Here is a 72,089-nt window from a genome sequence, read left to right as displayed (position 1 = left end):
TTTATTTTCGGTACAGTAAGAAAACAAAAAAATATACATTTTTTGGTTGTTTATTTACCAAATTTGTAAACAATGGCTTTATCCTTTTAACATTGGGAACACTATAATAATTCTGCCCACGTTAATCAACATTAAAGGCCTACTGAAAGCCACTACTACCGACCACGCAGTCTGATAGTTTATATATCAATGATGAAATCTTACCATTGCAACACATGCCAATACAGCCGGGTTAACTTATAAAGTGCAATTTTAAATTTCCCGCTAAACTTCCGGTTGAAAACGCCTTTGGATGATGACGTATGCGCGTGACGTAGCCAGTGAAACAGAAGTATCGGTACCCCATTGAATCCAATACAAAATAGCTCTGTTTTCATCTCATAATTCCACAGTATTCTGGACATCTGTGTTGGTGAATCTTTTGCAATTTGTTTAATGAACAATGGAGACTGCAAAGAAGAAAGTTGTAGGTGGGATCGGTGTATTAGCGGCAGACTACAGCAACACAGCCAGGAGGACAGAGATGGATAGCAGACGTGCTAGCCGCCGAACTCACCTTAACTTCATCCGTCTCGCCGACCGCATCTGTGATTGGGTGAAGTCCTTCGTCGCACCGTCGATCGCTGGAACGCAGGTGAGCACGGGTGTTGATGAGCAGATGAGGGCTGGCTGGCGTAGGTGGATAGCTAATGTTTTTAGCATAGCTCTGTGAGGTCCGGTTGCTAAGTTAGCTTCAATGGCGTCATTAGCAACAGCATTGTTAAGCTTCGCCAGGCTGGAAAGCATTAACCGTGTATTTACATGTCCATGGTTTAATAGTATTGTTGATCTTCTGTCTATCCTTCCAGTCAGGGATTTATTTATTTTGTTTCTATATGCAGTTAAGCACGATGCTATCACGTTAGCTCCGTAGCTAAAGTGTTTCGTCGATGTATTGTCGTGGAGATAAAAGTCACTGTGAATGTCCATTTCGCGTTCTCGACTCTCATTTTCAAGAGGATATAGTATCCGAGGTGGTTTGAAATACAAATCCGTGATCCACAATAGAAAAAGGAGAGAGTGTGGAATCCAATGAGCCAGCTTGTACCTAAGTTACGGTCAGAGCGAAAAAAGATATGTCTTGCACTGCATTCTAGTCCGTCACTCTAACGTTCCTCATCCACGAATCTTTCATCCTCGCTCAAATTAATGGGGTAATCGTCGCTTTCTCTGTCCGAATCGCTCTAGCTACATTGAAAACAATAGGAAAATATGAGGAGGCAATCAACTGACTACGTCACGCTAAGGTAAGGCTTTTTTTTATCAGAGACCAAAAGTTGCGAACTTTATCGTCGTTGTTCTATACTAAATCCTTTCAGCAAAAATATGGCAATATCGTGAAATGATCAAGTATGACACATAGACTGGATCTGCTATCCCCGTTTAAATTTAAAAAAACATTTCAGTAGGCCTTTAAACTGCCTCAAATTATTCCTCAGATTAAATAAAATGACAAACTTTTCTTCTACATATAAAAAGTGCAACATTAAACAGTTTCAAGTCAAATCATCATGCTTAATTTATTACAGCATTTGGGAAGCCTGTAGTTGATTTATTTTGTAAATGTTATATTTTTATCAACATGTGATAGCAGGGACCCTGCCATTCAAAACTAGGCTGCTACATTACTAATGATTAATGTAACTATAGCTGAAAAAATAGTACAATAGCAATAGGAGAGACTATTCATCCCTGAACACCATGGAGTTCATGTAGGCTTAATGATGCACTTACATTATTATATCAACTATCAGAGACAGAAACTCTTCATTTAACATCATGTCCTTTTTTGCTGCTTCAACACAGCTCAATCAACACAGAAAAAGGTAAAGTGAAATAACAGACAGACAGGGCTTTGCTGTACGTAACACACACACACACACACACACACACACACACACACACACACACACACACACACACACACACACACACACACACACACACACACACACACACACCGCAAAATGAGCTAACGTTACGCTAAAAGCGAATTAGCCTTCACCTCAAGCCAGGACTGCGAGCGTGCTGAGCTGCCTTTTATGTTTCTTGAAGGTCAACGGGCTCATAGTGATGTTACTAGTAGTTGACTGGGAGGTGTTTATTATAATTTGGGGAGAGTCCGCTGCCTGATGCTTACCTGCTAAACGCTAAGCACTGACTACATGCGCTCTGAATACGCACTGCTGATTGGCTGTTACCGCTCTGTTTGTAACCAATCAGATGGTTGTGTGGGTGGGACAATGCTGGGTGCTGTGTAGAGGACTGACAGAGACAGGCAGAAGAAAGTAGAGGCGGCTACTTAATATGTTCGTGTGGAAACTTGTTCGGTACACCTCCGAACCGAACCGAAACGGTTCAATACAAATACACGTACCGTTACACACCTACTAAACACACCAATAAGCTTGTTAATATATGTAAATTACAACTACTTTGTTATAGTACATGGGACAATGCACATTAACGGACATATAAAATGTGAATGTGCCAGATTGTAGCCAAATGCAAATTTCCATCTGCAGTGCCCTGCAGGGTTGATGTATATAGCAGGGGTTCTTAACCTTTTTGACCTCGGGACCCAACTTTTCCTATACAGAACACTAAACTAGTCATCTTATTCTTAATATTGACCTACTTACAGTTTACTACCTTGTCAAATAATATATAATACATTTATAATTATATATATATATATATATATATATATATATATATATATATATATATATATATATATATATATATATATATATATATATATATATATATATATATATATATATATATATATATATATATAAAATTAAAATTAAAATGTATTAATTAATTTAAAAAAATAATGTGTTAATCACAAAGATTATATTATCAAATTAACAAATAAACCTTAAGCTTGGGTCAGGCCGATTTGAAAAAGAAGTACTAACCAAATAAACAATAAATTTACATACAATATGTTGTATGTAGATTTGCCGCTCGCAGAGAACGCTTGAGCAGTGCGCAATTGCACAGGCGCGCACCTTAGAGGGAACGTTGCTCATGACTAAGGATGTCCGATAATGGCTTTTTTGCCGATATCCAATATTGTCCAACTCTTAATTACCGATTCCGACATCAACCGATACCGATATATAGAGTCGTGGAATTAACACATTATTATGCCTAATTTTGTTGTGATGCCCCGCTGGATGCATTAAACAATGTAACAAGGTTTTACAAAATAATTTCAACTCAAGTTATGGAAAAAAATGCCAACATGGCACTGCCATATTTATTATTGAAGTCACAAAGTGCATTATTTTTTTTAACATGCCTCAAAACAGCAGCTTGGAATTTGGGACATGCTCTCCCTGAGAGAGCATGAGGAGTTTGAGTTGGGTGGGGTTGGGGGGGGGGGGGGGGTTTAGGAGGTAGCGGGGGGTGTATATTGTAGCGTCCCAGAAGAGTTAGTGCTGCAAGGGGTTCTGGGTATTTGTTCTGTTGTGTTTATGTTGTGTTACGGTGCGGATGTTCTCCCGAAATGTGTTTGTCATTCTTGTTTGGTGTGGGTTCACAGTGTGGCGCATATTTGTAACAGTGTTAAAGTTGTTTATACAGCTACCCTCACTGTGACCTGTATGGCTGTTGACCAAGTATGCGTTGCATTCACTTATGTGTGTGTAAAAGCCGCATATATTAAGTGACTGGGCCGGCACGCTGTTTGTATGGAGGAAAAGCGGACGTGACGACAGGTTGTAGAGGACGCTAAAGGCAGTGCCTTTAAGGCACGCCCCCAATATTGTTGTCCGGGTGGAAATCGGGAGAAATTCGGGAGAATGGTTGCCCCGGGAGATTTTCGGGAGGGGCACCCGGGAAAATCGGGAGGGTTGGCAAAGATGCCCTACGTCCGTGTTTTACCGGATATGTACCGCTCCGTACAGCGGCGTTTTAAAAAGTAATTAATTTAACTTTTTAAAACCGATACCGATCATTTCCGATATTACATTTTAAAGCATTTATCGGCCGATAATATCGGCAGGCCGACGGAGGAAAAGCGGACGTGACGACAGGTTGTAGAGGACGCTAAAGGCAGTGCCTTTAAGGCACGCCCCCAATATTGTTGTCCGGGTGGAGGCAAGCCGATATTATCGGACATCTCTACTCATGACATAACCTCATGGCAATACAATATACCGTATTTTTCGGACCATAGGGCGCACCGGATTAAAAGGCGCACTGCCGGTGAGCGGGTCTATTCAGGTCGTTTTTCATACAAAAGGCGCACCGGATTATAAGGCGCATTAAAGGGGTCATATGATTATTCTTTTTTTCTAAATGATAAAACATTTCCTTGTGGTCTACATAACATGTAATGGTGGTTCTTTGGTGAAAGTGTTGCATAGATCACTGTTTTTCAACCACTTTGCCGTGAGATACAGTCTAGTGTGCCGTGGGAGATTATGCAGTTTCACCTATTCGGGTTAAAAATATTTTTTGCATACCGGTAATTATAATCTGCGAATAATGTGCCGTTGTTGAGTGTCGGTGTTGTCTAGAGCTCGGCAGAGTAACCATGTTATACCATACCATATCAGTAGGTGGAAGCCGGTAGCCAATCGCTTTGTAGATTTCGGGAACGACGACGTTAGTTTGTCGTGATCACAACATGCAGACGACAGCGGGAGGCAGCGTGCAGGTAAAAAGGTGTCTGATGCTTAAACCAAAAACAAACAAAAGGTGAGTGCCCCTAAGAAAAGGCATTAAAGCTTAGGGATGGCTATGTAGAACGAAACTAAAACTGAACTGACTACAAAGTAAACAAAAACAGAATGCTGGACGACAGCAAAAACTTACAGCGTGTGGAGCAGAGTACATGACATGACAACAATGTCCACACAAAAAAAGACAGCAACAACAAAAATAATCGTGATCGCTAAAACAAAGCAAGTGCGGGGAATAGCGCTCAAAGGAAGACATGAAACTGCACCAAAATAGGAGCGCAAGACAAGAAGTAAAACACCACACAGGAAAACACCGTAAAAACTCCAAATAAGTCACGTGACAGGTGGTGACAGTACACCTACTTTGAGACAAGAGCTATATTGATGCATGCTTGGTTATGGTTTAAAGTCATAGCCAACAATTGCGACAACGACTTTTTATTGTCTACTGCAGTGTTTTTCAACCACTGTGCCGCGGCGTGAGATACAGTCTGGTGTGCCGTGGGAGATTATCTAATTGCACCTATTTGGGTTAAAAATATTTTTTGCAGCCAGTAATTATAGTCTGCAAATGATGTGTTGTTGTTGAGTGTCGGTGTTGTCTAGAGCTCGGCAGAGTAACCGTGTAATACTCTTCCACAGCAGTAGGTGGCAGCAGGTAGCTAATTGCTTTGTAGATGTCGGAAACAGCGGGAGGCAGAATGCAGGTAAAAAGGTATCTAATGCTTAAACCAAAAATAAAAGGTGAGTGCCCCTAAGAAAAGGCATTGAAGCTTAGGGAAGGCTATGCAGAACAAAACTAAAACTGAATTGGCTGCAAAGTAAACAAAAACAGAATGCTGGACAACAGCAAAGACTTACTGTGGAGCAAAGACGGCGTCCACAATGTACATCCAAAAACATGACGTGACAATCAACTATGTCCCCACAAATAAGGATAAAAACAACTGAAATATTCTTGATGGCTAAAACAAAGTAGATGCGGGAAATATCGCTCAAAGGAAGACATGAAACTGCTACAGAAAAATACCAAAAAAAAGAGAAAAAGCCATTAAAATAGGAGCGCAAGACAACAACTAAAACACTACACACAGGAAATGTCCCGACGGGGGGTCACAGCTTGCTGCGAGGTTTGTTCCCCCGGGATGCAAACGGATCACTCCGGACAGGACTTGCAGGTAGGAACATGATTTAATCTTAAATTACACCCGACGAGGTACAAAACAGAAAAAAAGGCGAAGGAACAAGGTGCCGATCGCACTTGAGGCTAAGGCAAAGACTTAGCACAGGAAAGATGGAACTTCACGAAACTGTGGCATGAAACAAACAAAACTTACAGGGACACGGCATAAAGCGAACGACTAGCATAAACTATGGCATGGAACAAACAAGACTTACTTGGCAAGGCATGAGGTAAACAGTTAGCATAAACTATGGCATTGCATGAAACAAACAATGACGCCAGGCCGACTGACTCGCAAAGGCAGGCTTAAATAACGTCTCTTGATTAGAGCCAAGTGAATGTCCCGAGCACAAGAGGCAGGTGAAACTAATACGCAACCATGGCAACCATAACAAACAAGAGTGCACAAAAAAACAGGAACTAGTAGAGTCCAAAACTAACAGAACATAACATAACAAAAACATGATCCGGACCACGGATCATGACAGGAAAACAGCAAAAAAGTCCAAATAAGTCAGGGTGTGATGTGACAGGTTGTGACAGTACACCTACTTTGAGACAAGAGCTACATTGATGCATGCTTGGTTGTGCTTTAAAGTCATATCCAACAATTGCGACAACAACTTTTTACTGTCAACTGAGTTTCATTTTTTAATGATGTCTGCTGGTGGTGTGCCTCCGCATTTTTTCAATGAAAAAAATGTGCCTTGGCTCAAAAAAGGTTCAAAAACACTGGCATAGATGATGTTTTACAGATCATCTTCAAGCCGCTTTCTGACAGTCTCTTCAGGATGCGCCGTTTTGTGGGCGCTCTTATTTACGTGCCTCCACTTCGACAGCGTCTTCGCCCCGTCATCTTTGTTGTAGCGGTGTAGCGTGCAAGGACGGGAGTGGAAGAAGTGTCAAAAGATGGCGCTAACTGTTTTAATGACATTCACACTTTACTTCAATCAATACAGGAGCAGCATCTCCTCATCCGTGGCTCACGAGTGCAACAACAACCCCGGAAATGTGTCCCGTTAAAAAAAAGTCCTACCGGAACTCTCTAATAACTAAAGTTCCGTGGGTGAATTATGTAAACTCACTACAGTTCTCAGCGCTTTGATAGCTAATCTACTGACAGATATAAGTAAGAACTTTACACTACTTTATATTAGAAATGGCAACAGCGGAGGATGAACGTCACATAAGAAGGTAAAAAAAGAAGAAGCTTATCGACTACGGCGTCGGCAGGGATTACCATTGCGGACGCGCGCACATTTTTAGGACTTATGCAGATCCCAAATACACATCAGCAAGTACCAGAAGGAAAGAAAAGTTGGTTTTGCATAATACTGTGAAACAAAACGCCAGATAATGTCTGCTAACAGTGCTATTTTGCGGTCCTTATAGACACACCATAACAATACTCGTGTGTTTAGTGCGCCGACAATCCATCAAGCGGTCCGCACCGCTTCATAGCTTACCTAAGTCGTACTAAAAACATTTTGATAGATTTTTGAGCACTCTATGTAATGTACTATATTCTCAATGGAACATTTAAAGTTTTGGTGTTGATTACTGGTCTCATCTTGCAGTCTAAACGTATCTCCTATGTATGACTGCCATCTACTGATCACACTTATCATTACACCATCTACAAAATAAAATAGCTTTGAGCTTTGTGCCCCCCCCCCCCCCTTCCTTCGTGTAGGGGAGTGGGGGGGCACAGGTTCGGTGGCCACGGATGAAGTGCTGGCTGTCCAGGGTCGGGACCCAGGGTGGACCACTCGTCTGTGCATCGGTTGGGGACATCTCTGCGCTGCTGACCTGTCTCTGCTCGGGACGGTTTCCTGCTGGCCCCACTATGGACTGGACTCTCACTATTATGTTGGATCCACTATGGACTGGACTCTCACTATTATGTTAGATCCACTATGGACTGGACTCTCACACTGTTATGCTATGGACTGGACTCTCACACTATTATGTTAGATCCACTATGGACTGGACTCTCACACTATTATGTTAGATCCACTATGGACTGGACTCTCACTATTATGTTAGATCCACTATGGACTGGACTCTCACACTATTATGTTAGATCCAATATGGACTGGACTCTCACACTATTATGTTAGGTCCACTATGGACTGGACTCTCACACTATTATGTTAGATCCACTATGGACTGGACTCTCACACTGTTATGCTATGGACTGGACTCTCACACTATTATGCTAGATCCACTATGGACTGGACTCTCACCCTATTATGCTAGATCCACTATGGACTGGACTCTCACACTGTTATGCTATGGACTGGACTCTCACACTATTATGCTAGATCCACTATGGACTGGACTCTCACACTATTATGTTAGATCCACTATGGACTGGACTCTCACACTATTATGCTAGATCCACTATGGACTGGACTCTCACACTATTATGTTAGATCCACTATGGACTGGACTCTCACACTATTATGTTAGATCCACTATGGACTGGACTCTCACTATTATGTTAGATCCAATATGGACTGGACTCTCACACTATTATGTTAGATCCACTATGGACTGGACTCTCACACTATTATGTTAGATCCACTATGGACTGGACTCTCACACTATTATGTTAGATCCACTATGGACTGGACTCTCACTATTATGTTAGATCCACTATGGACTGGACTCTCACACTATTATGTTAGATCCACTATGGACTGGACTCTCACACTATGATGTTAGATCCACTATGGACTGGACTCTCACTATTATGTTAGATCCACTATGGACTGGACTCTCACTATTATGTTAGGTCCAATATGGACTGGACTCTCACACTATGATGTTAGATCCACTATGGACTGGACTCTCACTATTATGTTAGATCCAATATGGACTGGACTCTCACACTATTATGCTAGATCCACTATGGACTGGACTCTCACACTATTATGTTAGATCCACTATGGACTGGACTCTCACACTATTATGTTAGATCCACTATGGACTGGACTCTCACTATTATGTTAGATCCAATATGGACTGGACTCTCACACTATTATGTTAGATCCACTATGGACTGGACTCTCACTATTATGTTAGATCCACTATGGACTGGACTCTCACACTATTATGTTAGATCCACTATGGACTGGACTCTCACACTATTATGTTAGATCCACTATGGACTGGACTCTCACACTATTATGTTAGATCCACTATGGACTGGACTCTCACACTATGATGTTAGATCCACTATGGACTGGACTCTCACTATTATGTTAGGTCCAATATGGACTGGACTCTCACTATTATGTTAGATCCAATATGGACTGGACTCTCACACTATTATGTTAGATCCCCTATGGACTGGAATCTCACACTATTATGCTAGATCCACTATGGACTGGACTCTCACTATTATGTTAGATCCACTATGGACTGGACTCTCACACTATTATGTTAGATCCACTATGGACTGGACTCTCACTATTATGTTAGATCCAATATGGACTGGACTCTCACACTATTATGTTAGATCCACTATGGACTGGACTCTCACACAATTATGTTAGATCCACTATGGACTGGACTCTCACACTATGATGTTAGATCCACTATGGACCGGACTCTCACTATTATGTTAGATCTAATATGGACTGGACTCTCACACTATGATGTTAAATCCACTATGGACTGGACTCTCACTATTATGTTACATCCACTATGGACTGGACTCTCACACTATTATGTTAGATCCCCTATGGACTGGACTCTCACACTATTATGTTAGATCCACTATGGACTGGACTCTCACAATATTATGTTAGATCCACTATGGACTGGACTCTGACACTATTACGTTAGATCCACTATGGACTGGACTCTCACACTATTATGTTAGATCCACTATGGACTGGACTCTCACTATTATGTTAGATCCAATATGGACTGGACTCTCACACTATTATGTTAGATCCACTATGGACTGGACTCTCACACTATTATGTTAGATCCACTATGGACTGGACTCTCACTATTATGTTAGATCCAATATGGACTGGACTCTCACACTATTATGTTAGATCCACTATGGACTGGACTCTCACTATTATGTTAGATCCACTATGGACTGGACTCTCACACTATTATGTTAGATCCACTATGGACTGGACTCTCACACTATTATGTTAGATCCACTATGGACTGGACTCTCACACTATTATGTTAGATCCACTATGGACTGGACTCTCACACTATGATGTTAGATCCACTATGGACTGGACTCTCACTATTATGTTAGGTCCAATATGGACTGGACTCTCACTATTATGTTAGATCCAATATGGACTGGACTCTCACACTATTATGTTAGATCCCCTATGGACTGGAATCTCACACTATTATGCTAGATCCACTATGGACTGGACTCTCACTATTATGTTAGATCCACTATGGACTGGACTCTCACACTATTATGTTAGATCCACTATGGACTGGACTCTCACTATTATGTTAGATCCAATATGGACTGGACTCTCACACTATTATGTTAGATCCACTATGGACTGGACTCTCACACAATTATGTTAGATCCACTATGGACTGGACTCTCACACTATGATGTTAGATCCACTATGGACCGGACTCTCACTATTATGTTAGATCTAATATGGACTGGACTCTCACACTATGATGTTAAATCCACTATGGACTGGACTCTCACTATTATGTTACATCCACTATGGACTGGACTCTCACACTATTATGTTAGATCCCCTATGGACTGGACTCTCACACTATTATGTTAGATCCACTATGGACTGGACTCTCACAATATTATGTTAGATCCACTATGGACTGGACTCTGACACTATTACGTTAGATCCACTATGGACTGGACTCTCACACTATTATGTTAGATCCACTATGGACTGGACTCTCACACTATTATGTTAGATCCACTATGGACTGGACTCACACTATTACGTTAGATCCACTATGGACTGGACTCACAATATTATGTTAGATCCACTATGGACTGGACTCTCACTATTATGTTAGATCCAATATGGACTGGACTCTCACACTATGATGTTAAATCCACTATGGACTGGACTCTCACTATTATGTTACATCCACTATGGACTGGACTCTCACACTATTATGTTAGATCCCCTATGGACTGGACTCTCACACTATTATGTTAGATCCACTATGGACTGGACTCTCACAATATTATGTTAGATCCACTATGGACTGGACTCTCACACTATTATGTTAGATCCACTATGGACTGGACTGCCACTATTATGTTAGATCCACTATGGACTGGACTCTCACACTATTATGTTAGATCCACTATGGACTGGACTCTCACACTATTATGTTAGATCCACTATGGACTGGACTCTCACTATTATGTTAGATCCAATATGGACTGGACTCTCACACTATTATGTTAGATCAACTATGGACTGGACTCTCACACTATTATGTTAGATCCACTATGGACTGGACTCTCACTATTATGTTAGATCCACTATGGACTGGACTCTCACACTATTATGTTAGATACACTATGGACTGGACTCTCACACTATTATGTTGAATCCACTATGGACTGGACTCTCACTATTATGTTAGATCCAATATGGACTGGACACTCACACTATTATGTTAGATCCACTATGGACTGGACTCTCACTATTATGTTAGATCCACTATGGACTGGACTCTCACACTATTATGTTAGATCCACTATGGACTGGACTCTCACTATTATGTTAGATCCACTATGGACTGGACTCTCACACTATTATGTTAGATCCACTATGGACTGGACTCACACTATTATGTTAGATCCACTATGGACTATCGATTTTTGAGAAAATTAAAGGATTTTAAGTGCACCTTTTAGTCCGAAAAATATGGTATATTTTTTTCACAGATATGTTATTAGTAAGTCGTCTATATAAAAAAAAAGTAACATTATTAAAAATAGTGCAAGATAACACCATAATACATCAATTAAATTGGTTGAAATCAGCCCCTTAAAGGTAAGTTCCAATGCAAAAGGAACTTTTCTTACCTATTGGTACCTGTTTTTGTGTATTTGGGATCTCCAGATTGTTTTGCTCAATTTGTGACATTTTCCCAAGTGTGATGTCAGCGGATTATCGATATAAGGTAGAGATTTGCCCAAAGTGCTTTGCGCGAGTCCACCACTGTAGTCGATCATTTCTATTATTGTTCTCTATCCTCTAGTTGTGGGGCAGACTGGTTCGTACATGCACATGCATCCTTAGCTGTTGCCATTTCTAACACATGGTAGCGTACACTTCTAACTTATATCTGTCAGTAGACTCGCTATGGAAGCGCTAAAAACTACACCGTGGCAGACGGGGAGAAGACACGGGCACGTAAATAAGACCCGCCCACAAAATGACGGTCAGAAAGCGGCTTGAAGATGGTCTGTAAAAAATAATCTATGCAACATTTTGACCAAAGAACCACGATTGCATGTTATGTAGACCACAACGATGTCTTTAAATGGAAAAAAAATACCATAAAACCCAGCAGCTCTAAAATTATAAAACGATATTGCTTAAAAGATAGAAGATGGTCTGTAAAAAATTATCTATGCAAAATGTTGACCAAAGAACCACCATTACATGTTATGTAGACCACAAGAAAGTCTTTAAGTGGAGAAAAAATACCATAAAACCCAGCAGCTCTAAAATTATAAAACAATATTGCTTAAAAGATAGAAGATGATCTGTAAAAAATTATCTATGCAAAATTTTGACCAAAACCACCATTACATGTTATGTAGACTATAAGGAAGTCTTTAAATGGAGAGAAAAAATACCATAAAACCCAGCAGCTCTAAAATTATAAAACGATATTGCTTAAAAGATAGAAGATGGTCTGTAAAAAAATATCTATGCAACATTTTGACCAAAGAACCACCATTACATGTTATGTAGACCAGTGGTCCCCGGTACCGGTCCGTGGATTGACTGGTACCGGGCCGCACAAGAAATACAATTTAAAAAAAAATACAAATAAAACGTTTTTTTTTCGTTTTTTTTTATTAAATCAACATAAAAAACACAAGATAGACTTACAATTAGTGCACCAACCCAAAAAACCTCCCTCCCCCATTTACCCTAATTCGCACAAAAGGGTTGTTTCTTTCTGTTATTAATATTTCTGCTTCCTACATTATATATCAATATATATCAATACAGTCTGCAGAAAATAAGCAAATATTAACAGTAAATGAAGAAGTGGATTAATAATACATGTTTACAGTTTGTCCCTCATAATGTTGACTTAATAATTGAAGGATAAATGACACAATATGTTACTGCATACGTCAGCAGACTGTCATGATCCGTGGTCCGGATCATGTTTTGTTATGTTCTGTTAGTTTTGGACTCTTTTAGTTCCTGTTTGACACCTGAGTTTGTTTTAGTTACCATGGCTACTTATGATTTGCACCTGTCTCTGGTGTTCGGGACGCGCACCTGCTTCTAATCAGAGGACTATTTAAGCCTGCCTTTGCCAGTCAGTCGTGCTGGCGTCATTATTGGTTTCATGCCACAGTTTCGTGTTTGTTCTATGCCATAATGTTTCATGCCACAGTTTCGTATTGGTTTCATGCCACAGTTTCGTGTTTGTTCTATGCTATAGTTAATGCTAGTTGTTTCATGCCACAGTTTCGTATTGGTTTCATGCCACAGTTTTGTGTTTGTTCTATGCCATAGTTAATGCTAGTTTTTTCATGCCACAGTTTCGTATTGGTTTCGTGCCACAGTTTCGTATTGGTTTCATGCCACAGTTTCGTGTTTGTTCTATGCCATAGTTAATGCTAGTTGTTTCATGCCACAGTTTAGTATTGGTTTCATGCCACAGTTTCGTGTTTGTTCTATGCCATAGTTAATGCTAGTTGTTTCATGCCACAGTTTCGTATTGGTTTCATGCCACAGTTTCGTGTTTGTTCTATGCCATAGTTATTGCTAGTTGTTTCATGCCACAGTTTCGTGTTTGTTTCATGCCACAGTTTCGTGAGGTTCATGTCTATAGTTTCATGTCCTACGTTTTTGCCTTAGCTTCCGCGTGCGATAGGCACGCTTGCCTTCGGGTTGCTTTCTGTTTTGTACCTCGTTGATTGTTTCTTAAAATTAAATCATGTTCCTACCTGCAAGTCCTGTCCGGAGTCGTCCGTTTGCCTTCCTGGGAGAACGACCCCGCAGTAAGCGAAAACCAAGTCATGACACAGACTAATTAGGAGCCTTTGTTTGTTTACTTACTACTAAAAGACAAGTTGTCTAGTATGTTCAACATTTTATCAAAGAACAAAATTGTTCTTCGATTGCAATAATAAACATATGTTTAATGTACCCTAAGAATTTTTGTTAAAATAAAGCCAATAATGCAATTTTTTGTGGTGCCCTTTATTCAAAAAGCATCGAAAAGTATCGAAATACATTTGGTTACCGGTAACAAAATATTGGTATCGGGACAACCCTAGTTTATACAAACAAAGCTACTATAGAAACAGCTAATTAACTCTGGAAACAATATGATGTGGTGAACTACAGATCGGGACAAAGTTTGGTTGAAGTTGGGTTGAATTTAGGGATGTGTCCATCGATCGGCCAATATCGAAGTAGTAAGTAATCGCCATTGCCAATGAATGCCTTTTCATGCCCATCACGAAGGCCGATCCCTTCTGGTTGACGCTGTAATTCTATGTTTATCTCCATACACAGTGTCATAGTAATCACCTTCATCACGGCAAAGAAACTGCATCTTTTAGTATCGTAAATATTATCGTCACTGCAGGATTAGGCTAAACATGTTACACAGAAAGAGCAAGCTAGGAGCAGGCATGCTAACAGCTAAGCTAACCACTAAGTTACCTTGAAACAAGAGAAGAAATGCGTGCTTAGTAAAGTTTAAAAGGTGTAGATAGAAGCATGTTATAATAGAAATATATTAATATGAAATTGACAAGTAGATGAATAAGTTATAGAGGATAACTTAACAAGGGGTACTGGTAGTGTCGATACCAAGGGTAGTATCAGCCTACGATCAATATGATAATTATTAAGTCAATATTTTTATTTTCTCAGAAATGTTTTGTTGCTTGAGGACTTTAATGGCAAACATCTAATAATTTGAATGATTATTAGATCATTGTTTTTACTTTTGTTGAGTTGTTGTGTACAAAACCCAAAACCAGTGAAGTTGGCACGTTGTGTAAGTCGTAAAAAAAACTAATACAATGACTTGCAAATCCTTTTTAACCTATAATCAATTGAATAGACTGCAAAGACAAGATACTTAACGTTTGAACTGAGAACATTTGTTATTTTTGGCAAATATTCGCTCATTTGGAATTTGATGCCTGCAACGTGTTTCAAAAAAGCTGGCCCAAGTGGCAAAAAAAGACTGAGAAAGTTGAGGAATGCTCATCAAACTCTTACTTGGAACATCCAACAGGTGAACAGGCTAATTGGGAACAGGTGGGTGCCATGATTGGGTATAAAAGCAGCTTCCATGAAATGCTCAGTCATTCACAAACAAGGATGGGGCGAGGGTCACCACTTTGTCAACAAATGCCTGAGCAAATTGTTGAACAGTTTAACAAAAACCTTTCTCAACCAGCTATTGCAAGGAATTTAGGGATTTCACCATCTACGGTCTGTAATATCATCAAAAGGTTCAGAGAGTCTGGAGAAATCACTGCACGTAAGCGGCAATGTGATCCCTCAGGCAGTACTGCATCAAAAAGCAACATCAGTGTGTAAAGGATATCACCACATGGGCTCAGAAACACTTCAGAAAAAAACACTGTCAGTAACTGCAGTTGGTCGCTACATCTGTAAGTGCAAGTTAAAACTCTACTATGCAAAGCGAAATCCATTTATCAACAACACCCAGAAACGCCACCGGCTTCGCTGGGCCCGAGCTCATCTAAGATGGACTGATGCAAAGTGGAAAAGTGTTCTGTGGTGTGACGAGTCCACATTTCAAACTATTTTTGGAAACTGTGGACGTCGTGTCCTCTGGACCAAAGAGGAAAAGAACCATCCAGACTGTTATAGGTGCAAAGTGTAAAAGCCAGCATCTGTGATGGTATGGGGGTGTATTAGTGCCCAAGGCATGGGTAACTTACACATCTGTGAAGGCACCATTAATGCTGAAAGGTACATACAGGTTTTGGAGCAACATATGTTGCCATCGAGGCAACATTATCATGGACGCCCCTGCTTATTTCAGGAAGACAATGCTAATCCACGTGTTACAACAGTGTGGCTTCGTACTAAAAGGGTACTAGACTGGCCTGCCTGTAGTCCAGACCTGTCTCCCATTGAAAATGTGTGGCGCATTATGAAGCCTAAAATACGACAAAGGAGACCCCGGACTGTTTAACAACTTAAAGGCCTACTGAAAGCCACTACTACCAACCACGCAGTCTGATAGTTTATATATCAATGATGAAATCTTAACATTGCAACACATGCCAATACGGCTTGGTTAACTTATAAAGTGCAATTTTAAATTTCCCGCAAAACTTCCAGTTGAAAACGTCTATGTATGATGACGTATGCGCGTGACGTCAATCGTTGAAACGGAAGTATTCGGACCCCATTGAATCCAATACAAAAAGCTCTGTTTTCATCTCAAAATTCCACAGTATTCTGGACATATGTGTTGGTGAATCTTTTGCAATTTGTTTAATGAACAATGGAGATTGCAAAGAAGAAAGTTGTAGGTGGGATCGGTGTATTAGCGGCTGGCTGCAGCAACACAACCAGGAGGACTTTGAGATGGATAGCAGACGCGCTAGCCGCCGACCTCACCTTGACTTCCTCCGTCTCCGGGCCGTTGACGGCATCTATGATCGGGTGAAGTCCTTCGTCGCTCCGTCGATCGCTGGAACGCAGGTGAGCACGAGTGTTGATGAGCAGATGAGGTCTGGCGTAGGTGGATAGCTAATGTTTTTAGTATAGCTCTGTGAGGTCCCGTTGCTAAGTTAGCTTCAATGGCGTCGTTAGCGACAGCATTGTTAAGCTTCGCCAGCCTGGAAAGCATTAACCGTGTAGTTACATGTCCATGGTTTAATAGTATTGTTGATCTTCTGTCTATCCTTCCAGTCAGGGGTTTATTTATTTTGTTTCTATCTGCATTTAAGCCCGATGCTATCACGTTAGCTCCGTAGCTAAAGAGCTTCGCCGATGTATTGTCGTGGAGAAAAAAGTCACTGTGAATGTCCATTTCGCGTTCTCGACTCTCATTTTCAAGAGGATATAGTATCCGAGGTGGTTTAAAATACAAATCCGTGATCCACAATAGAAAAAGGAGAAAGTGTGGAATCCAATGAACCCTTGTACCTAAGTTACGGTCAGAGCGAAAAAAGATACGTCTTGCACTGCACTCTAGTCCTTCACGCTCACGTGCCTCATCCACGAATCGTTCATCCTCGCTCAAATTAATGGGGTAATCATCGCTTTCTCGGTCTGAATCGCTCTCGCTGCTGGTGTAAACAATGGGGAAATGTGAGGAGCCTTTCAACCTGTGACGTCACGCTACTTCCGGTACAGGCAAGGCTTTTTTTATCAGCGACCAAAAGTTGCGAACTTTATCGTCTCTACTAAATCCTTTCAGCAAAAATATGGCAATATCGCGAAATGATCAAGTATGACACATAGAATGGATCTGCTATCCCCGTTTAAATAAAAAAAATTCATTTCAGTAGGCCTTTAAGCTGTACATCAAGCAAGAATGGGAAATAATTCCGCCTGAAAAGCTTCATAAATGTGTCTCCTCAGTTCCCAAACGTTTACTGAGTGTTGTTAAAAGGAAAGGCCATGTAACACAGTGGTAAAAATGCCCCTGTGTCAAATTGTTTGCAATGTGTTGCTGCCATTAAATTCTAAGTTAATGATTATTTGCAAAACCAAATGAAGTTTCTCAGTTTGAACATTAAATATCTTGTCTATGCAGTCTATTCAATTGAATATAAGTTGAAAAGGATTTGCAAATCATTGTATTCTGTTTTTATTTACCATTTATACAACGTGCCAACTTCACTGGTTTGGGGTTTTGTACTATCAACTCAAACAATTGTGTATAATAAAAGAAAATAATGAAGGGACTATTGTGTTGATATTGTCAAACTGTCACTGGCACTGACCATAAATCCATTGAAACATTTACAGGTAATACATGTGATCGGTATCGATGGTGGTATCGGCCAATATCACTCATGACCGTTGGTATTGAAAATCAGCAGCATAAAACCCTGTTCCGAACTTGGTTAAATTATTTTGTGACAAAGTTAAAGCCTCTTTGGGAGAATAATAGCAGCCTTTCTCTCTGGCACTCATCGAGGGCGGACGCTCCCCTTTCCTCTCCCTTATCTCTTCTGCTTGCTTCTTTGTCTTGTCTTGTCTTAACTTTTGTGTTGCCTCTTTTTGCACTGCTCTCCGAATCTAAACATTGGAACCATTTAACTGGCCTCAACGAAATTGACGGAGCGGTTGTTGCTGGACACACGACGGACTCTTTGGAGAAGAAGGAGTGGCGCGTTCCCGGCGACCCTTTCCAGTCAAGGACATGAAGATATCTACCTATTCGGAATTATGACAACAGGACATCTGCTGATTGGAGTAAGCATTGCTCTGGTTTGTCCACACACTGGAAGTTGCTGGCAGTCTTCAAAGTACCCCAAAGCTGCCACAAATGATTGAAGGATGCGGGGAGAACTGTGGACACTCTTGTGATTTTGGATAACATCGGACTGTCCATGCTTCTCGCCCGGAAAAGGGTGGAGTGCCATTTACGGGTTGCGGAGGAGACCCTGCCCCAAGTGGAGGAGTTCAAGTACCTCGGAGTCTTGTTCACGAGTGAGGGAAGAGTGGATGGTGAGATCGACAGGCGGATCGGTGCGGCGTCTTCAGTAATGCGGACGCTGTATCGATCCGTTGTGGTGAAGAAGGAGCTGAGCCGGAAGGCAAAGCTCTCAATTTACCGGTCAATCTGCGTTCCCATCCTCACCTATGGTCATGAGCTTTGGGTTATGACCGAAAGGACAAGATCACGGGTACAAGCAGCCGAAATGAGTTTCCTCCACCGGGTGGCGTGGCTCTCCCTTAGAGATAGGGTGAGAAGCTCTGCCATCCGGGGGGAGCTCAAAGTAAAGCCGCTTCTCCTCCACATGGAGAGGAGCCAGATGAGGTGGTTCGGGCATCTGGTCAGGATGCCACCCGAACGCCTCCCTAGGGAGGTGTTTAGGGCACGTCCGACCGGTAGGAGGCCACGAGGAAGACCCAGGACACGTTGGGAAGACTATGTCTCCCGGCTGGCCTGGGAACGCCTCGGGATCCCCCGGGAAGAGCTGGACGAAGTGGCTGGGGAGAGGGGAAGTCTAGGCTTCCCTGCTTAGGCTGCTTCCCCCGCGACCCGACCTCGGATAAGCAGAAGAAGATGGATGGATGGATCGGACTGTCTGCCCCGCAGGATTTTGAGGACCAGTCATGGACAATTTAGAGTGAAAAGCAAATTTTATTTTCACTCGCATACAAAACATCCTAACTCGGATTGTTTCCCTGGCTTCAAGACTCTCCCGAAGGACAGTGCGGCGAAGACACAACAAACTCCCTTCTTGTCTCTCATGGACACACACCTGTTGTTGTTGACTTTGGACTTATTGGCTGCACGACATCAAGGCCGCGGAACAGAGACACACTGCAGGCTTACACACACACACATGCATCCACAAAAAAATATACACCACACACATACTGTCAGGTTCAAAAATCGATGACATCTATTAAATAAGACAAGAAGCAAGGAAATAAACAGAGACATAATTCAATTTTGCTCAATTTGAGGAGAGACGTGGCGACTGTACTCTCTGTACAGTCTTCCACCACGCTCTGACAAAAGATTGTACGCCACCTCTTTTTATTTTGACTTTCCCTGTTTACATAACAACAGCTGTTTCTAAAGGAATGGGTGGTATGTAAACAAACATTGTTTTTGGTCACATTAACACAAGAGAAAAAGATGCCTCGGGCTTGGGCTGGTCCTGGATTGAGCTTGGGCAAGTCTTGGATCACAATAGATAACCCCCCTCCCGTCTCCTCCCATCGTACACAGTGGAATTTTCCAAGCCTTTGGCTTGGTGCAACAAAGACAGCCTCTTGTCTGTTCATTGGGAACTCAGAGAAACAGAAAGTTTTTTGATCATTTACATACAATTTTTCTGACACACACCCCAGCCCCCAATCCAACGCCCTCGACGCAAATCCCATAGGGGTGATGGAAGGATGGGCAGCGCCTGAGAGCTGCGGCCTGCCACCATGGCCCCCCCACTCCCTCCCCTCTGTTGCTAGATATCTCGAGATGTGATTGATTGATTGATTGATTGATTGATTGATTGATTGATTGATTGATTGATTGATTGCTTGATTGATTGATTGAAACTTTTATTAGTAGATTGCACAGTACAGCACATATTCCGTACAATTGACCACTAAATGGTAACACCCGGATACGTTTTTCAACTTGTTTAAGTCGGGGTCCACGTTAATCAATTCATGGTACAAATATATACTATCAGCATAATACAGTCATCACACAAGTTAATCATCAGAGTATATACATTGAATTATTTACATGTACGTTGTAATATGTTGGATATGTGCTTTGCTATGGAGGTTTTTTCCCAGTCTAGATTGTATTCTTTTTTTTTTTACTCATCCTTCCCCAGCGTTTACCTTTTTTCCATCTTTTACGGGGCGCCTTGTGACGACCCATCAGCGTTCCTGTTCTGTAACCCAGTACACTGTTTGTTTGTCTAATCTTGAACGGGTTTGTGCTGAAAACTAAGTTTTGTTGTACTTGTGCAATGACAATAAAGACCTATCCTCAAAAGCAGAGTTCTTCAACAGGGGGTCCGGGACCTCCGCAGACGTACTGTTTGTGAAAGGTTTGGTTAATAAGACTGTTTAAAAAAATTATAATTTCATATTCAACGTACAATTTATCCACACGTGTAAATATCTTTGAGAGAACGAACATGGATACAGCACACTGCAGTGAACAGATAAACGAAGGTAGAAGTCGTCGCTCATCGAGATAGCGTTTATGTTCATAAGGCTATGTGTATGTAAATTAGCAGTTATACCCTGAAGCAATGGAGACAAAAATTAAAATACACTAATTGGCAGAAGGCGGTAATTGGCAACGTTCTGGCTACAGCAGAAGGGGATTGCACAAAACGCCATAAAAAGCACACCATTAAAATCTGCTACAACACATCAGGGAACATTATTCCATTCACCAGTTCCGCTGACTCGTGGAAAAAGAATTGTCAATTTCGTCGCAATAATCTCGTAACAAAAATAGAATTGAATAGAACTCCATTGCCAGTGCACTTCAAAAGTAAGACGGAATTAGTTTTGAGTACAACCCATACAACATACGGCATTGTTGGGCCGTTAGCGCCACCTACAGGGCCGCCAAAATATCTGCCTGCTGTGGTACTCAATTGTAATACACTTTTCCACCACTTGTGGCAGTAATTACCATCCCAGACAAAAGAAGAGCAGTTTCTTTAGCGCAAAAATGATGACTAAAGCGGTGAAGCTGTATTCTCATATTAACTGTTTAGTCAAGACACATACTCATTAATAATTTAGTGTATTTATTTTGGCACAACATAATTGTACATTTGTTTTTCCTTTTTCTTTGAAACCCTTTTTATATATTTGTTTAGTATTTATTTTTCTAAATCAGCCTGACCTAAGCCTAAGGTTGATGTGTTAAATAACAATCTGTGTGATTGAACCCATGGTTTCACAACATTTGACGAGGTTGTAAACTGTGAGTAGGTTAGGAGGTATTTATTAAATACAATTCAAATTAAGAGTAAGATTACTAGATCAGTGTTGATATTTGAGCGGGTTCTGGAAAAAAAAGCAGCAGTTTGAGACCGGGAAAAACCTCAAGCAACCAAATGCACGTTACGACACACATAACTCGAGGGCTGTAAACCATTATACCGGAGGGGTTAGGCGGAAAAGGTGTGGAATGGGGGAGGGGAGCATTTGTGCATATGTGTATAGTATTAGTCCATGGGTGCGTGTTTTGTCCATAAGCCTAGAAAACGCTCCATTCGGCATCACGGAACAAAGCCAAAATTCCCAGGTGTTCTTGAAGAAGGTGGAAGGGATTTCAGAGCGTCTTTCGCTGCGATCGTCTCGCTGGGGTGTTTACAACGAGGGCTTTGCAGAGGAAGCCAAATTGTAGCTACAGTAAGGATTGTTTTGGTGAATGCGAGCAGACACATTCCAATGTCTCCTCTAGTTTTCCGTTCTGGCCCTCAAATTGATCATAATTTTGCCTCGCAGAGTGGAAAGCTTCTCCGAGATGTCATCCATTTTGCGATTCAATTGCCAAAGTCCAAGTGCCCATAGCTCAGCCTAACCCATCCATCACGACGGGGAGCTTCTGGGCTCCTTAAACTACCATGGTCTTCCAAATGTGTCCGTAGACCAGAGCGACGGTCAGTCCAATCAGCGGATGACCTGTTACCACAGTTCCACATAGATAGATCTTCAATGTCTTCAGTGGAAAGACTCGCCAGGCACACGACTCTCCACTTCTCCCTGAGTCCTTCATGTATCCAGGGGCAAACATTCCACAGAACCTCAGCTTCTCGTCAAGAAGATTGTGTCAATTTCATTGAGAGACCAGTTGACCGGTTCCATATTTCAGTGCCAAAGAAAGACTCTTAGAAAGTTCAAACAACACAGGACGAGACGAGACAAAGTATCTTTGTGGATAAGCACGCTGTGGGGGGGGGGGGGCGTGGCCTGCGGACCTGCAGCGAAGCGGGGTGTGCCAGGACCGGCTTCGAGATCAGCGACAGGTGCGTACATGACCCACCTGGGAGTGTTTATCTGATCACCTGTCGCTCTGTTAAAGGCAGCAGACGGGAAGGAGAGAGGAGAGTTGTTGATAGTGGAGAGCGAAGACGAGCACGAGCACGAGCACGAGCGAGATGGAGAGAAGAACTTATGGCTGAAAAGCAACCCAAAGAACATTTACTGAAAAATAAATCATTGTTCACAACGATGAATGTCATGTCCGTCCTTGGTGGTCTGAAGAACCCGGAGGAGCAAGACCTCCACACACGCTTCCTATAGTCTTCTAAAACAAATCTAAAATTATTATTATTACATATTTTTCTAATATTAGCCAAACAACGGGTTACGTTTTTTTGCCCATTTGTGACTCCGACTGTAGTGAAAGACTGCTCTGTCCTTAACCCCCTGAGGTCCAAACAAGAGTACAATGAAAGAAGATTCTGACTCACATTTCCAAAAGATGCAACAAAAGATGAAATGTCTTCAAGGGTTCATGAGTCAGGGAAGTGAGTGGGCAAGCACACTCCCACCATCTCCCAATAATAATAATAACAATAATGGATTCATTCATTTCTATTTTTTTCTAGTGACTCAAAGTGCGTTACCGAGAACCCATTATTCATTCCCTCCACAGTCACACACATTATTATTATTATTATTATTATTGATTGAATGTTGTGCTGGGTTTGTAATTATACTTATGCACGTTTGATCATTTTAAAAGACATGATCATTGTTGAAAAGCACTTTAAAGATTAAGGTTGAGGTCTATTCCAAATTAACAACCATACAGTTGTGCCTCGGTTTTCGTTAATAATCCCTTCCAAAGGGCCCGCTAAAAACCGAAACCATGTTTTCTCATATAAAATCATGTCAATGTAATGAATCACAAAAGTCGGCACTTTTAAAAGTGAATAATTAAAGTTTTACACGCACACAAAATATTAAATGCACTCCAATGACCGATTATGAGGATAAATAAACAAACCTTTAACTTTATTGAAGACTCTTGATTACAATGAACGGTGGGGCTTTGCTACGACTCTTTCATGAATAGTTGGTTCTCATCTTATTTATCAAAGTGCTGGATGAATGCATGGAAACTGCTGTATGCTCTTTTATGTTACATAATGTGACTATATAAAATAGGGTGAGGCGTTTATAAGTTCAAAACCCAAAACCAGTGAAGTTGTCACGTTGTGTAAATGGTAAATAAAAACAGAATACAATGATTTGAAAATCCTTTTCAACTTATATTCAATTGAATAGACTGCAAATACAAGTTCGAACTGGTAAACTTTGTTATTTTTTGCAAATATTTGGAATTTGATGCCTGCAACATGTTGGCACAAGTGGCAAAAAAGACTGAGAAAGTTGAGGAATGCTCAAACACTTATTTGGAACTTCCCACAGGTGAACAGGCTAATTGGGAACAGGTGGGTGCCATGATTGGGTATAAAAGCAGCTTCCATGAAATGCTCAGTCATTCACAAACAAGGATGGGGCGAGGGTCACCACTTTGTCAACAAATGCGTGAGCAAATTGCCCAACAGTTTAAGAACAATATTTTTCAACCATCTGCAGTCCGAAATATCATCAAAACGTTCAGATAATCTGGAGAAATCACTGCACGTAAGCGGCAATGCATCAAAAAGCGACATCAGTGTGTAAAGGATATCACCACAAGGGCTCAGGAACACTTCAGAAAACCACTGTCAGTAACTACAGTTGGTCGCTACATCTGTAAGTGCAAGTTAAAACTCTACTATACAAAGCCAAAGCCCTTTATCAAAAACACCCAGAAACGTTGCCGGTTTTTCTGGGCCTGAGCTCATCTAAGATGGACTGATACAAAGTGGAAAAGTGTTCTGTGGTCTGACGAGTCCACATTTCAAATTGTTTTTGGAAACTGTGGACGTCGTGTCCTCCGGACCAAAGAGGAAAAGAACCATCTGGATTGCTAAAGGCGCAAAGTGTAAAAGCCTGCATGTGTGATGTATGGGGGTGTATTAGTGCCCAAGACATGGGTAACTTACACATCTGTGAAGGCACCATTAATGCTAAAAGGTACAAACCCCGTTTCCATGAGTTGGGAAATTGTGTTAGATGTAAATATAAACGGAATACAATGATTTGCAAATCCTTTTCAAACCATATTCAGTTGAATATGCTACAAAGACAACATATTTGATGTTCAAACTGATGAACTTTTTTTTTTTTTGCAAATAATCATTAACTTTAGAATTTGATGCCAGCAACACGTGACAAAGAAGTTGCCAATAAATACTGATAAAGTTGAGGAATGCTCATCAAACACTTATTTGGAACATCCCACAGGTGAACAGGCAAATTGGGAACAGGTGGGTGCCATGATTGGGTATAAAAGTAGATTCCATGTCATTCACAAACAATGATGGGGCGAGGGTCACCACTTTGTCAACAAATGCGTGAGCAAATTGTTGAACAGTTTAAGAAAAACCTTTCTCAACCAGCTATTGCAAGGAATTTAGGGATTTCACCATCTACGCTCCGTAATATCATCAAAGGGTTCAGAGAATCTGGAGAAATCACTGCACGTATGCAGCTAAGCCCGTGACCTTCCATCCCTCAGGCTGTGTTGCATCAACAAGCGACATCAGTGTGTAAAGGATATCACCACATGGGCTCAGGAACACTTCAGAAACCCACTGTCAGTAACTACAGTTGGTCACTACATCTGTAAGTGCAAATTAAAACTCTCCTATGCAAAGCGAAAACCGTTTATCAACAACACCCAGAAACGCCGTCGGCTTCGCTGGGCCTGAGCTCATCTAAGATGGACTGATGCAAAGTGGAAAAGTGTTCTGTGGTCTGACGAGTCCACATTTCAAATTGTTTTTGGAAACTGTAGACGTCGTGTCCTCCGGACCAAAGAGGAAAAGAACCATCCGGATTGTTATAGGCGCAAAGTGTAAAAGCCAGCATCTTTGATGGTATGGGGGTGTATTAGTGCCCAAATCATGGGTAACTTACACATCTGTGAAGGCGCCATTAATGCTGAAAGGTACATACAGGTTTTGGAACAACATATGTTGCCATCCTAGCAACGTTATCATGGACGCCCCTGCTTATTTCAGCAAGACAATGCCAAGCCACGTGTTACAACAGCGTGTGGCTTCATAGTAAAAGAGTGTGGGTACTAGACTGGCCTGCCTGTAGTCCAGACCTGTCTCCCATTGAAAATGTGTGGCGCATTATGAAGCCTAAAATAGCACAACGGAGACCCCCGGACTGTTGAACAACTTAAGCTTTCCCATTCTTTCCCAACAATGGGAAAGAATTCCAGTTCCCAAAAGTTTACTGAGTGTTGTTAAAAGGATAGGCCATGTGGTAAAAATGCCCCAGTGACAACTTTCTTGCTGCCATTAAATTCTAAGTTAATGATTATTTGCAAAAAAAAAGTTAAGTTTCTCAGTTCAATTGAATATAAGTTGAAAAGGATTAGCAAATCATTGTATTCTGTTTTTATTTACCATTTACACAACGTGACAACTTCACTGGTTTTGGGTTGTGTATGTTAATCCAGTTATCAGCTCCAGTCATGATGTTTGCACGGCAGCAGGTGTGGTCTATGATACCGTACCTATGATAACGTGTGCCCCCAGCTTGGCCATGTGGCGGGCGACCTCATAGCCGATTCCACTGTCTCCTCCTGTCACTACGGCAACCTTGCCATCTTGTCTGGGCATCGCTGGCGGAGGCAGAAGAGGAGAGACGGTTGTCAGATGAGATAAGAAAGACAGCATTTCATGTGGTCTTACTTCAGAGTTGGCGTTTTAAACTATTTGAATTGACAAAGGATAAATGTCGAGTGATATCTTTGCAACATGTTAGTAGTGGAGAAAGTGACACAACATGCAGTACCGCAGTTCAACAGAGTGGTAGCAGCTTGAGAAATGACACCTACACCCTAACCTGCCTGGAAAGCGAGACTGAAATCAATACTGAAATATCGATACCGTCGATACCAGATCTTTATGCTCAATATCAATTCTCAAATCAAAATATTGTTACTTTTAATACTTTCGTTACTTGAGACAATGTATATGAGGGCGTGGAGGGGGGCGTGGCCTGCGTGCCTGCCGCAGAACGGGGTGTTGCCAGGACCGGCCTCGAAGACAGCGACAGGTGCGTAGATGGCCCAGGTGGGCCTTGTTATCTAATCACCTGTAGGGCTGCAACAACTAATCGATTAAAATCAATTATAAAAATAGTTGGCGATTAATTTAGTCATCGATTCGTTGGATCTATGCTATGCGCATGCGCAGAGGCAATTTTTATTTTTTATTTTATTTTTATTTTTATTTTTTATAAACCTTTATTTATAAACTGCAACATGTACAAACAGCTGAGAAACAATAATCAAAATAAGTATGGTGCCAGTATGCAGGTTTTTTTCAATAAAATACTGGAAAGGATAGAAATGTAGTTTGTCTCTGTTATCCGATTATTAATCGATTAATCAAAGTAATAATCGACAGATTAATCGATTATCAAATTAATCGTTAGTTGCAGCCCTAGCCTTTATTAGCAGCAGCCGTGATGAGACGAGTAGTTGGAGTGGGAGGTGCTGCTGGGCAGACGCAGAAAAGACTTGTTGCTGGGAAGCAAAAGGCTCGCACCTCGTGAGAACGAAATAAAACAGTGTTATACTCTGAATTCCTGGCAGTGTGTGCTGGTCTGAAGAACCCACTAGAGGGCAACCTCTCCAGAGGGGTGTCCAAGCTACGGCCCGCAGGCCAAGTGCAGCCTGGTGGCGTGTTCAGTTTGGCCCGCGAGACGTCACAAGTTTAATAAGAAATCTTGCCCGTTGGGTGACTCCAATCTAATTTCCAAAATTTGACAATATAATTCCTGAGAGTTTACCACCAATTCAACCTGTTGTCCACAAACTGCATTTTGAAGCGTTTTTTTTATATATGGCCCAATCCAAACAGCATTTCTCACTCATGGAGCAAAAAAACTAACACAGAAAGCCAACACACATGGTCACACATAGAACAACCTGCTCACTGAAATTTGTGGATATTATAAATAAATAAAAAAGTCCAAGCATAACGCATAATTCAAGATTACACCCATTTAAATCCCTTGCAATGCATGATGGGAATATGTAAACACTCTCTCCACACTTATCCATGTTTGGCGCATTTTAGCTGCTTGATATTTCTGATTAAAAAATTTAAATTAAAAAAAACAAGGTAGGAGTTGAACTTTCACATACTAATAATATTCAGTTACAATAACTATTTTATTTAATATATTTTAAAGATATTTCACAGAAACAACTCTTTTTTTTTTTTTTACCTTTTACCAAACACATCAGGTATATTTGCACAAAGTATCAGTATCGGTTCGATACCGCTGATACCAGCCGTGATGAAGCAGGTAATGTTTCAGGGTGGTGGATCTTATTTGAAAGCGATTGATGATAGCAAGCCATCAATAACGTGGCTAAACAGGAATAATCTTTCCTCAACATAATTAAAAACATTTTTTGAACTGTAGTTTTATAGTTCTGAAATGTTGGCCTGATTTAGCAAATAGGTTTTTTTTTATTAAAATGATTAGTACCAGAAGAAGAAAGTGTAAAAACAAAAACAAAAAAAGCTTTCTGTGCATGCATGACTTTTCACCCCCTAACTCAGTGTTTTTCAACCGCTGTGCCGCGGCACACTGGTGTACCGTGAGATATTGCCTGGTGTGCCGTGGGAGATTATGTAATTTCACCTAATTGGGTTAAAATAATTTTTTGCAAACCAGTCTGTGCTGTCTAGAGCTCGGCAGAGTGACTGTGTAATACTCCTCCATATCAGTAGGTGGCAACAGATAGCTAATTGCTTTGTAGATGTCGGGAACATGGTTTGTCGTGATCACAATATGCAGACGACAGCGGGGGGCAGCGTGCAGGTAAAAAGGTGTCTAATGCTTAAACCAAAAATAAACAAAAAGGCAAGTGCCGCTAAAAAAAGGCATTGAAGCTTAGGGATGGCTATGCTACACGAAGCTAAAACTGAACTGGCTGCAAAGTAAACCAAAACAGAATGCTGGACGACAGCAAAGACTTACAGCGTGTGGAGCAGCAGACGGCGTCCACAAAGTACATCCGTACATGATAATCAACAACAAAGTAGGAGCGCAAGACAAGAACTAAAACACTACACACAAAAGAAACACAAAAAAAACTCCAAATAAGTCACGGCGTGATGTGACAGGTGGTGACAGTACACCTATTTTGAGACAAGAGCTATAGTGATGCAGACTTTTGACAAGAACAAGAAAGTTTGATCATATTACGCCTATGCTGGCTCACCTGCACTGGCTTCCTGTGCACTTAAGATGTGACTTTAAGGTTTTACTACTTATGTATAAAATACTACACGGTTTAGCTCCAGCCTATCTTGCTGATTGTATTGTACCATATGTCCCGGCAAGAAATCTGCGTTCAAGGAACTCCGGCTTATTAGTGATTCCCAGAGCCAAAAAGTCTGCAGGCTATAGAGCGTTTTCTATTGGGGCTCCAGTACTATGGAATGCCCTCCCGGTAACAGTTAGAGATGCTACCTCAGTAGAAGCATTTAAGTCCCATCTTAAAACTTATTTGTATACTCTAGCCTTTAAATAGACCCCCTTTTAGACCAGTTGATCTGCCATTTATTTTCTGCTCTGCCCCCCTCTCCTTCGTGGATGTGGGGGCACAGGTTCGGTGGCCATGGATGAAGTGCTGGCTGTCCAAAGTCGGGACCCGGGGTGGACTGCTAGCCTGTGCATCGGTTGGGGACGTCTCTGCACTGCTGACCCGTCTCCGCTCGGGATGGTTTCCTGCTGGCCCCACTATGGACTGGACTCTCACTATTATGTTAGATCCACTATGAACTGGACTCGCACACTATTATGTTAGATCCACAATGGACTGGACTCTCACTATTATGTTAGATCCACTGTGGACTGGACTCTCACACTATTATGTTAGAGCCACTATGGACTGGACTCTCACAATATTATGCTAGATCCACTATGGACTGGACTCACACTATTATGTTAGATCCACTATGGACTGGACTCTCACACTATTATGTTAGATCCACTACGGACTGGACTCTCACTATTATGTTAGATCCACTATGGACTGGACTCTCACACTAATATGTTAGATCCACTATGGACTGGACTCTCACTATTATGTTGGATCCACTACGGACTGGACTATCACACTATTATGTTAGATCCACTATGGACTGGACTCTCGCACTATTATGTTAGATCCACTATGGACTGGACTCTCACTATTATGTTAGATCCACTGGTGACTGGACTCTCACACTATTATGTTAGATCCACTATGGACTGGACTCTCACACTATTATGTTAGATCCACTGTGGACTGGACTCTCACACTATTATGTTAGAGCCACTATGGACTGGACTCTCACAATATTATGCTAGATCCACTATGGACTGGACTCACACTATTATGTTAGATCCACTATGGACTGGACTCTCACACTATTATGTTAGATCCACTACGGACTGGACTCTCACTATTATGTTAGATCCACTATGGACTGGACTCTCACACTAATATGTTAGATCCACTATGGACTGGACTCTCACTATTATGTTGGATCCACTACGGACTGGACTATCACACTATTATGTTAGATCCACTATGGACTGGACTCTCGCACTATTATGTTAGATCCACTATGGACTGGACTCTCACTATTATGTTAGATCCACTGGTGACTGGACTCTCACACTATTATGTTAGATCCACTATGGACTGGACTCTCACTATTATGTTAGATCCACTATGGACTGGACTCTCGCACTATTATGTTAGATCCACTATGGACTGGACTCTCACTATTATGTTAGATCCACTGGTGACTGGACTCTCACACTATTATGTTACATCCACTATGGACTGGACTCTCACTATTATGTTAGATCCACTATGGACTGGACTCTCACACTGTTATGTTAGCTTCACTATGGACTGGACTCTCACTATTATGTTAGATCCACTATTGACTGGACTCTCACTATTATGTTAGATCCACTATGGACTGGACACTCTCACTATTATGTTAGATCCACTATGGACTGGACTCTCACACTATTATGTTAGATCCACAATGGACTGGACTCTCACACTATAATGTTAGATCCACTATGGACTGGACTCTCACACTATTATGTTAGATCCACTATGGACTGGACTTTCACAATATTATGTTAGATCCACTATGGACTGGACTCTCACTTTTATGTTAGATCCACTATGGACTTAACTCTCACAATATTATGTTAGATCCACTATGGACTGGACTCTCACTGTTATGTTAGATCCACTATGGACTGGACTCTCACAATATTATGTTAGATCCACTATGGACTGGACTCTCACTATTATGTTAAATCCACTATGGACTGGACTCTCACACTATTATGTTAGATCCACTACGGACTGGACTCTCACACTATTATGTTAGATCCACTATGGACTGGACTCTCACACTATTATGTTAGATCCACTACGGACTGGACTCTCACACTATTATGCTAGATCCACTACGGACTGGACTCTCACACTATAATGTTAGATCCACTATGGACTGGACTCTCACACTATTATGTTAGATCTACTATGGACTGCACTCCCTCACAATATTATGTTAGATCCACTATGGATTGGACTCTCACACTGTTATGTTAGATCCACTATGGACTGGACTCTCACACTATTATGTTAGATCCACTATGGACTGGACTCTCTCACTATGATGTTATATACACTATGGACTGGACTCTCACACTGTTATGTTAGATCCACTATGGACTGGACTCTCACACTATTATGTTAGATCCACTATGGACTGGACTCTCTCACTATGATGTTATATACACTATGGACTGGACTCTCACACTATTATGTTAGATCCACTATGGACTGGACTCTCTCACTATTATGTTAGATCCACTATGGACTGGACTCTCACTATTATGTTAGATCCACGATGGACTGGACTCTCTCACTATTATGTTAGATCCACTATGGACTGGACTTTCACTATTATGTTAGATCCACTATGGACTGGACTATCACTATTATGTTAGATCCACTATGGACTGGACTCTCACAATATTATGCTAGATCCACTCGACGTCCATTGCACCGGTCGCCCAGTGGGGGGGTCTCCCACATCTGCGGTCCTCTCCAAGGTTTCTCATTGTCCCATTGGGTTGAGTTTTTCCTTGCCCTGATGTGGGATCTGAGCCGAGGATGTCGTTGTGGCTTGTGCAGCCCTTTGAGACACTCGTGATTTAGGGCATATAAGTAAACATTGATTGATTGATTGATGCATGCTTGGTTATGGTTTGAATTCATATCCAAAAATTGCGAGAACAACTTTTTACTGTCAATATCGGCTGCTGAGGTTCATTTTGTTATGTTTCCTGCTTATGGTGTGCCTCTGGATTTTTTCAATGAAAACAAAATGTGCCTTGGCTCAGAAAAGGTTCGAAAACACTGCCCTAACTGGACAAAACCCTGTGTCACATGCAATTTTTAACTCAGCCCCTGCTATGCTGTGCATTCATTGGCTGGCGGATGTTGGACAAACAACCAATGGGCGCCTTCCTTTTCCTTTCAACAGACACCGTGTAAAGAAACAAGCTGATTCAAAACTGACATGAGGCTACAACAAAAACAGTTTATCTCCACAACAACTGCTCTGGTGGAAAACATCCCTTAGAATGTCCTCTTTTATTCGGCATAAACGCTACGCAGCAAAGTTACAAAATGAGAACAAACTAAACCTTTCAAACGCGAACCCGCAGTAAAGAAAACTGACCTGGCAACCTGAAGCGTGTGCTGAGGAGCTGCATCACAAGGACCTCCAAGCCAAGCAGGTACAACTTGAAAGCTGCCAACAAGCGGCACCAAATAAGAGAGAACATTCTAGTCGTGTTTGTCTTGTTGCGATACAGACTCCAGCTCGCTAGGAAGCGGAGGAGAAAGAGAGAGGAGCTGCTTCCGGTTGACGTCTCGGGACACGTTCCAATATGAAAACGGTGACTACTCGCCACAAATACTTTTCACGAAAATAAACTATTTCGTGTCCAAATACTCATACATTGTTTACATAGCATTATAACCCACTTAACATACTTTTTACGTGTGTTTTATCGTGTGTTTTGTTTCATCATTGATACAAATGGACAACATAAACAGAATGGACCGGACGCTTTGCAACAATTCAAAATAAAAGCCCGAAAAATGCATGCGAATCATCACGATGCATTAACTGAAATAATTTTAAAATATGTGTGTACTATTTAAATGTAAAAGTTACATAACAGGCACACTTGCCTTACATGTTCAGAGCTGATATAAAATGAACAACAGGAGCAGGCTGTTCTGAAAACACCCCCAAGGACACCTCAATGATGGACGCTTTTGACCTCCCTCCCTCCTCAACGACACCTGGAGTTGAACTTTTGCTTGAATGCAGAACGGCCCCAGTCTATGAACATTACATCATCACACCCAAGACAATGGGCACATACACGGACGGCGTGGCGAAGTTGGTAGAGTGGCCGTGCCAGCAATCGAAGGGTTGCTGGTTACTGGGGTTCAATCCCCACCTTCTACCATCCTAGTCACGTCCGTTGTGTCCTTGAGCAAGACACTTCACCCTTGCTCCTGATGGCTGCTGGTTAGCGCCTTGCATGGCAGCTCCCGCCATCAGTGTGTGAATGTGTGTGTGAATGGGTGAATGTGGAAATAGTGTCAAAGCGCTTTGAGTACCTTGAAGGTAGAAAAGCGCTATACAAGTATAACCCATTTATCATTATCATTTATGATTCACTTAGTGAGATGAATAACACCTTATTTTAAATAAATTCAATTCTTTTTCCACTGTACTTTGTAAACCTTTGTCGTTTCTTAAACTGGATCATATTGTTTGATTTATTTGCTTAATCCATTCAATAATTGAATTCTACATACTGATTGTGGAAAGGGAATGTGATCGGCGCGCTTGCAGGAGAAAAGGTCACCGCCTCTGTCCAGGGTGCTGAAAACAGAGCGCCATCAGACGGGGGCATGGCATGTGCTGATGGCGGGACACAGCTGGCAGATGATTAAGATTGCACAGGTGGTACGTGTTAATCTCACCGTCTGTTGTCTTTAACAGTGAGCGGCCGCGTGCAGGAGAAGGAGGAGGGTTGGAGCGACTGAAAAGTCAACACAAAAGTATCTATTGGAGAACTGTGAAAACATACTAAAAACCCTGTCTTCTGCGCAACTGGCTTCCAGCGTGAATCTGTGAGACTGTAAGTAGACGAAGCTTACACTGATATACTAAAGGTTTTAAGTGTTGTACGTGTATACAAATGTTTTAAATTAAAACATTTTCTCCAAGGTTATATATATATATATATATATATATCCTCTTTTCTTGAAAATAATTGTTGTACATCGCAGGTTACAGTTTGTTTTGTACATTTTAGATGTTTGCAAATGCACCAAATCACTGAATTTGAATTAACAAATAAATGGTTTGTATGTTCTCTATATACAACATTGTGAATTATTCTCACTGATATTTGTGTAACATAATCAGTAAATGTAATGTATTTTTGTAATTTTTTCCCCATATGTCTGCACAATAACTCAGACATGGTAACACTAGTAGAGAATATGAAGTTATTTTTGCTCCAGGACACATTTAACTTTGTTCATTATTAATGTATTTCTTGCCACTTAGTTTTTTATTTTTATATGAGATTTCCAGTTCATTTTTTCATATCTAAATACACTGAAAAATCAGATTTCCTTTACTCTTTCAATGTCTACTCTGTCTATTTGTACTTGTGTTTGACTTTCCTTTCTACTGTAACCGAATCCCATTATTTTAGTTTTACTGAGGGCACGGAGGGTAATGTGTTGGTAGGAAAGTGGGGACTAGACGTGTGATGGAAGACATTTTTGTGGCATGGCTGCACCCAGCTTGTCTTTACATCCATCATGTTGTTCCCCAAGGTCACTGACAGTCTTATGACCAGCTGCCCAAGAGATCACGTGTGATAGAAATCAATAGAGTTTGAGCTGCTCTCTCCAAAGACGTGTTTGAAGCATGTTTGTGCAGCAAGGTAGGGTGTGGGACAATGGCCTTTGCAGTCTTTTACAGTCTACCAGGGCAATGTGAAGGACACCCACTCAAGCATAAATGTATGAATACGTGTGAAAATACGGTAGGAATTAATGTAAGAATACCTGTGAATGTACGGTAGGAATGAATGTAAGAATACGTGTGAATGTATTGTAGGAATGGATGTAAGAATATGTGTGAACGTACAGTAGGAATGAATGTAAGAATACGTGTGAATGTAAGAATACGTGTGAATGTATTGTAGGAATGGATGTAAGAATACGTGTGAACGTACAGTAGGAATGAATGTAAGAATACGTGTGAACGTACGGTAGGAATGGATGTAAGAATACGTGTGAACGTACGGTAGGACAAATGTAAGAATACAGGTGAACGTACGGTAGGAATTAATGTAAGAATACGAGTGAATCTACGGTAGGAATGAATGTAAGAATATGTGCGAATGTACGGTAAGAATGAATGTAAGAATACGTTTGAATGTACGGTAGGAATGAATGTAAGAATACATGTCAACGTACAGTAGGAATGATAGTAAGAATATGTGTGAATGTATGGCAGGAATTAATGTAAGAATATGTGTGAACCTATGGTAGGAATGAATGTAATAATATGTGTGAATGTACGGTAGGGATGAATGTAATAATTTGTGTCAACGTACGGTAGGTATGAATGTAAGAATACGTGTGAACATACGGTAAGAATGACTGTAATAATATGTGTCAACGTACGGTAGGAATGAATGTAAGAATACGTGTGAATGTACGGTAGGAATGAATGTAAGAATACGTGTGAACGTACGGTAGGAATGAATGTAAGCAAACCTGTGAACGTACAGTAGGAATGAATGTAAGAATACGCGTGAATGTACGGTAAGAATGAATGTAAGAATATGTGTGAACGTACGGTAGCAATGAATGTAAGAATATGTGTGAACGTATGGTAGGAATGAATGTAAGCAAACCTGTGAATGTACAGTAGGAATGAATGTAAGAATACGCGTGAATGTACGGTAGGAATGAATGTAAGAATATGTGTGAACGTACGGTAGCAATGAATGTAAGAATGTGTGAACGTATGGTAGGAATGAATATAAGAATACCTGTGAACGTACGGTATGAAATAATGTAAGAATACCTGTGAACGTACGGTAGGAATGAATGTAAGAATACCTGTGAACGTACGGTAGGAATGAATGTAAGAATACGTGTGAACGTACGGTAGGAATGAATTAGGGAATATGTGTGAACGTACGGTAGGAATGAATGTAAGAATACCTGTGAACGTACAGTAGGAATTAATGTAAGAATACGCGTGAACGTACGGTAGGAATGAATGTAAGAATACGTGTGAACGTACGGTAGCAATGAATGTAAGAATATGTGTGAACGTATGGTAGGAATTAATGTAAGTATACGTGTGAACGTACGGTAGGAATAAATGTAAGAATACCTGTGAATGTACGGTAGGAATGAATGTAAGAATACCTGTGAACGTACGGTAGGAATGAATGTAAGAATACGTGTGAACGTACGGTAGGAATGAATGTAAGAATACCTGTGAACGTACGGTAGGAATGAATCTAAGAATACGTGTGAACGTACGGTACAAATTAATGTAAGAATATGTATGAACGTATGGTAGGAATGAATGTAAGAATACGTGTGGACGTACGGTAGGAATGAATGTAAGAAGACGTGTGAACGTACGGTAGGAATTAATGTAAGAATATGTGTGAACGTACGGTAGGAATGAATGTAAGAATACCTGTGAACGTACGGTAGGAATGAATGTAAGAATACGTGTGAACGTACGGTAGGAATGAATGTAAGAATATGTATGAACGTACGGTAGGAATGAATGTAAGAATACGTGTGGACGTACGGTAGGAATGAATGTAAGAAGACCTGTGACCGTACGCTAGGAATGGATGTAAGAAGACGTGTGAACGTACGGTAGGAATGGATGTAAGAAGACGCGTGAACGTACGGTTGGAATGCACGTAAGAAGACGCGTGAACGTACGGTAGCAATGAATGTAAGAATACGCATGAACGTACGGTAGGAATGAATGTAAGAATATGCGTGAACGTACGGTAGGAATGAATGTAAGAATAAGTGTCAACGTACGGTAGGGAAAGAATGTAAGAATACATGTGAGAATACGCGTGAACGTACGGTAGGAATGAATGTAAGAAGAGGTGTCAACGTACGGTAGGAAAGAATGTAAGAATACATGTGAACGTACAATAGGAATGAATGTAAGAATACAAATGAACGAACGGTAGGAATGGATGTTAGAATATGTATGAACATACAGTAGGAACGAATGTAAGAATACGTGTGAACGTTCGGTAGGAATGGATGTAAAAATACCTGTGAACGTACGGTAGGAATGAATGTAAGAATACGTGTGAACGTACGGTAGGAATGAATGTAAGAATACGTGTGAATGTACGGTAGGAATGAATGTAAGAATACCTGTGAACGTACGGTAGGAATGAATGTAAGAATACGTGTGAATGTACGGTAAGAATTAATGTAAGAGTATGCGTGAACGTTCGGTAGGAATGAATGTAAGAATAAGTGTGAACATATGGTAGGAATGAATGTAAGAATACGTGTGAACATACGGCAGGGATGAATGTAAGAATACGTGTGAACGTACGGTAGGAATGAATCTAAGAATATGTGTGAATGTACAGTAGGAATGAATGTAAGAATATGTGTGAATGTACGGTAGGAATGAATGTAAAAATACTTGTGAACGTACGGTAGGAATGAATGTAAGAATACGTGTGAACGTATGGTAGGAATGAATGTAAGAATACGTGTGAACATACGGTGGAAATGAATGTAAAAAATACGTGTGAACATACGGTAGGAATGAATGTAAGAATATGCGTGAATGTACGGTAGGAATGAATGTAAGAACACGTGTGAACGTATAGTAGGAATGAATGTAAGAATACGCGTGAACGTACGGTAGGACTGAATGTAAGAATACGCGTGAACGTACGGTACGAAGAAATGTAAGAATATGTGTGAATGTACGGTAGGAATGAATGTAAGAATACGCGTGAATGTACGGTAGGAATGAATGTAAGAACACGTGTGAACGTATAGTAGGAATGAATGTAAGAATACGCGTGAACGTACGGTACGAATAAATGTAAGAATATGTGTGAACGTATGGTAGGAATGAATGTAAGAATACGCGTGAATGTACGGTAGGAATGAATGTAAGAACACGTGTAATCGTATAGTAGGAATGAATGTAAGAATATGCGTGAATTTACGGTAGGACTGAATGTAAGAATACGCGTGAACGTACGGTACGAATGAATGTAAGAATACCTGTGAACGTACGGTACGAATTAATGTAAGAATACACGTGAACGTATGGTAGAAATTAATGTAAGAATACGTGTGAACGTACGGTAGGAATGAATGTAAGAATACATGTGAACGTATGGTAGAAATTAATGTAATAATACATGTGAACGTATGGTAGAAATTAATGTAAGAATACGTGTGAATGTACGGTAGAAATTAATGTAAGAATACGTGTGAATGTACGGTAGGAATGAATGTAAGAAAACGAGTGAAAATATGGTAGGAATGAATGTAAGAATACGTGTGAATGTACGGTAGGAACGAAAGTAAGAATACGTGTGGCCAACATAAAATTATGTGGCATGTCATAATAGAAACGATCTGGAAGGCCACAATAAAGGATGAGGCAGGACACAATACAATGATGTGACATGCCATGATAAATTTCCCTGAAAGGCCACTTTAAAATGATGTGGCAGGCCACAATAAAGAACGAGGCAGGCCACAGTAAAATTATGTGACATGCCATTATGAAATCATCTGGAAGGCATCAATTAAATTATGTGGCAGGTCACAATAAGGATGAGGCAGGCCACCATAACATTTTGTGACATGCCATAATGGAATCATCTGGAAGACCAAGTTAAAATTAAATTAAATTAAATAATTTAGTGTTAAAAAAAAAACAAAATTTTTTTTTTTTTTTTTTTTTTTTTTTTTTTTTTTTACAAATACATGCCGACATATTCATTATAAAGTGGCCCGAATATGAGTTTAAATACATAATCATATAACCTGTCATTATTCACTCAGTTTCCCCTCACTTCATAGCGTAAGGTAGAGAGCCCCTTTAGTGCGTCGGTATCCAATCCATTCCACTTGTTCATATAGAAAATGCCCACATCACTCAAAATCCAGTCCGCATTTTCTCTGTGACCTTTCTTGCGGTCCCTGGACTTGTTCATATAGAAAATGCCCACATCACTCAAAATCCAGTCCGCATTTTCTCTGCGACCTTTCTTGCGGTCCCTGGACTTGTTCATATAGAAAATGCCCACATCACTCAAAATCCAGTCCGCATTTTCTCTGCGACCTTTCTTGCGGTCCCTGGACTTGTTCATATAGAAAATGCCCACATCACTCAAAATCCAGTCCGCATTTTCTTTGCAACCTTGCTTGCGGTCCTGCAGGTGTACGAAGCACATTAACACACAGCACTGCAGAACAAGAACCTTGTGTCTGCAATTGTAAATTTAAGTTTTGTGTTTCTTGTAGAATCTATATAAAGTAATATACATTAGCCTATTGTTAAAATAATGAAAAAAACATCATTAAATATATTTGTTTTATTGTATTGTTACATTAATAGCTGTTGTATTATTATAGGATGGCTTGTTAAACATTTCATAGGATTTTCAGAGGGTGGAAAAACCAAGACATTTAATATAGAATGTAAAATGAATAAATACATAAAAAGAAAAAGAAAAAAAATGGTTAAAAGCCATCGTCCCGGGGAGCATTTAATTTCGTCCCGTGCATGTTTTTTACCGTCCCCGGGACGACGGGAATACGTTAATCTCAAGCCCTGGAAGTTGTTTGCATTATTTGTTTCAGCATTGCACTTTGAAGATGGTCCCTCAGCTCTTTGACAGCTTTGGCTCTTTTTAAGATCAGCAGACTTTCTTATTTACAGTATATATAAAAGTTTCTCATTTCTATTCAGACTTCCATATATATTTAATTTCCTTAACGGCTTGCCATAAAATATATATATAAATATATTATATACAAGCCAAATTATCCCGATCCAGATATTACTTTAATTCAAGTAATCAAGTAATATTTCCAGGGCTTGAATTTACAACCATTTTAGTCACATATGTGCCCAAAATGTAATCTGTGCAACTTCAAAATATTTGGGAACAAACAATTATTGTATTGTGAGCTAAAGTGGTGGCATTAGCCTCTATGTTGTGAATGAATAACATAGAGGCTAATGCCACCACTTTCATTGTGTTTCAGTGTATCTTGAAGGATCATGCAAGTCATTGTTTCTTGTTGATGCTGTAAACAAAATGTCACTGTGCAAACCCATGTTTGTTGTTGTACTGAACACAGATTGAAAATAAACCCACTGACATAATAATAATAACAATGATTCATTTCTAAGTCTTTGTTAGCCGTTTGTGAAGTTTTGTGCTTGTGCGCTACGTTCGCTCGCATCCTGTGCATCTCCTGGGGTCTAAGCCCCCCCTGTCCTTAAAAGCTAGTGACGCCCCTGGTCTCCATACACACACATAGTCTCCATACACACACATAGTCTCCATACACACACATATTATCATACACACATAGTCTCCATACACACACATAGTCTCCATACACACACATATTATCATACACACATAGTCTCCATACACACACATAGTCTCCATACACACACATAGTCTCCATACACACACATAGTCTCCATACACACACATAGTCTCCATACACACACATATTATCATACACACATAGTCTCCATACACACACATAGTCTCCATACACACACATAGTCTCCATACACACACATAGTCTCCATACACACACATAGTCTCCATACACACACATAGTCTCCATACACACACATATTATCATACACACATAGTCTCCATACACACACATAGTCTCCATACACACACGTAGTCTCCATACACACACATAGTCTCCATACACACACATATTATCATACACACGTAGTCTCCATACACACACATAGTCTCCCCACACACACATATTATCATACACACGTAGTCTCCATACACACACATAGTCTCCATACACACAAATATTATCATACACACGTAGTCTCCATACACACACATAGTCTCCACACACACACGTAGTCTCCATACACACACATAGTCTCCACACACACACGTAGTCTCCATACACACACATAGTCTCCACACACACACGTAGTCTCCATACACACACATAGTCTCCACACACACACGTAGTCTCCATACACACACATAGTCTCCACACACACACATAGTCTCCATACACACACATAGTCTCCATACACACACATAGTCTCCATACACACACACAGTCTCCATACACACACATAGTCTCCATACACACACATAGTCTCCATACACACACATATTATCATACACACGTAGTCTCCATACACACACATAGTCTCCATACACACAAGTAGTCTCCATACACACGTAGTCTCCATACACACACATATTATCATACACACATAGTCTCCATACACACACATAGTCTCCATACACACACATAGTCTCCATACACACACATAGTCTCCATACACACACATATTATCATACACACATAGTCTCCATACACACACATAGTCTCCATACACACACGTAGTCTCCATACACACACATAGTCTCCATACACACACATATTATCATACACACGTAGTCTCCACACACACACATAGTCTCCCCACACACATAGTCTCCATACACACACGTAGTCTCCATACACACACATAGTCTCCATACACACACATAGTCTCCATACACACACATATTATCATACACACGTAGTCTCCATACACACACATAGTCTCCACACACACACGTAGTCTCCATACACACACATAGTCTCCACACACACGCATAGTCTCCATACACACACATAGTCTCCATACACACACATAGTCTCCATACACACACACAGTCTCCATACACACACATAGTCTCCATACACACACATAGTCTCCATACACACACATATTATCATACACACGTAGTCTCCATACACACACATAGTCTCCATACACACAAGTAGTCTCCATACACACGTAGTCTCCATACACACACATATTATCATACACACATAGTCTCCATACACACACATAGTCTCCATACACACACATAGTCTCCATACATACACATAGTCTCCATACACACACATATTATCATACACACATAGTCTCCATACACACACATAGTCTCCATACACACACGTAGTCTCCATACACACACATAGTCTCCATACACACACATATTATCATACACACGTAGTCTCCACACACACACATAGTCTCCCCACACACACATATTATCATACACACGTAGTCTCCATACACACACATAGTCTCCATACACACACATATTATCATACACACGTAGTTTCCATACACACACATAGTCTCCATACACACACATATTATCATACACACGTAGTCTCCATACACACACATAGTCTCCACACACACACGTAGTCTCCATACACACACATAGTCTCCACACACACACGTAGTCTCCATACACACACATAGTCTCCACACACACACGTAGTCTCCATACACACACATAGTCTCCACACACACACGTAGTCTCCATACACACACATAGTCTCCACACACACACGTAGTCTCCATACACACACATAGTCTCCATACACACATAGTCTCCATACACACACATAGTCTCCATACACACACATAGTCTCCATACACACACACAGTCTCCATACACACACACAGTCTCCATACACACACATAGTCTCCATACACACACATAGTCTCCATACACACACATATTATCATACACACGTAGTCTCCATACACACACATAGTCTCCCCACACACACATATTATCATAAACACGTAGTCTCCATACACACACATAGTCTCCATACACACACATAGTCTCCATACACACACATATTATCATACACACGTAGTCTCCATACACACACATAGTCTCCACACACACACGTAGTCTCCATACACACACATAGTCTCCACACACACACGTAGTCTCCATACACACACATAGTCTCCATACACACACGTAGTCTCCATACACACACATATTATCATACACACGTAGTCTCCATACACACACATAGTCTCCCCACACACACATATTATCATAAACACGTAGTCTCCATACACACACATAGTCTCCATACACACACATAGTCTCCATACACACACATATTATCATACACACGTAGTCTCCATACACACACATAGTCTCCACACACACACGTAGTCTCCATACACACACATAGTCTCCACACACACACGTAGTCTCCATACACACACATAGTCTCCACACACACACGTAGTCTCCATACACACACATAGTCTCCACACACACACATAGTCTCCATACACACACATAGTCTCCATACACACACATAGTCTCCATACACACACACAGTCTCCATACACACACATAGTCTCCATACACACACATAGTCTCCATACACACACATATTATCATACACACGTAGTCTCCATACACACACATAGTCTCCATACACACAAGTAGTCTCCATACACACGTAGTCTCCATACACACACATATTATCATACACACATAGTCTCCATAAACACACATAGTCTCCATACACACACATATTATCATACACACGTAGTCTCCATACACACACATAGTCTCCATACACACAAGTAGTCTCCATACACACGTAGTCTCCATACACACACATATTATCATACACACGTAGTCTCCATACACACACATAGTCTCCATACACACAAGTAGTCTCCATACACACACATATTATCATACACACGTAGTCTCCATGCACACACATAGTCTCCATACACACAAATAGTCTCCATACACACATATTATCATACACACATAGTCTCCATACACACACATAGTCTCCATACACACACATATTATCATACACACATAGTCTCCATACACACACGTAGTCTCCATACACACACATGGTCTCCATACACACACATATTATCATACACACGTAGTCTCCATACACACACATAGTCTCCATACACACACGTAGTCTCCATACACACACATAGTCTCCATACACACACATATTATCATACACACATAGTCTCCATACACACACGTAGTCTCCATACACACACATAGTCTCCATACACACACATATTATCATACACACGTAGTCTCCATACACACACATAGTCTCCATACACACACATATTATCATACACACGTAGTCTCCATACACACACATAGTCTCCATACACACACATATTATCATACACACGTAGTCTCCATACACACACATAGTCTCCATACACACACACATATTATCATACACACTTATTCTCCATACACACACATAGTCTCCATACACACACATATTATCATACACACGTAGTCTCCATACACACACATAGTCTCCACACACACACATAGTCTCCATACACACACATAGTCTCCACACACACACGTAGTCTCCATACACACATAGTCTCCATACACACACATAGTCTACATACACACACAGTCTCCATACACACATAGTCTCCATACACACACATAGTCTCCATACACACATAGTCTACATACACACACATAGTCTACATACACACACAGTCTCCATACACACATAGTCTCCATACACACACATAGTCTCCATACACACATAGTCTACATACACACACATAGTCTACATACACACACAGTCTCCATACACACATAGTCTCCATACACACACATAGTCTCCATACACACACATAGTCTCCATACACACACATAGTCTACATACACACACAGTCTCCATACACACATAGTCTCCATACACACATAGTCTACATACACACACATAGTCTACATACACACACAGTCTCCATACACACATAGTCTCCATACACACATAGTCTCCATACACACACATAGTCTCCATACACATACATAGTCTCCATACACACACATAGTCTCCATACACACATAGTCTCCATACACACATAGTCTCCATACACACACATAGTCTCCATACACATACATAGTCTCCATACACACACATAGTCTCCATACACATACATAGTCTCCATACACACAGTCTCCATACACACATAGTCTCCATACACACACATAGTCTCCATACACACACATAGTCTCCATACACACACATAGTCTCCATACACACACATAGTCTCCATACACACATAGTCTCCATACACACATAGTCTCCATACACACACATAGTCTCCATACACATACATAGTCTCCATACACACACATAGTCTCCATACACATACATAGTCTCCATACACACAGTCTCCATACACACATAGTCCCCATACACACACATAGTCTCCATACACACACATAGTCTCCATACACACACATAGTCTCCATACATGCACATAGTCTCCATACACACACATAGTCTCCTTACACACATAGTCTCCATACACACACATAGTCTCCTTACACACAGTCTCCATACACACATGTAGTCTCCATACACACATGTAGTCTCCATACACACATAGTCTCCATACAAATGGTCTCCATACACACATGTAGTCTCCATACACACACATAGTCTCCATACACACATAGTCTCCATACACACATAGTCTCCATACACACACATAGTCTCCATACACACATGTAGTCTCCATACACACATAGTCTCCATACACATGGTCTCCATACACACATGTAGTCTCCATACACACACATAGTCTCCATACACACACATAGTCTCCATACACACAGTCTCCATAAACACACATAGTCTCCATACACACATAGTCTCCATACACATGGTCTCCATACACACACGTAGTCTCCATACACACACATAGTCTCCAAACACACATAGTCTCCATACACACACATAGTCTCCATACACACACATAGTCTCCATACATGCACATAGTCTCCATACACACACATAGTCTCCATACACGCACATAGTCTCCATACACACACATAGTCTCCTTACACACATAGTCTCCATACACACACATAGTCTCCATACACACACATAGTCTCCTTACACACATGTAGTCTCCATACACACATAGTCTCCATACACATGGTCTCCATACACACATGTAGTCTCCATACACACACATAGTCTCCATACACACACATAGTCTCCATACACACAGTCTCCATACACACATAGTCTCCATACACACATAGTCTCCATACACATGGTCTCCATACACACACGTAGTCTCCATACACACACATAGTCTCCAAACACACATAGTCTCCATACACACACATAGTCTCCATACACACAGTCTCCATACACACATAGTCTCCATACACATGGTCTCCATACACACACATAGTCTCCATACACACACATAGTCTCCAAACACACACAGAGTCTCTATACACACACATAGTCTCCTTACACACACATAGTCTCCATACACACACATAGTCTCCTTACACACACATAGTCTCCATACACACATAGTCTCCATACACACACATAGTCTCCATACACACACATAGTCTCCTTACACACACATAGTCTCCATACACACATAGTCTCCATACACACACATAGTCTCCATACACACACATAGTCTCCTTACACACACATAGTCTCCATACACACACATAGTCTCCATACACACATAGTCTCCATACACACACATAGTCTCCATACACACACATAGTCTCCATACACACACATAGTCTCCATACACACAGTCTCCATACACACATAGTCTCCATACACACATAGTCTCCATACACATGGTCTCCATACACACACGTAGTCTCCATACACACACATAGTCTCCAAACACACATAGTCTCCATACACACACATAGTCTCCATACACACAGTCTCCATACACACATAGTCTCCATACACATGGTCTCCATACACACACATAGTCTCCATACACACACATAGTCTCCAAACACACACAGAGTCTCTATACACACACATAGTGTCCTTACACACACATAGTCTCCATACACACACATAGTCTCCTTACACACACATAGTCTCCATACACACATAGTCTCCATACACACACATAGTCTCCATACACACACATAGTCTCCTTACACACACATAGTCTCCATACACACACATAGTCTCCTTACACACACATAGTCTCCTTACACACACATAGTCTCCATACACACACATAGTCTCCATACACACACATAGTCTCCTTACACACACATAGTCTCCTTACACACACATAGTCTCCATACACACATAGTCTCCATACACACACATAGTCTCCATACACACACATAGTCTCCTTACACACACATAGTCTCCATACACACATAGTCTCCATACACACACATAGTCTCCATACACACACATAGTCTCCTTACACACACATAGTCTCCATACACACACATAGTCTCCATACACACATAGTCTCCATACACACACATAGTCTCCATACACACACATAGTCTCCATACACACATAGTCTCCTTACACACACATAGTCTCCATACACACACATAGTCTCCATACACACATAGTCTCCATACACACACATAGTCTCCATACACACACATAGTCTCCATACACACATAGTCTCCATACACACACATAGTCTCCATACACACACATAGTCTCCATACACACATAGTCTCCATACACACACATAGTCTCCATACACACACATAGTCTCCATACACACATAGTCTCCATACACACACATAGTCTCCATACACACATAGTCTCCATACACACACATAGTCTCCATACACACACATAGTCTCCATACACACATAGTCTCCATACACACACATAGTCTCCATACACACACATAGTCTCCATACACACACTTTGGGTGTGTATGGAGCCGCAGGGTGCAAAGCGCAGGAAAAGCGGTATTCACGGTACGCCTTAGTCATACCGTAAATTCAGCTGTGATAGGCTCCAATGATGACGAGCAGGAGAGAAAATGGGTGATGGTTCGGTAACAGAACAACACGCAAAACGGGATGCCGACGCAAAGCGGCTTTTGGCGTGATGCCATGTTGCAGAGAAGGCAAGCGATGTGCAGGCAGAAGGTGATTTAATGAGGTGCCGGGGAGAAGAAACACAAGACAGGTGGAGCGAGAACTAAGAAAGCAACAAAAGACTAAAGCAAACTTGTGTAGTGAAGCAATTTTCTTCTTAAGAAACAATGTAAATATGATTAATTGGTTCCAGCCTGGACAAAAGTGCATATTTTAGTGAATGAGTGTACAATTTAAAGTGATACACAGTAATGTGTATCGATCATAACAAGGAAGTGATGGGTCAACTGTCTCTTTCAAAACAAGGCAAAACAACAACATGGACAAGTTGAACTGTCCTGTATGCGCTGCTCTGTCAACGTGCACACACACAGAAGTCCCTCTGGTGCCCTCACAAACGATCACAAATTCTTAACTTTAACAATGTTGCTACGATAATAAACGTTTAAAAAGTTAAATCCACTTACGTTAACGACGTAAAGAAAGAAAATGAAAAGGCCTTAAAAGACACAATGTTAAAGTATGAAAGAAATATTGTATTTTTTCCATTTTTGTATTGTGCAGCCCTTTGAGACACTGTGCAGGTGTACTGTATGGTGCAGGTGTACTGTATGGTGCAGGTGTACTGTATGGTACAGGTGTACAGTATGGTGCAGGTATACAGTATGGTGCAGGTGTACTGTAGGGTGCAGGTGTACAGTATGGTGCAGGTATACAGTATGGTGCAGGTGTACTGTAGGGTACAGGTGTACAGTATGGTGCAGGTGTACTGTATGGTACAGGTGTACAGTATGGTGCAGGTATACAGTATGGTGCAGGTGTACTGTAGGGTGCAGGTGTACAGTATGGTGCAGGTATACAGTATGGTGCAGGTGTACTGTAGGGTGCAAGTGTACAGTATGGTGCAGGTATACAGTATGGTGCAGGTGTACAGTATGGTGCAGGTGTACTGTATGGTGCAGGTGTACAGTATGGTGCAGGTGTACAGTATGGTGCAGGTATACAGTATGGTGCAGGTGTACAGTATGGTGCAGGTGTACTGTAGGGTGCATGTGTACAGTATGGTACAGGTGTACAGTATGGTGCAGGTGTACAGTATAGTGCAGGTGTATAGTATGGTGCAGGTGTATAGTATGGTGCATGTGTACAGTATGGTGCAGGTGTACTGTATGGTGCAGGTGTACAGTATGGTACAGGTGTACTGTATGGTGCAAGTGTACAGTATGGTGCAGGTGTACAGTATAGTGCAGGTGTACTGTATGGTGCAGGTGTACTGTATGGTGCAAGTGTACAGTATGGTGCAGGTGTACAGTATAGTTCAGGTGTACTGTATGGTGCAGGTGTACTGTATAGTGCAAGTGTACAGTATGTTGCAAATGTACAGTATGATGCAAGTGTACAGTATGGTGCAGGTGTACTGTATGGTGCAAGTGTACAGTATGGTGCAGGTGTACAGTATAGTGCAGGTGTACTGTATGATGCAAGTGTACAGTATGGTGCAGGTGTACTGTATGGTGCAAGTCTACAGTATGGTGCAGGTGTACAGTATAGTGCAGGTGTACTGTATGGTGCAGGTGTACTGTATGGTGCAAGTGTACAGTATGGTGCAGGTGTACAGTATAGTGCAGGTGTACAGTATGGTGCAGGTGTACAGTATGGTGCAGGTATACAGTATGGTGCAAGTGTACAGTATGGTGCAGGTGTACAGTATGGTGCAGGTGTACAGTATGGTGCAGGTGTACTGTATGGTGCAGGTGTACAGTATGGTGCAAGTGTACAGTATGGTGCAAATGTACAGTATGATGCAAGTGTACAGTATGGTGCAAGTGTACAGTATGGTGCAAATGTACAGTATGGTGCAAGTGTACAGTATAGTGCAGGTATACAGTATAGTGCAGGTGTACTGTATGGTGCAGGTGTACAGTATGGTGCGAGTGTACAGTATGGTGCAAATGTACAGTATAGTGCAGGTGTACAGTATGGTGCAGGTGTACTGTATGGTGCAGGTGTACAGTATGGTACAGGTGTACAGTATGGTGCAGGTGTACTGTATAGTATGGTGCATGTGTACAGTATGGTACAGGTGTACAGTATGGTGCAGGTGTACTGTATGGTGCAGGTGTACAGTATGGTACAGGTGCACATTATGTTGTAATGACTCTCCTCCACCCAGTGGTTGTCAGCTGTCCAATCAGTGGTGTTGCTGGAGGAAGAATGATAAGTTCATGTATTCACTAAACTATCTTTCTCAATATGCAATATAATAACTGGCCACAATATTAGGTACACCTGCACAATCTAATGAGAGAATTCCTGCAAGTTTATGGACAATATTTATGCCTTTTTATTGGCACCGTCATCATTAAGCAGGCAATATTTGTGTAATGTGGTGCAACATCATGTATTTAATACCCATGTAAAAAATATATTTTTGGTCCAGAATATTTTTGCTTTATTCCTTATTGAAATATTTCTTGCCACCTTATGTTGTATATTTAGTTAAATACAATTTTTAAATCATGTTATCATCCATTATTAAACCCAAAATTAATATTTATTTTACTCGTTCAATGTCTACTACTTGTATTTAACATTATTTTCTACTGTAACCCAATAACATGATTTTATTTTTTACTGAGATTCAAAGATAGTCCATTTTTTTCAAACAACCTTTTTCATTTATTAATTTCTTCTGTTATTATTTGCATTAGCGTCTGTGTGTTCTCTTCTGAACAAAACAGTCACATCTTAGTCTGTGAATAGTACTAATTTTAAGTTCTCTGTAACTTTACAGATGCCATTTATATAGAGATTAAATACAAACCCCGTTTCCATATGAGTTGGGAAATTGTGTTAGATGTAAATATAAACAGAATACAATGATTTGCAAATCATTTTATGCTACAAAAACAACATATTTGATGTTCAAACTGATAAAAAAAAAAGTTTTTGCAAATAATCATTAACTTTAGAATTTGATGCCAGCAACACGTGACAAAGAAGTTGGGAAAGGTGGCAATAAATACTGATAAAGTTGAGGAATGCTCATCAAACACTTATTTGGAACATCCCACAGGTGAACAGGCAAATTGGGAACAGGTGGGTGCCATGATTGGGTATAAAAGTAGATTCCATGAAATGCTCAGTCATTCACAAACAAGGATGGGGCGAGGGTCACCACTTTGTCGACAAATGTGTGAGCAAATTGTTGAACAGTTTAAGAAAAACCTTTCTCAACCAGCTATTGCAAGGAATTTAGGGATTTCACCATCTACGCTCCGTAATATCATCAAAAGGTTCAGAGAATCTGGAGAAATCACTGCACGTAAGCAGCTAAGCCCGTGACCTTCCATCCCTCAGGCTGTACTGCATCAACAAGCGAAATCAGTGTGTAAAGGATATCACCACATGGGCCCAGGATCACTTCAGAAACCCAGTGTCAGTAACTACAGTTGGTCGCTACATCTGTAAGTGCAAGTTAAAACTCTTCTATGCAAGGCGAAAACCGTTTATCAACAACACCCAGAAACGCCGTCGGCTTTGCTGGGCCTGAGCTCATCTAAGATGGACTGATACAAAGTGGAAAAGTGTTCTGTGGTCTGACGAGTCCATATTTCAAATTGTTTTTGGAAACTGTGGACGTCGTGTCCTCCGGACCAAAGAGGAAAAGAACCATCCGGACTGTTATAGGCGCAAAGTGTAAAAGCCAGCATCTGTGATGGTATGGGGGTGTATTAGTGCCCAAGACATGGGTAACTTACACATCTGTGAAGGCACCATTAATGCTGAAAGGTACATACAGCTTTTGGAGCGACATATGTTGCCATCCAAGCAATGTTACCATGGACGCCCCTGCTTATTTCAGCAAGACAATGCCAAGCCACAGGTTACATCAACGTGGCTTCATAGTAAAAGAGTGCGGGTACTAGACTGGCCTGCCTGTAGTCCAGACCTGTCTCCCATTGAAAATGTGTGCCGCATTATGAAGCCTAAAATAGCAGAAGGGAGACCCCCGGACTGTTGAACAACTTAAGCTGTACATCAAGCAAGAATGGGAAAGAATTCCACCTGAGAAGCTTCAAAAATGTGTCTCCTCAGTTCCCAAACCTTTACTGAGTGTTGTTAAAAGGAAAGGCCATGTAACACAGTGGTGAACATGCCCTTTCCCAACTACTTTGGCACGTGTTGCAGCCATGAAATTCTAAGTTAATTATTATTTGCCAAATAAGTTTGAACATCAAATATCTTGTCTTTGTAGTACATTCAATTGAATATGGGTTAAAAAGGATTCGCAAATCATTGTATTCCGTTTATATTTACATCCAACACAATTTCCCAACTCATATGGAAACGGGGTTTGTAATAATTTTTTTTTTTTTTAAATAATAAAATAGAATAAAATATATTTATTTATATTTGTTTGTATATAAATATTATTTAATCTCTTTCTCTCTCCCTATATATATATATATATATATATATATATATATATATATATATATATATATATATATATATATATATATATATATATATATATGTATACAATATATATATATATATATTATATATTTTTTTGTATATATTTATAGCATCTGTATATCATTTTTGTATATATAAATATCATCTGTAGGTATATATATATATATATATATATATATATATATTTTTTTTTTTTTTTTTTTTTTTTTTTATTTTATTTTATTTTTTTTTTAAGCTATTATATAATTGTTGTCCCAGTATTGATCCTTGGTGTATGCCGCACAGTGTGGCATTCAATGTCTTAAAAGGGACACATTTCCTCTCCAAACAAAATTTTGCTGGAGGCCACAACACACCTCTTTCATATTGACCTCCCTAAAAAAAAAAAAAAAAAAAAAAAGTATTTCCCAGATTACCCAGAATGCCTGTTTTTCCGGGACATTTTGCCCATTGAAAATGAACAAGCCATTTTGCGAACTTGCACAATTGCCACATTTCTCACCCGATTCGAACCGTTCCACAAACTCCACTCGCCTTGGACAATCAAGCTACAAGATCCCAAAAATTCCCAGAATTCCCGGTTTTCCAAAGCCCTATTTTCACTTCTTCCTGGAAAGTTTTCACAGTCCACATTTTTTAACCAATTCCAAGCATTCAAAACGTTCCTCTTAGTTGGGACAACAAATGCTATTTTTTTTATTTTTTGGTACAAATTCCCGTTTTTCACGAAATTCCCAGGATTACGAAATACACATTCTCAATTCAGACTGTAACTACGGCAACATTTTTCAACCGATTCAAACAATTCCAACTGCAACCCACTCATATCTTGTGCTTGTACCAAAATGTTCAAAAATACGTGTGAGATGGATTGTGTGTTCATGCACGCAAGTAGTGCGTGTGTGTGTGTGTGTGTGTGTGTGTGTGTGTGTGTGTGTGTGTGTGTGTGTGTGTGTGTGTGTGTGTGTGTGTGTGTGTGTGTGTGTGTGTGTGTGTGTGTGTGTGTGTGTGTGTGTGTGTGCACTTGTGTTTCCTCACTTCTTCTACAGGACGTGGAAGACTTTTCATGAGATCAGGAAGCAGGGGGAGGGACAGTCGCTGTCACCAATTAAGTCTGTCATTAACTTACACACACACACACACACACACACACACACACACACACACACACACACACACACACACACACACACACACACACACACACACACGCGCTACAGTGTCTGTATAAAAGCTGTTGTTGGTGGCGTCGTAGTGAGAAGGCTCCCCTGCTCCCTGTCTCGGACGGCAGGCTTGCATGCACACACCGAGCCTTCAAGGTGTGTTACGCTCTGATTCCTTGGCATCCAGCCTCTCACCGGCCCCTCCGTTTAACCCCGTCATCCAGTGGCACAAACACACACACACAAGAGACACACGCGCTGTTGTGGGGGTGTGTGACTCAGAGGAAAGCAAACGAGGTACGAGGCCCACTCGCATGACTGCTGGCACGATGGGAGGTGTGAATTGTCATCCAATGTCCTTAAAGGAGGATTTTTTTGTTGGGCAAGACGGTGGAACAGGGGTTAGTGCGTGTGCCTCACAATAATAGGGTCCTGGCTTCGATACCCGGGCTCGGGGTCTTTCTGTGTGGAGTTTGCATGTTCTCCCCGTGACTGCGTGGGATCCCTCCGGGTACTACGGCTTCCTGCCACATCAAAAGACGTGCACCTGGGAATAGGCCGCTCCCACCTCCAAAGATCTGCACCTGGGAATAGGCCCCTCCCACCTCCAAAGACGTGCACCTGGGGATAGGCCCCTCCCACCTCTAAAGACGTGCACCTGGTGATAGGCCCCTCCCACCTCCAAAGACGTGCACCTGGGGATAGGCCCCTCCCACCTCCAAAGACATGCACCTGGGAATAGGCCCCTCCCACCTCCAAAGACGTGCACCTGGGGATAGGCCCCTCCCACCTCCAAAGATATGCACCTGGGGATAGGCCCCTCCCACCTCCAAAGATCTGCACCTGGGAATAGGCCCCTCCCACCTCCAAAGACGTGCACCTGGGAATAGGCCGCTCCCACCTCCAAAGATCTGCACCTGGGAATAGGCCCCTCCCACCTCCAAAGACGTGCACCTGGGGATAGGCCCCTCCCACCTCTAAAGACGTGCACCTGGTGATAGGCCCCTCCCACCTCCAAAGACGTGCACCTGGGGATAGGCCCCTCCCACCTCCAAAGACATGCACCTGGGAATAGGCCCCTCCCACCTCCAAAGACGTGCACCTGGGGATAGGCCCCTCCCACCTCCAAAGATATGCACCTGGGAATAGGCCCCTCCCACCTCCAAAGACGTGCACCTGGGGATAGGCCCCTCCCACCTCCAAAGACATGCACCTGGGGATAGGCCCCTCCCACCTTTAAAACATGCACCTGGGGTTAGGCCCCACCAACCTCCAAAGACGTGCACCTGGTGATAGGCCCCTCCCACCTCCAAAGACGTGCACCTGGGGATAGGCCCCTCCCACCTCCAAAGATATGCACCTGGGGATAGGCCCCTCCCACCTCCAAAGATATGCACCTGGGGATAGGCCCCTCCCACCTCCAAAGACATGCACCTGGGGATAGGCCCCTCCCACCTTTAAAACATGCACCTGGGGTTAGGCCCCACCAACCTCCAAAGACGTGCACCTGGTGATAGGCCCCTCCCACCTCCAAAGATATGCACCTGGGAATAGGCCCCTCCCACCTCCAAAGATATGCACCTGGGAATAGGCCCCTCCCACCTCCAAAGACGTGCACCTGGGGATAGGCCCCTCCCACCTCCAAAGACATGCACCTGGGGATAGGCCCCTCCCACCTCCAAAGATATGCACCTGGGAATAGGCCCCTCCCACCTCCAAAGACGTGCACCTGGGGATAGGCCCCTCCCACCTTTAAAACATGCACCTGGGGTTAGGCCCCACCAACCTCCAAAGACGTGCACCTGGGGATAGGCCCCTCCCACCTCCAAAGATCTGCACCTGGGAATAGGCCCCTCCCACCTTTAAAACATGCACCTGGGGTTAGGCCCCACCAACCTCCAAAGACGTGCACCTGGTGATAGGCCCCTCCCACCTCCAAAGATATGCACCTGGGAATAGGCCCCTCCCACCTCCAAAGATATGCACCTGGGAATAGGCCCCTCCCACCTCCAAAGACGTGCACCTGGGGATAGGCCCCTCCCACCTCCAAAGACATGCACCTGGGGATAGGCCCCTCCCACCTCCAAAGATATGCACCTGGGAATAGGCCCCTCCCACCTCCAAAGACGTGCACCTGGGGATAGGCCCCTCCCACCTCCAAAGACGTGCACCTGGTGATAGGCCCCTCCCACCTCCAAAGACGTGCACCTGGGGATAGGCCCCTCCCACCTCCAAAGACATGCACCTGGGAATAGGCCCCTCCCACCTCCAAAGACGTGCACCTGGGGATAGGCCCCTCCCACCTCCAAAGATATGCACCTGGGGATAGGCCTCTCCCACCTCCAAAGACGTGCACCTGGGGATAGGCCCCTCCCACCTCCAAAGATCTGCACCTGGGAATAGGCCCCTCCCACCTTTAAAACATGCACCTGGGGTTAGGCCCCACCAACCTCCAAAGACGTGCACCTGGTGATAGGCCCCTCCCACATCCAAAGATATGCACCTGGGAATAGGCCCCTCCCACCTCCAAAGATATGCACCTGGGAATAGGCCCCTCCCACCTCCAAAGACGTGCACCTGGGGATAGGCCCCTCCCACCTCCAAAGACATGCACCTGGGGATAGGCCCCTCCCACCTCCAAAGATATGCACCTGGGGATAGGCCCCTCCCACCTCCAAAGAGGTGCGCCTGGGGATAGGCCCCTCCCACCTCCAAAGATATGCACCTGGGAATAGGCCCCTCCCACCTCCAAAGACATGCACCTGGGGATAGGCCCCTCCCACCTCCAAAGATGTGCACCTGGGAATAGGCCCCTCCCACCTCCAAAGACGTGCACCTGGGGATAGGCCCCTCCCACCTCCAAAGATATGCACCTGGGAATAGGCCCCTCCCACCTCCAAAGAGATGCACCTGAGGTTAGGCCCCACCAACCTCCAAAGACGTGCACCTGGTGATAGGCCCCTCCCACCTCCAAAGACGTGCACCTGGTGATAGGCCCCTCCCACCTCCAAAGACATGCACCTGGGGATAGGCCCCTCCCACCTCCAAAGACATGCACCTGGGGATAGGCCCCTCCCATCTCCAAATGAGTGTCAATGTTGTCTATCTCTGTTGGCCCTGCCATGAGGTGGACACTTGTCCAGGGTCTACCCCGCCTTCCTAGTCCAGGGCGGACCCCGCCTTCTGCCCGAGTGCAGCTGAGATAGTCTCCATCCCCCTCCCCTCGCGACCCTGAAGGGAACAAGCGGTAGAAAATGGATGGAAAGATGGAACTATTGGAATCCGTGACAGAATGATCCAGTCAACAAGTGACCTTGTGGGGAGCTACAGTGCGACGGAGATCAAGGGGTATGAGAGGAGCCTTTCTGAGGCGCTGGAGGCGAGGAGCTGGAGACAACATACGTGGGGAGCTGATGGCCATCTGGTTCCCGTGGACTTTGTTCGACCCAACAACACAGCCACACCGTCGTCTCCTGCTCCTCGTCTTGGCCACACTCAGCCAGACTATGGAAATCCCATAGCTCAACTTGCCTCCATTTTCAAGGCCTGGGCTGCGAGCCAATACAACCCTGTCACCACGTCACCGGCTCTCCAGTGCACGCACACGGCGGCCGCACACCCACGTGGTGGCGCCGGCTGCATGGACTCGCTCCCTCTGGCTAAAGGGGCCAGCCAAGCGGCCACACATTGACCCCTGCGCCAGGACCAGCATTCCAACCTCCCCCGGTTCCTGCACCCTGGCGGCGTGGTCTCCTACCGGCAGGAATTCTCTCTCATGTCTGGTAGAATGTTGCGTTTCAAACTTCTTCAACACCAGACGTACTGTAAGTTCTAAAAAGTTGATGAGGCTGGGGAAGCCTCTAAAATATAATTGAGAGAACCTCTGTTGGGAAAAAAAAAACCTCGAGGTTAATCTGGCAGGAAACACATTTGCATTGAAGGTGATTAAGACGTCTTATTAGAATGAAGAGTTTCCCCACAGGAAGTGGCTGCGGGATATTCTGCGTCACGTCTGTCTTGAAGGGACAAACTGGCAGGTAAGAACTGAATCATAGATCCACTAGGGTTGTACGGTATACCGGTACTAGTAGAGTATCAAGGTACCTATGAATCAAAAACGGTACTAAACTGGGTTTGAAAAGTACCGCTTCCCGGGCATGAAGGCGCGTCGTCACGTCGTGACATTGCTGGTTTTACGAGCAGAGGAGCATGTTCGGCAGCGCACACACACAGAGTACTTACAAGCAGACACAGTGTGTAGACAGAAAAGGGAGAACGGGCGCATTTTGGTGTAAAAATTAAAGATAAAGGTGAAGTTATAACACTGAAACACCCTCAGTCTGCAGTGTTTTAGCTACTTCTAAATCACTAATCCTGGCCTCCATGGCGACAAATAAAGTAAGTTTCTTACAAGTAGCATTATCACTGGAGGACGAGGAATAGCTAAGCATGCTTCACTACACACCGTTTGAGGATACAATAACTCACCGGCGTCACTGCTAACAAAAGGTAACGCGCCTGAATGTAAACAAATCCCATGGGTGGATCTACACCTGACATCCACTGTAAGGATACCAAGTACAATAGCGTATCTAGTCGATACTACTATGATTACATCGATTAAAAATGTATATTATGTTTATAAAGTCATGAAATACACATGAGGACTTTGAATATGACCAATGTATGATCCTGTAACTACTTGGTATCGGATCGATACCTAAATGTGTGGTATCATCCAAAACTAATGTAAAGTATCAAAGAAGAGAAGAATAAGTGATTATTACATTTGAACAAAAGTGTAGATAGAACATGTTGAAAGAGAAAATAAGCAGATTTTAACAGTAAATGAACAAGTAGATTAATAATCATTTTTTACAGTTTGTCCCTCATAATGTGTACAAAATAATAGGTGTATAAATGACACAATATGTTACTGCATACGTCAGCAGACTAATTAGGAGTCTTTGTTTGTTTACTTACTACTAAAAGACAAGTTGTCTAGTATGTTCACTATTTTATTGAAGGACTAAATGACAATAATAAACATATGTTTCATGTACACTAAGATTTGTTGTTCAAATAAAGCCAATAATGACATTTTTGTGGTCCCCTTTATTTAGAAAAGTATCGAAATACCCTAGATTCCAGTCTTCGATTGTTTCTGTTTCCCCGCATGGACTGCTGCCTGGCTGGAGGGCTGTGGGATGTGATGTGTGGACGCCGAGTGGTGTTTCCCTCTCACCAGGCTGTGAAGTGCTAATAATGTAAGCAGTTAGGTCCGCAGGGATTCCATCTTGCTGAGTGTATCGCATGGCCGTCCCTTAGGAAGCACACACTGGGGAGTGGGAAGGAAGGAGGAAAGGAAGTATTTGCTGTGAGAAAAGCTTGTGCGTGTGTGTGTGTGTGTGTGTGTGTGTGTGTGTGTGTGTGTGTGTGTGTGTGTGTGTGTGTGTGTGTGTGTGTGTGTGTGTGTGCGTGTGTGTTCTTGTATTTCTACCCTTCTTGAGACATGAAGAAGGAAAAGTATCTTCCATATAAGGAGGTGTGAACAAGTGATGACATCAATCATGGTCCCAATAACATTGCATCTAATAGAGAATGTCTCATTTGCACCCCCTGCTGGTGACATCTATCAAAATGAGGGTGGTCCCAAAAAGGAGGGATTTTTCTAATTGACTGTGTGTCGCTTTTAAAAGTGCTCCCCCTCTGGTCAACATATGAAATAACAAGTGTGTGTAAGAAATTGAAATGCGCCCCCTTTGGCCAAAATGTATTTAAAAAAATGAAATAAATATGTATATAGAGACATACTGTAATAATTTGTAGTAAATAATGTAGATTAAAAAAACAATTACAAACAAAATATTTAAAATAAAAAAATGAACTAAAAGCAGTCTTTTTCTCACAATGTGTCGACTTTTTTCTTATAAAATTGGGAACAATTTCTCATATTTGCTCGTAAAATTGTTACTTTTTTTATGTAAAATGATTACTTTTTAATGCAAAATGGTGACATTTGTCATATACAATTCTGACTTATCACAATAATGCCCATTTTTGTTGTTCTTGTAAAATAGTGACAATTATTGAGTAAAATGATGACTTTTGTCATCATTTTGCCAAGTAAAATTCAGATTGTTATAATAGTATTGCCAAAATTTTAAAGTTTTCTTATAAAATTGTGACTTTTGTCGAGTAAAATTATGACTCTTTTCATGAAATTGCCAAAATGTTAAGCTTTTCTTGTAAAATTGCGACTGTTATTGAGTAAAATCCCAACTTTCATCATAATATTACACAAATGTTCAGTTTTTATTGTCAAATTTTGACTCGGGTTGAGTAAAATGACGACTTTTATTATAATACTGCCAAAAGTCCAAGTTTTTCTTGTGAAATTGTTACCTTTTTCTTGTGAAACTCCAACTCATTTTTCACAAAGGGCTGTTTTATATTTGCATAGTATGTATTGTATTATTAATGTTGTAAATACTAATTTTTATATATCTAGAAGGGGTGGTCCTAAAGAGGGAGGCATTTTTCGGAGGTCTCAAGAAGGTAAGAAATACAAGTGTGTGTGTGTGTGTGCGTGTGTGTGTGTGTGTGTGTGTGTGTGTGTGTGTGTGTTCTTGTATTTCTACCCTTCTTGAGACATGAAGAAGGAAAAGTATCTTCCATATGAGGAGGTGTGAACAAGTGATGACATCAATCATGGTCCCAATAACATTGCATCTAATAGAGAATGTCTCATTTGCACCCGAAATCTATCAAAATGAGGGTGGTCCCAAAAAAGTGGGATTTTTCAAATTGACTGTGTGTCAACATATGAAATAACAAGTGTGTGTAAGAAATTGAAATGGCCCTTTGGCCAAAATTTATTTTTTAAAAATCAAATAAATAAATATGTATATAGAGACAAACTGTAATAACTTGAAGTAAATAATGAAAATTAAAAAAACAATTGCAAACAAAAAATTTAAAATAAATAAAATGAACTAAAGGCAGTCTTTTTCTCACAATGCGTCGACTTTTTTCTTATAAAATTGGGAAGAATTTCTCATATTCTCTCTGCTTCTGTAATATTGCGATATTTTCTCGTAAAATTATTACTTTTTTTAATGTAAAATTATTACTTTTTAATGCAAAATGGTGACATTTGTCATATAAAATTCTGACTTGTATCACAATATTGCCAATTGTATTTGTTGTTCTTGTAAAATAGTGATTTTTTTTACTTTTGTCATCATTTTGCCAAGTAGAATTCCGTTTGTTATTATAATATTGCCAACATTTTAAAGTTTTCTTGTAAAATTGTGACTTTTGTCGAGTAAAATTATGACTCTTTTCATGAAATTGCCAAAAGTTGAAGCTTTCCTGGTAAAATTGTGACTGTTATTGAGCAAAATCCCAACTTTTATCATAATATTGCACAAATGTTCCGTTTTTATTGTCAAATTTTGACTCGCGTTGAGTAAAATGACGACTTCTATTATAATACTGCCAAAAGTCCAAGTTTTTCTTATGAAATTGTGACCTTTTTCTTGTGAAACTCCAACTCATTTTTCACGAGCTGTTTTATATTTGCATAGTATGTATATATTATTAATGTAAGAAGTAGTTATTTTTCGGAGGTCTCAAGAAGGTAAGAAATACAAAAGTGTGTGTGTGTGTGTTCTTGTATTTCTACCCTTCTTGAGACATGAAGTAGGAAAAGTATCTTCCATATGAGGAGGTGTGAAGAAGTGATGACATAAATCATGGTCCCAATAACATTGCATCTAATAAAGAATGTCTAATTTGCACCCCCTGCTGGTGACATCTATCAAAATGAGGGTGGTCCCAAAAAGGAGGGATTTTTCAAATTGACTGTGTGTCGCTTTTAAAAGTGCTCCCCCTCTGGTGAACATATGAAATAACAAGTGTGTGTAAGAAATTGAAATGCGCCCCCTTTGGCCAAAATGTATTTAAAAAAATTAAATAACTATGTATATAGAGACATACTGTAATAATTTGTAGTATATAATGTAGATTAAAAAAACAATTACAAACAAAATATTTAAAATAAAAAAATGAACTAAAAGCAGTCTTTTTCTCACAATGTGTCGACTTTTTTCTTATAAAATTGGGAACAATTTCTCATATTTGCTCGTAAAATTGTTACTTTTTTTATGTAAAATGATTACTTTTTAATGCAAAATGGTGACATTTGTCATATACAATTCTGACTTATCACAATATTGCCCATTTTTTTGTTGTTCTTGTAAAATAGTGACAATTATTGAGTAAAATGATGACTTTTGTCATCATTTTGCCAAGTAAAATTCCGATTGTTATTATAATACTGCCAAAATTTTAAAGTTTTCTTATAAAATTGTGACTTTTGTCGAGTAAAATTACGACTCTTTTCATGAAATTGCCAAAATGTTAAGCTTTTCTTGTAAAATTGCGACTGTTATTGAGTAAAATCCCAACTTTCATCATAATATTGCACAAATGTTCAGTTTTTGTCAAATTTTGACTCGTGTTGAGTAAAATGACGACTTTTATTATAATACTGCCAAAATTCTATGTTTTTTTTGTGAAATTGTGACCTTTTTCTTGTGAAACTCCAACTCATTTTTCACAAAGAGCTGTTTTATATTTGCATAGTATGTATATATTATTAATGTTGTAAATACACATCTTTATATTTCTAGAAAGGCTGGTCCTAAAGAAGTAGGCATTTTTCGGAGGTCTCAAGAAGGTAAGAAATACAAAAGTGTGTGTGTATGTGTATGTGTGTGTGTGTGTGTGTGTGTGTGTGTGTGTGTGTGTGTGTGTGTGTGTGTGTGTGTGTGTGTGTGTGTGTGTGTGTGTGTGTGTGTGTGTGTGTGTGTGTGTGTGTGTTGGAGCTCGGACACAGCCGACATGTCACCTCAGCTCCACTGGCATCAAGCTAAACTGACATAAAGCTCCCCGGGCGGCCCTATCAGAGATGGACTTTACATAACGGCTGAGTCACTCCCCATCTATTTTTATGGCTTTGAGGTGTGCGTGCTGCGGGACAACCAACTTCCTGAGAGCCAATTTGAGCGCAGAACATATTTGTGACGTAGGGACGTCTGAGACAGCTGTGGGTGCTCCAGGTGAAGGACGGAAGAACTTTTCTTTGTACTTGTTCACTTTGTCCACGAGGGTTGTCCCCAGACCAATGTTTTGGTACCGGTACCAAAATGTATTTCGATACTTTTCTAAATAAAGGGGACCCCAAAAAATGTCATTATTGGCTTTGTTTGAACAAAAAATCTTAGTGTACATGAGACATATGTTTATTATTGTCATTTAGTCCTTCAATAAAATAGTGAACATACTAGACAACTTGTCTTTTAGTAGTAAGTAAACAAACAAAGACTCCTAATTAGTCTGCTGACGTATGCAGTAACATATTGTGTCATTTATACACTTATTATTTTGTACACATTATGAGGGACAAACTGTAAAAAAGTATCATTAATCTACTCGTTCGTTTACTGTTAATATCTGCTCATTTTCTGTTTCAACATGTTCTATCTACACTTCTGTTCAAATGTAATAATCACTTATTCTTCTCTTATTTGATACTTTACATCAGTTTTGGATGATACCACACATTTAGGTATCGGTCCGATACCAAGTAGTTACAGGATCATACAATGGTCATATTCAAAGTCCTCATGTGTCTAGGGGCGTATTTCATGACTTTATAAACATAATATGAATTTTTAATCGATGTAACCATAGTAGTATCAACTCGATACGCTATTGTACTTGGTATCATTACAGTGGATGTCAGGTGTAGATCCACCCATGGCATTTGTTTACATTGAGGAGCGCGAGCTTGCTGTTAGCGGTGAGCTATTGTATCCTCCCACGGTGGGCAGTGAAGCATGTTTAGCTATTCCTCGTCCTCCAGTGATAATGGTACTTGTAAGAAACTCACTTTATTTGTCGCCATGGAGGCCAGGATTAGTGATTTAGAAGTAGCTAAAACAAACCCTGGACAAGTCGCCACTTCATTGCAGGGTCAACACAGATAGGCAGAACCGATACTTTTCAATCAGAGTATAGTACCAATTTTGATTCATTAGTACCACGATACTATACTAGTACCGGTATACCGTACAACCCTAGTATAGACAAAGACACATCTATTCATGTCTAAAGAAGGATACTTTTCACATGTGAATCCATGCGCCTCAGAATCCAAACAAATTTCTGTATTTTTGTGTTTGTTTGAATGTGTTAATAAATGTTTGTTGTTTTTACCCCCCATGGTTGCATTTGTGTGTTTTTAAGCCTGAAGAGTCGCCTGCCTTGAGTGTTTTAACGATACCACAGTCCGTCCAACAAAATGTCAACAAACAACAGGTGTACGACCAAAGCCGTTCCGTTCCAACCTTTCACTCTGATTGTCCATTTTTGGTCCTCAACTTAATCATAACTTAACCTTGCAGGGCAGACAGCTTATCCAAGATGTTGTCCAGTTTGTGATATACTCCAGAAACTACAAAAAATATGATTGCCCACAGCTCTGCACATCCTTCAATCATTTGTGGCAGATTTGAGGAACCTTCAATGTCTGCCAACATCCTCCAAATGTGTCTGTTACGTGTGTATAATCTATATTTATTTACATATATATACACAATATAGATAAATAATATATTTAGTGTGTAAATAATCCAAAACTATGTGTGTGGTGTGTGACTATGTGTAGATATTAGCTGTATTGTGTTACCGGTGGTGTTGAACGAGAGGCGGAAGACCAAGAGGGGCAAGGAAGGCTCGAAGGTCCAGAGAACAGGAAGGAAGTCGGGGGCAATAGCGAGGCGTCAAAGAGGTCAAGATCCAAGAGGGGCAGCCAGAGAACCAGAGGGGGAACATAGGGAGACGAGACACACAGCTCACAACCAGGGGATGGAGGAACGTGTACGGGAACAGATCGCTACGTTCTGGCACAGGATAGCAGGTTGCGCTGGCTTAAGAAGGCAGGAGAGCTCATCAGCAACAGGTGTGTAGACTGCTGATTGGCGATTGAATGCAGCCGGAGTGGCGCACGCCGGCGTCTTGGAGGTGCGCCCAGTGCAGCGTCCTCGACTGGAAGGCACCCAACCCTCCCCGGCAACAAAGTTTCCATCAGGACAGGCAGGTTGTCATCAAGAATAGCTCGTCAATTTTGTTAAGTTGATCAATTCCATTGTTTGGATTTTGAGACTCCGAGAATGTTAAGACGAGGAAAAGAAGCAAAGGCAGGTGGTATGAAGGGGGGGGGGGGACCGGGCTTTCCGCTCCGCCGCTCCCAGTCTGTGGAACGCTCTCCCTGACCACCTGAGGGCACCACAGACTGTGGATGCTTTTAAAAAAGGCTTAAAAACCCTTCTTTTTAAAAAAGCCTTTTTTTTAGATACATGCATACTAGTTCTCTCTATTAAGCTGTTCTAGTTTTTATTTGTATTTATTGTATTATGTTTTCATTTTTTTTAAATACACTGTAGCACTTTGAGGTTGTTTACTCAATGTAAAGTGCTTTTTACAAATAAAATGTATGATTATTATTATTATTATTATATGCGACACAAATTAGCATTCTTGTTAGCGGCATCCCTTCACAGTGTAAAGTCACTTTTAAGTGAGCTTCTTACAAGTATCTTTATCACTGGAGGACGAGAAATAGCTGAGCACGCTACACCACGTAGGGCAGGGATTTTTAAACAAATTGTTTTGAGGGCCACATTTCCAGAAAGATAATGGCTGCGGTGCCAAACTTCTCCCTTCACTCTTATCATATTTTGTATATTGCAGAGAACCAGCGTCCTTTATAGTAGACATCTGATTTTGGTCAATTTAGTCAAAGATCACACACTAGGGCCCATTTAGTGTTGCCAATCAACCTATCCCCAGGTGCATGTTTTTGGAGGTGGGAGGAAGCCGGAGTACCCGGAGGGAACCCACGCAGTCACGGGGAGAACATGCAAACTCCACACAGAAAGATCCAGAGCCCGGGATTGAACTCAGGACTACTCAGGACCTTCGTATTGAGAGGCACATGCCAAAGTCCGTGTCCAGGCAGGGGGTCGAGATCCAAGAGGGGGCAGCCAGAGAACCAGAGGGGGGAACACGGGGAGACGAGACACACAGCTCGTAACCAGGGGACAGAGGGAATGTGTACTGGAACAGATCGCTACGTTCTGGCACAGGATAGCAGGTTGCACTGGCTTAAGAAGGTAAGGGAGCTCATCAGCGACAGGTGTGTAGATTGCTGATTGGCGATTGAATGCAGCCGGAGTGGCGTGTGATGAGGTGGCGTCTTGTCCAGGGTGTACCCCGCCTCCCGCCCAAATGCAGCTGAGATGAGGCTCCAGCACCCCCCCGCCACCCCAAAAGGGACAAACAGTAGAAAATGGACGGATGGATGGATAGTCAAAGATCATCTCTATGACAGCACTGAAGGGTTTTTGCTGCAAAAATGTGAGTTTCTCGCAAGTTTCTTTGAACTGAACTCACTAATCGTCCGAATGATGAACAAGAGAGGACCTAAGATGGAACCTTGAGGATCACCACTAGTAGAACTAAAGAAGTTGAAATCAATCAATCAATCAATGTTTATTTATATAGCCCTAAATCACAAGTGTCTCAAAGGGCTCAAATAACTACTGACTGAATGCCAAGTAAACAAACTACATCAACACTTTAGTTACATAAAACTGTGCAAGTGCCAACTAGGAGAGGACTTAAAGGGGAGCCTTGAGGAACGCCTCAGTTATGTCAATCACAAGTTTGCTCGCAAGGTTCAAACGTCTGCTAATGTGTTGAAGTGGTCTAAGTTCTTCTACACAACAGGAACACTCGACTGCAAACGCAAATGCAAACAGAGGTGGGCGGATTGATACAAATATCGACATTAACGATACCAAGTATAACATCATTATATGGCCAATACTAGGGGTTAATAGATATATTTTTATTATCCAAATATGATGTTGTGGTTGTTGTTATTATTTAAGTCAATGAGGAACCAATACAATTTCAATTGTATATGTTTTGGTCAGATTATAATTGTTCTCATTCCAATATCAGTATCAACACTGGTATCGCCAATGTATGATCCGGTAACCTACTTGGTACACCCACATTTGTGGTATCGTCTAAAACTAACGTTAAGTATCAAAGAAAAGAAGAATAAGTGATTTTTTACATTTGAACAGAAGTGTAGATAGAACATGTTGAAACGGGAAGTAAGCAGATATTAACAGGAAATGAACAAGTAGATTTTTTTTGTAAAAATAACACAACAGGAAGTGACACAAAATGTTTCCGCGTACGTCAGCAGCCAAATTGGGAGCCTTTCTGATCCATTTTAAAATGTTTCTATTATCATTTACATATCAAATTATATATTGTGATGTACCGTATTTTCCGCATTTTAGAACACGCCCACACCCACTACATTTTAGTAGAATCAAATATTTTCCTTATATTAGTCGCACTGGACTTTGTTGTGAATGTTGTAAATGTTTTTTTACATACCTTAATTGTTTCCATACGGTGTATGGAACACAGCAGTAAAACGGCCGATCAAACAAAACAGAAGTCATGGTCATGGACCCACTAGCTGCGCAAGCTAGCTCTCCAATCAGCTAAACAGACTCAATAACTCCACGGTGTTAGCATATTAGCTAATGCTAATATGCTAACACCGAGTCAGACTACACTTAATCAAATCATCGAATCAGTCAAGTCAGACGACACCAAATCGAATCATCGAATCAGTCGAGTCAGACTACACCGAATCGAATCATTGAATCAGTCAAGTCAAATGACACCAAATCGAATCATCGAATCAGTAGAGTAAGACTACACAGGATAGAATCATCAAATCGGTTGAGTCAGACTACACATAATCGAATCAGTCGAGTCAGACTACACCTAATTGAATAATCGAATCTGTCGAGCCAGACTACACATAATCGGATCATTGAATCAGTCAAGTCAGATGACACTAAATCAAGTCATCGAATCAGTCAAGTCAGACTAAATCCGAATGAAATCATCGAATTGGTCGAGTCAGACTACACCGAATCGAATCAGTTGAGTCAGACTACACCGAATCGAATCATTGAATCAGTCAAGTCAGATGACACCAAATCGAATCATCGAATCAGTCGAGTCAGACTACACATAATCGAATCGGTCGAGTCAGACTACACATAAGCGAATCATTGAATCAGTCAAGTCAGATGACACTAAATCAAATAATCGAATCAGACGAGTCAGACTAAGCCGAATGAAATAATTGAATCGGTCGAGTCAGACTACACCGAATCGAATCATCGAATCAGTCGAGCCAAACTACACCGAATCGAATCATTGAATCAGTCAAGTCAGACTACACCAAATCGAATCATCGAATCAGTCGAGTCAGACTACATCGAATCGAATCATCGAATCGGTCGATTCAGACTACACCTAATCGAATAATCGAATCAGTCGAGTCAGACTACACCGAATCGAATCATTGAATCAGTCAAGTCAGAGACACTAAATCGAATCAGTCGAGTCAGACTACACCGAATCAAATCATCGAATCGGTCGAGTCAGACTACACCGAATCGAATCATTGAATCAGTCAAGTCACAGACACCAAATCGAATCATCGAATCAGTCGAGTCAGACTACACAGAATCGAATCAGTCGAGTCAGACTACACCTAATCGAATAATCAAATCGGTCGAGCCAGACTACACCGAATCAAATCATTGAATCAGTCAAGTCAGATAACACCAAATCAAATCATCGAATCAGTCGAGTCAGACTACACCGAATCAAATCATCGAATCGGTCGAGTCAGACTACACCGAATCGAATCATTGAATCAGTCAAGTCACAGACACCAAATTGAATCATCGAATCAGTCGAGTCAGACTACACAGAATCGAATCAGTCGAGTCAGACTACACCTAATCGAATAATCAAATCGGTCGAGCCAGACTACACCGAATCAAATCATTGAATCAGTCAAGTCAGATAACACCAAATCAAATCATCGAATCAGTCGAGTCAGACTACACCGAATCAAATAATCGAATCAGTCAAGTCAGAGACACCAAATCGAATCAGTCGAGTCAGACTACACCGAATCGAATCATCGAATCGGTCCAGTCAGACTACACATAATCGAATCAGTCGAGTCGGACTACACCTAATCGAATAAAATCATCAAATCAATCGAGTCCGACTACACTGAATCGAATCAACGAATCAGTTGAGTCAGGCTATACCAAATCGAATCATCGAATCAGTCGAGTCAGACTACACCAAATCAAATCATCGAATCATTCGAGTCAGACTACACCGAATCGGATCATTGAATCAGTCGAGTCAGACTACACCGAATCGAATCAGTCGGGTCAGAGTACACCGAATCGAATCAGTCGAGTCAGACTACACCGAATCGAATCAGTCGAGTCAGACTACACTGAATAAAATAATCGAATTAGTCGAGTCAAACTGCACCGAAACGAATCATCGAATCAGTCGTGTAATACTACACCGAATCGTATCATTGAATCAGTCGAGTCAGACTACACCAAATTTAATCATTGAATCAGTTGAGTCAGACTACACCAAATCGAATCATTGAATCAGTCAAGTCAGACGATTGGACTGCCAGGTTGGTAGTCGAGTCAGACGACATCGAATCGAATCAGTCGAGTCAGACGACACCAAATCGAATCATCGAATCAGTCGAGTCAGACTACAACGAATCAAATTATTGAATTAGTCGAGTCAGACTACACTGAAACGGATCATCGAATCAGTCGAGTCAGACTACACCGAATCGAATCATCGAATCAGTCGAGTCAGACTACACCGAATTGAATCATCAAATCAGTCAAGTCAGACTACACCGAATCGAATCAGTCAAGTCAGACTACACCGAATCGAATCATTGAATCAGTCGAGTCAGACTATTAATCATTGAATCAGTCGAGTCGGACTACACCGAATCGAATCATTGAATCAGTCGAGTCACACTACACCGAATCGGATCATCGACTCAGTCGAGTCAGACTACACCAAATCGAATCATCGTATCAGTCGAGTAATACTACACCGAATCGTATCGTTGAATCAGTCGAGTCAGACTACACTGAATCAAATCAGTCGAGTCAGACTACATCAAATCAAATCATCGACTCAGTCGAGTCAGACTACACCGAATCGAATCATCGAATCAGTCAAGTCAGACGACACCAAAACGAATCATCGAATCAGTCGAGTCAGACTAGACCGAATCAAATTATCGAATTAGTAGAGTCAGACTACACTGAATCGAATCATCGAATCAGTCAAGTCAAACGACACCAAAACGAATCATCGAATCATTCGAGTCAGACCACACCGAATCGCATCATTGAATCAGTCGAGTCAGACTACACCGAATCGAATCATTTAATCAGTCAAGTCAGATGACACCAAATCGAATCATCGAATCAGTCCAGTCAGACTACACCGAATCGAATCATCGAATCAGGCGAGTTAGACAACACCGAATCAATCATCGAATCAGTCGAGTCAGACTACATCGAATCAAATCATCGACTCAGTCGAGTCAGACTACACAAATCAAATTATCGAATCAGTCGAGCCAGACTACACCGTATCGAATCAGTCAAGTTAGACTACACCGAATCGAATCATTCAAGTCAGATGACACTTAATCAAATCATCAAATCAGTCGATTCAGACTAAACCGAATCGAATCACACACACACACACACCAAACACACACACACGCACACACACACACACACACGCATATGCGCGCACGCACACACACACAAACATGCGAGCACGCACACACACACACACACACACACTTACACAACACACACACACACACTTACACAACACACACACACACACACACACTTACACAACACACACACAGACACGCACACACACAACGTGTCTCACATTGAGTCTTTCATGCGCTACTTTTGTTTTCCATCTGACATTCTGGGGCATGTCAGTGTTAAACTCCCTCCTACGCTAACGCACACACACACACACACACACACACACACACACACACACACACACACACACACACACACACACACACACACACACATTTGTATAGTGTGTTCCATCTTGTGTTGCCATCAATGTTCCCAGTCCAGAAGCAGCTCAGACAAACCAGGTGGGCGTTAAAAAGAGCGGTGCTTTGACATGGATATGAATAGTTGGTGTGAGTCGGTTCTTTAGGGTGAGACATGAATGGTTGCTGTGAGTCGGTTCTTTAGGGTGGGACATGAATGGTTGCTGTGAGTCGGTTCTTTAGGGTGGGACATGAATGGTTGCTGTGAGTCGGTTCTTTAGGGTGAGACATGAATGGTTGCTGTGAGTCGGTTCTTTAGGGTGGGACATGAATGGTTGCTGTGAGTCGGTTCTTTAGGGTGAGACATGAATGGTTGGTGTGAGTCGGTCCTTCAGGGTGAGACATGAATGGTTGCTGTGAGTCGGTTCTTTAGGGTGAGACATGAATGGTTGCTGTGAGTCGGTCCTTCAGGGTGAGACATGAATGGTTGCTGTGAGTCGGTTCTTTAGGGTGAGACATGAATGGTTGCTGTGAGTCGGTCCTTCAGGGTGAGACATGAATGGTTGCTGTGAGTCGGTTCTTTAGGGTGAGACATGAATGGTTGGTGTGAGTCGGTCCTTCAGGGCGAGACATGAATGGTTGGTGTGAGTCGGTCCTTCAGGGCGAGACATGAATGGTTGCTGTGAGTCGGTCCTTCAAGGCGAGACATGAATGGTTGCTATGAGTCGGTTCTTTAGGGTGAGACATGAATGGCTGGTGCGAGTCGGTTCTTTAGGGTGAGACATGAATGGCTGGTGCGAGTCGGTCCTTCAGGGCGAGACATGAATGGTTGGTGTGAGTCGGTCCTTCAGGGTGAGACATGAATGGTTGGTGTGAGTCGGTCCTTCAGGGTGAGACATGAATGGTTGGTGTGAGTCGGTCCTTCAGGGTGAGACATGAATGGTTGGTGTGAGTCGGTCCTTCAGGGTGAGACATGAATGGTTGGTGTGAGTCGGTCCTTCAGGGTGAGACATGAATGGTTGCTGTGAGTCGGTTCTTCAGGGTGAGACATGAATGGTTGCTGTGAGTCGGTTCTTTAGGGTGAGACATGAATGGTTGGTGTGAGTCGGTCCTTCAGGGTGAGACATGAATGGTTGGTGTGAGTTGGTCCTTCAGGGC

At 41.5% G+C, this 72,089-nt stretch overlaps 1 protein-coding gene and 1 long non-coding RNA gene across 3 annotated transcripts; one reads left to right on the top strand and one right to left on the bottom strand.

Moving 5' to 3' along the window:
• Positions 1–20,569: 20,569 nt before the first annotated feature.
• On the bottom strand, positions 20,570–32,987 carry LOC133664336 (dehydrogenase/reductase SDR family member on chromosome X-like). The gene is made up of 3 exons (XM_062068855.1): positions 32,756–32,987; positions 26,482–26,589; positions 20,570–20,904 (listed from the first exon to the last, which is right to left on the bottom strand). The coding sequence occupies exons 1-3, from the start codon at positions 32,859–32,861 to the stop codon at positions 20,873–20,875; spliced, it is 246 nt and encodes an 81-aa protein (XP_061924839.1). The 5' UTR covers positions 32,862–32,987; the 3' UTR covers positions 20,570–20,872.
• On the top strand, positions 32,582–62,640 carry LOC133664338 (uncharacterized). Of its 2 annotated transcripts, XR_009828571.1 has the most exons (4): positions 32,582–32,813; positions 32,892–32,975; positions 34,100–34,238; positions 62,509–62,640. It is a non-coding gene; the product is annotated as an uncharacterized LOC133664338 (long non-coding RNA). The 2 variants fall into 2 exon arrangements; XR_009828570.1 differs by lacking the exon at positions 62,509–62,640 and having other exon boundaries at positions 34,100–34,247.
• The last annotated feature ends 9,449 nt before the right edge of the window (positions 62,641–72,089 follow it).

The sequence above is a fragment of the Entelurus aequoreus genome, linkage group LG14 (genome assembly GCF_033978785.1).
Source record: "Entelurus aequoreus isolate RoL-2023_Sb linkage group LG14, RoL_Eaeq_v1.1, whole genome shotgun sequence".
NCBI lineage: Eukaryota > Metazoa > Chordata > Actinopteri > Syngnathiformes > Syngnathidae > Entelurus > Entelurus aequoreus.
This window is presented reverse-complemented; position numbering and strand designations above follow the sequence as displayed.

What these genes read in the sequence shown, in the direction of transcription:
- LOC133664336 (XM_062068855.1), bottom strand. Translation starts at nt 32,861, where the DNA reads ATGTTCTCTCTTATTTGGTGCCGCTTGTTGGCAGCTTTCAAGTTGTAC. An exon ending in CACACGCTTCAGGTTGCCAG is followed by an intron (nt 26,590 to 32,755) that starts GTCAGTTTTCTT and finishes TGCCTCCGCCAG; the next exon opens with CGATGCCCAGACAAGATGGC. An exon ending in GGGGGCACACGTTATCATAG is followed by an intron (nt 20,905 to 26,481) that starts GTACGGTATCAT and finishes TTTCACAAACAG; the next exon opens with TACGTCTGCGGAGGTCCCGG.